Genomic DNA, 72,089 nt, shown 5'->3' with positions numbered 1-72,089 from the left:
CAATGCCCTCCTCAACCATAAAGTGGCACTTTTCCCAATTAAGCACTAAGTTTGTCTCTTCACATCGGGCCAACACTTTGTCAAGATTATCCAAGCATTCTTCAAATGAATCCCCCACAACACTGAAATCATCCATGAACACTTCGAGGAAGTCCTCCACCATATCCGTTAATATTGCCATCATACACTGCTGAAAGGTAGTCGGTGCATTACACAAACCAAACGGCATCCGTGAGAATGCAAATGTGCCATACGGACAGGTGAAGGTGGTTTTCTCTTGGTCTTCTGGTGCAATGAGAATCTGGTTGTACCCGAAGTACCCATCCAAAAAGCAATAATAAGCACGCCCGACAAGTCTATCCAGCATTTGGTCAAGAAATGGCAATGGAAAATGGTCTTTGCTGGTCACTTTGTTCAGCTTTCTATAATCCATGCACACCCTTCAACCGGTAACAGTTCTGGTGGGGATCAACTCATTTTTCTCATTTGTGATCACAGTCATACCCCCCTTCTTCGGGACACATTGTATCAGTGAAGTCCATGAACTATCCGAAATAGGGTACACAACCCCTGCATCTAGCCATTTGATTATCTCTTTCTTGACGATGTCTTGCATGGCCTCGTTCAACCTCCGTTGATGTTCCACGGATGGTTTAGCATCTTCCTCGATTATGATTTTGTGCATGTGAAAGGTGGGGCTTATACCCCGAATGTCAGCCAAACTCCATCCTATTGCCTTCTTCATTCTTTGAAGCACCGCAAGGGTGGAATATACTAACATGTTAGTTAAGCACGAAAAAAGAATAACAGGTAATGTGGAACAAGGGCCTAAGAACTCATACCTGAGGTGTGAAGGCAAGGGCTTCAACTCCAATGTTGGTGGCTCCTCGATTGAGGGCTTTGTTGGCGGAGTCTTCCGGTTCTCAAGGTCCAAGGAAAGTTTACGAGGTCCATATGTGTAGGATCCCATTCCTTGCAAAGCATTTGCACATTCTATCAAGCCTGCCTTCTCATCATCCTCATGATTCAACAACACAGCTTCCAGAGGGTCTTCCATATTGATCATAGCACTCGTGTCATCAACAATCACCTCTGTCATAAGATCCACAAAAGAGCATACTCCGTTGCAACAGCGCCAAAAAATTGATCGGTGCCAAACCATCACCACTATTGAGTAGCGAGGATGGTCGATGCAGTTTTACCTAACAATGTTTGGATTGATTTTCATAGGGAGTTAACTGATTTGGAATTAGGTATTTATCTAAATCTAGATGTGTGTGTTGTTCCTAATTTCACTTCCAAACATGATGGTGTTAATTCTACTTCTATTTCTATTTCTATTGTATGCTAAGATTAAAGCTAAGTATAATATTTTTTATGATAGCTTTCAAGTGTTTAAAAGGACTAGGGTAGTGACTTCCGCCTAGGTGGATATCTAACGGGTATCAAGAATCTAGGGCGAGTTTGATTTGATTGAGGTCGTAATATAGCTATCACACCCAAGTACTCACTCTATACTTCTCGGTAGTTTGAGTGATTTTGCCCAATTTTGGCTTTCTCAAGTCCAAATGGGTATTCATACAATACAAGTGATATTAGCTCAAGTCGGGTATTACTATCTCTAGGTTCAACCCTTTTATTGGGGCTATCAATTTCTTGAGTTCACCCCAATTCCTTGTTAGCCTAGTTTTCCTAGACTTAGTCCCTCTTTCTCAAGAAGAACCTAAGTCACAAAGGCATGAATCAGTATTTGCAACCACTAATTCTACAATTCTAGCATGAACTAGGCTAAATATCACTAACCCATAAACAATCAAGCCCCAAAATTCAGGACCCATTAAATACCCATACTAGGGTTGGCTCACAACCCTATTTATGGGTCTAGCTACTCATAATAATAGCATAAATCAAAGATAAAGAGAAGATATAATCCATAATACTAAATTAAAAGATGAAAATCTAATGTTATAAGGTAAATCTTGTACAAAATTGCCCAAAAAGGAAAACCTAGCCGTCTCACGTACTCAGCAAAAACATAACATAACCTAAAATTGGCAAAAAGATCTATTTATACTAAGCTAAAATTTTCGGACAAAAATACCCCTGCAAAGGTTTCGCGGCAGCGTAATTCTGATCGCGGCTGCGTAATTCCGATTGCGGACCGCGTTTCTTCACATCTGGACCTGGGTTGAACCTTGTTTCACAGACCGTGTAATTTCTACCGCATCCACGTCAGAGACTTCCGCGGCCGCGTAACTTTGACGCAGTCCGCCCTTCTCATTTTTGCTTGAATTATGCACTCTCTGAACCTTAGCAACCGCGGTCCGCGGAATTCCCATCGCGGTCGTGCTAGTACTTTCGTGGCCGCATCTTCTTGTCGCGGTCCGCATTCATGTTTTTGCCCAAAAAAAGCATCTCTCTGATTCTTCATATCGCGGACCTCGAAATAATGGCCACGTCTGCGTTGATACTTTCGCGGCCGCACTTTTTTGTCGCGGTCCGCGTTCCATACTTCTTGGCCCAGTCTTGGTTTTTGTTCAAGTTTTGATTCCTTTATGAGTTGATTATGGCTCATTTGGAACAATCCCTACAAGCAAGCATATTAAGTTAGTTTTCGGGAATACCTTCACGTATTTTTGGCCCAAAACACAAGTAAAAGAGAGCAATTAATAGGCTAAAATCCCTACTTATCACGGTCCCATTTCCACTTAGGAATCTAAAGCCTCTGAAGCAAGACGCCCGACTTCTGATACTCGTACTTTACCTGCTGATAGTTCAAGCACCGAGCAACAAACTCCACTATGTCCTTCTTCATTCTCCTCCAATAATAGTGCTACCTCAAGTCCTTATACATCTTTGCGGCACCCGGATGAATGAAATACCGCGAATTGTGGGCCTCCTCAAGAATCAACTCACATAACCCATCTACATTGGGCATACAAATCCGACCCTGCATCTGCAACACCATGTCATCTCCAATAGAAACCTTCTTAACATCACCGTGCTGAACCGTGTCCTTAAGGACAAGTAAATGGGGGGTCGTCATACTGACTCTCTCTAAAGCGATCATATAAGAAACATCGAGAAACCATACAAGCTAGAACTTGAATAGGCTCCGACACATCTAACCTCACGGACTGATTGACCAAGGCCTGAAGATCTGACGCAAGCGGGCACTCACCAATAGGAATGTATGCAAGGCTACCCATACTCACTGCCTTTCTACTCAAGGCATCGACGACTACATTGGCCTTCATGGGATGATACAAAATGGTAATATCATAGTGTTTTAACACCTCCAACCAACTCTGTTGCCTCAAATTTAAATCCTTTTTGCTTGAACAAGTGGTGAAGACTCCAATGATCTATAGATACCTTACAAGACACGACGTAGAGATAATACCTCCAAAGTATTCATGCATGAACGATGGCTGCCAACTCCAAATCATGAACAAGGTAGTTCTTCTCATGAGGCTTCAACTGGCATAAAGCATAAGCAATCACTCTACCCTCCTGCATCAAGACGCACCCAATACCGATCCGAAAAGCATCACAATACACTGTATAAGAACTCGATGTTGAAGGCGAAACTAGAAGTGGAGCTGTGGTCAAGGCAGTATTGAGCTTCTAAAATCTCTCCTCACACTCATTTGACCACCTGAATAGGGCACCCTTCTGGGTCAACCCGGTCAAAGGCTCTACAATGGATGAGAAACCCTCCATGAAGCGACGATAATATCTGGCCAAGCTGAGAAAACTCCAAATCTCAGCAGCTGAAGACGGTCAGGACCAACTCTGAACTGCATCAATCTTCTTCGGATCCACCTTGATCCCCTCACTGAAAACCACGTGCCCCAAGAACGCCACCGAACTGAGCCACAACTCACACTTGGAGAACTTAGCATAAAGCTTCTCCTCCATAAATGTCTGTAGTACAATCCTTAGATGTTGTGCATATAACTCCTGGATACGTGAGTACCCCAGGATATCATCACTAAATACTATGACAAACGAATCAAGATATGGCTGAAAGACATTGTTCATCAGATGCATGAATGTTGCTGGGGCGTTGGTAAGCCCAAATGACATCACAAGGAACTCATAGTGACCATAGCGGCTCCTGAATGTCGTCTTCAGAATATCAGAGTCCTGAAGCCGGTCAAATAAATCATCAATGCGCGGCAAAGGAAACTTGTTCTTATTTGTAACTTTGTTCAACTGTCTATAGCTAATGCACATCCGCATAGTACCATCCTTTTTCTTCATAAACAGAATCGGTACACCCCAAGGAAACCACTAGGCCTAATGAACACCTTATCTAGAAGCTCCTAAAGATACTCTTTCAATTCCTTCAACTATGTCGGTGCCATACAATACGGAGGAATGGAAATGGGCTGAGTGCTCGCACCAAGTCAATACCAAAATTAATGTCTCTGTCGGGTGGCATGCCCGGTAGGTCTGCAGGAAACACATCCAAAAATTCTCGCACTACCGGAACAGAATCAAAGGTGGGAGTATCAGCAACAATATCCCTCACAGAAGACAAATATGACAAACACCGCTTACCAACCATCCGTTGGGCCTTCAGATATTAAATCACCCTACTAGGAATATAGTCTAGAGAACCTCTCCACTCGATCCTAGGTAACCCTTGCATCTCCAATGTCATGGTCTTAGAGTGACAATCCAGAATAGCATGACATAGGGACAACCAATCCATGCCCAGAATCACGTCAAAATACACCATACTATGCAATAAGAGATCAGCTCTCGTCTCCAATCCTCGAATGGTCACCACACATGACTGATACACATGGTCCACAACAATAGTGTCGCCCACTAGCATAGATACATGAAGAGGCAAAGCTAAGGATTCCCAGGGCATATCCAAACAATGAGTGAAATAGGAAGATGCATATGAATAAGTGGAACCAGGTTCAAATAATACGGAAGCATCCATGTGGCACACAGAAACAATACATGTGATCACTGCGTCTGAGGCAATGGCCTCTAGCCTGGCGGGAATAGCATAGTATCAGGCCTGACCACCACCTAATCAGTCTCCCCCTCTAGTGCGACCTCTAGCTTCCTGAGCTCCACCCGGGCTGGCTGAGCGGGTGGTGTAGTTGTTGGTGCTGGTATCATTGGCTTAGAGCTCTGATGTGGAACCTCACTCAACAGTCTGGGTCAATCCATCTTGAGGTGACTCAAGTCTCCGCACTCCAAACAAACTCTCCTCTGATAGAGCTGTTGCCCCTGTTAACCCGAGGAACTGTATGTAGAAACCTGAGAAGACAAAGCATTGTAAGAACTCTGTGTTGGTAACGCACTGAATGATGACTGACCCGAACGAACATTGTATGAACCATGGCTAACTGATGCACCATGATGGACCGGACGAGCTATCTGAGCAGGCCTATAAGGACGACCCCTACTGTGGTGCGATAGCCTTCCAGAAGAAACATTGCCGAAACCACCCGAACCATGAGGCCTCTTGGCCTCCCTCTCCTCACGCTCCTAATTATGGACCTGCTCTAGCCGTCTAGAAATATCAACCACCTCGTCAAACCTAGCACCTGATGCAATCTCCCAAGTCATAATGATGATGCCATCAATGAAACTCCTAATCCTCTCCCTCTCTGTGGTAACTAACCAGATTGCGTGACGAGCCAACTCTGAGAATCTCTCTCATACGTGTTCACTGACATACCCTCCTAGCATGACTGCTCAAACTACCTGCACAACTCCTCCCTGCGGGTCTGTGGAACAAACTTCTCCAAGATGAGAACTGAAAACTCGTGCCATGTAAGTTGTGCAGCGCCGACTAGCCTGCTCAACTCATAGGCCTCCCACCATCTCAAGGTTGCCCTGTCAGTTAAAAAGTAGTAAATGAGACTACACTATTCTCCAGAATACTCGTCGTGCAAAGAATCCGCAGGCATCTGTCTAAGAAGTCCTGAGCATCCTCTGACTCAGCCTGGCCTAAGACTCCTAAACCGCTCTAGCCTAATATGCTCCTCGTCACTCATCGGTGGACCTATCGGGGCCTGAGCCGCTACAACCGGTTAGGCTGGTAGCACTCTCGGTGTATGAAATCCCTGAACCACTTGCTCTGGAGTACATGTGGTGGGAGTCTGAGCACCTCCCCCAGCTTGAGAAGTGGCTGGTGCAACTTGAACTAAAAGCAAGGCTAGTGAATATAGTCAATATCTAGGCCAAAGCATCCTGAAGGCCTAGAATCACAATGGGCACAGTTGGTGCCTGATCTGGTCCCACCGACTCAATCATATATGGAATTTGCTCCCGAGATGGAGCAACTGGTGGATCCACAGGTATTGCTCTAGCTGCTATACGAGCAGTACCTCGGCCGCTACGGCGGCCCCAACCTCTCGCCGCCCTAGCTAGTGGTACTAGTGGTGCCCGCATGATCCGGTAGCATATGTCCTTACCATCTTTGAGAGAATAGAATAATAGAAGTTTAGTTTCAGGAATCATCAAATTCGCATGACAAGAATACAAGAAAATGATGTTTTCCCAACGGTTCGGTAGTCTCTCGAAGATAAGTACAGACGTCTCCGTAATGATCCACAAGACTCTATTAAACCTGCTCATGACTCGTAATACCTATTAACCTAGGGCTTTGATACCAACTTGTCACGATCCAAAATCCTTAACCGTCATGATGGCGCCTAACGCACCGACTAAGCGAGCCGAAACATGATAACGAAGGCAACATAATAATGAAATTTATAGAAATAGCATAAGTCTGAGATCTCAATACATTAAAACTATTAATACAAGTAAATTCCCCAGAAACTGGCAAGTACGGAGTCATAAACTTCTACAACAGAAAACAAGTCCGAAGCTGAAAATTAAATACACTGTCTGGACTATAACCACAATATGAAAGGAAAAGACATGTCAAATTGTGGCCAAGGATGCAGCTCTATCTCGACTCTAGCAGATAGTCCAATAAGCAACCTACTACAGATAATTGGTCCCCAGACCTGGATATGCACAATTAAGTACAGAGTATACTATGAATACAACCGACCCAATGAACTCAATAAGTATCGTAAATAAATACGGCAAGGTAAAAGGAGCACAAATTATTAATGATACTAGTTATCACCTATGTAGTTTCATCCTTTAAACCGGTACAGAACAATATTGAAATCAAATCATAAGTTTAGTAAGAAAACATCCGTGTATGTATGTGTACAATTTCCCAAATACTCTGCTCGGACAATATCTTGGCATATAGAAGTGTCATGCAGTTAAATCAGATAAATGATCAAGGAAATTGCAAGTAAAGATTAAATGCAAAATCTAACAAAACACTGGCCAGATCCCCTCAACTGTTCCATAACCTTTCCAAACCATTGATCAGTATTCTTAATAACCGCGTGTACACCATCAAGAGAGAAACATGAGAAAGTGACCCTAAGGGGATGGATCCGTATCCATATGCTGCACGGACAACTTACATACTAATAATAGAACCCACACAGACAACTCACATATTGTACGGACAACTCACGGGCTAATAACATCAATATCTGGATCCGCACGAACAACTCACGTGCTAATAATAGAACCCACACGGACAACCCAGTCCAATCGTATCACACAGGAGCAAATAAACAAGTATACATGTATGAAACGAGTGAATAACAAATCTCATGATCGTGAACTTGTATAAACGATATGCTAAAGTGTAGGCATGTGTAAGTGTACTATCATAATTCAATAAAATTTATAAGTTCATTTAGGGATTAAGCCCTTATGTAGCCTCAAACATGACCTAAATAGTTCATAACAATGTCACAAATGTGCGAAGCATCATAGCTTAAGGTTTAATAGTCAATTTCAAGGCTTATAAGAGCCCGAGCACAACCCGAACACGAATAAATAATCTTGGTGCCCGCACATGGGTTCATCCCCACGCATGTGCACCCAATAGCAAGTAGCTATCATAATAATTCGGGAAACTAGTGCCTCAACCGAGTTTAGATAAGATACTTACCTCAAACAAATCTAATCACTTCGCTAGCAAGCCCTTCCCACGCGTATCAATCTCCAGAAGGCTCGATTCTAGCCAACACTAACGTAATACTATCAATATCAGCTATAGGAATTGATTCCAAATGATAAAGCTAAGATATTTAACCAAAGTCAAAAAATCTACCCAAAAGTCAACTCCGGGCCCACGTCTCGGAATCCGATAAAATTTATAAAATCCGAACACCCATTATATAACGAGTACAACCATACTAAAATTATTCAAATCCGACCTCAAATGGCCTTTCAAATCCCCAAAATTTGGTCTATGAAGTTTCACAAATTTTCCCCAAATTTTCCAACCCAAAACAACAATTAAACGACAAAAACAACGATGGATTCATGTATATAGCCAAATCCGAGTTAGAATCACTTACCCCAATGATTTCCTAGAAAATTACTCTAAATATCGCCACAAACCGATCTCTCTAGGTCAAAAGATGAAGAATGAATGAAAACCCTCGAGCTTTTCTATTTCTGCCCATCGACTTTCGCTTTTGAGGACCAACAGACGCTTCTGCGGTTCTGCACCTACGGAAACTCCATCGCAGGTGCGGATCCAACTCAAGACAAAAGTCTCCGCTTCTGCAATCCAAATAGCATGCCTGCGCTTCCGCTTCTTCGGGCAATGAGCGTTTATGCACTCACGCACCTGTAGACATAGTCCGCTTCTACGCCCCCAGGCCATCCTGGCCAATTCCGCCTATGCGACCTCTCTTCCGTATTTGCGACCTCGCATGTGCAGAATATTCCTTGCACCTGCACTTCCAGGCCTCTTCCCAAATCTCGCACCTGCGAAAATCACCCGCACCTGCGTAACCGCACCGTCAGCCACTCCCTCCGCAGGTGCGATGACACTAGACTTCAGCAACATAGCATCCCTCTAAGTCCAAATTTCAATCCGTTGTCAATTCGAATCTCACTCGAGGCCCCTGGGGCCCCATACAAATATACCAGCAAGTCCTAAAACATGATACAAACTTAGTCGAAGCCCCAAATCACATCAAAAAACATCAAAAACACGAATCGCACCCCAATTCAAGCGTAATGAAACTAATGGATTTCAAACTTCTACAATCGATGCCTAAACCTATCAAATCAAATCCGATTGACCTTAAATTTTGCACACAAGTCATAAATGACTCAACGGATCTATTCCAACTTTTGGAACCAAAATTCGAGCCCGGTAACCACGAAGTCAACTCTCGGTCAAACTTCTCAACTTTCCAAACTTCAACTTTTCTAACTTTCGCCAATTCAAGCCAAAATCATATACGAACCTCCAAATTGATATACAGGCACACTCCTAAGTCCAAAATCAGCATACAGAGCTATCAGAAAAATCAAAACTCCATTCCGAAGTCATTTACACATAAGTCAACATTCGGTCAACTCTTTCAACTTATGCTTCCAATCTTGGGACTAAGTGTCCCAATTTATTCCGAAACATCCCCGGAACAAAATCAACCACCCCGGCAAGCCACATAACAACAAACGAACATAGAATAAGAAATAAATAGGGAAGCGGGGCTATAATACTCAAATCAACTGGCCGGGTCGTTACATGTATGCACACCATCTGTGGAGTCAAGTTGCATTAGGTCACTTTGTATTACACTTCCTCCTACGTGATGGCACCTAACCCACCCGTAGGTAAGCCAATTAACAATAAATCAATTCCAATGAAATTTGATGAGACAATAATGATGAAATAACTAAGCTTTTATACAAAATCCCAAGGACTGGTAGGCAATCATGAGCTTCTAAGATTTAGAATTTACAAAGCTGGTATGAAATAAAGTACATCATCTATTTGAAATATACATAAACATATTAAAATTCTAAAGCTACCAAAATCAAGAGGCAGTTATAACCGGAACGCAGGTACATCTTCAATCCAGCTCCAGCCGTACACAGCAACATCAGCATCCAACACCTGCACGCAAGGTGCAGAAGTATAGTATGAGTACAACCGAGCCCATGCACTCAATACGTAACAAACCTAACCTTAGGTTGAAAGTAGTGACGAGCTGGAACAAGGTCAGAGTCCAACATCAATAGCCAACAATAGTTCATAACAACATAAGAAAAGTGAAAAAAGAAGTAACTCAAAGATATAATGCTCGACTCGTACACAGTTCAGAAAAATAGGCATGATTTGCAAGTATATTAGCGAAAATCTAAATCTTTTACCGAAATCACCAAAATATGAGTAAGTTTATAAAACTGTGATTTTTCCCAAAACTTTCAACAAATGAAAGATGTTTCATTATCAGATAGCATAAGGAAAGTAAATCTTTAATGCCTACATGTCAATGTCCATCTGAGTCATAAATGTCACAAAACCGTGTAACGTGAGAAAATACCTCTTTATGCATGTATCTCAAGTATGCATGTCAGATGTAATGCGTCACAGTGATGAACTCATGTACTGACACTCTTAGAGTACTCAATCTCACTGTCTCACACTTTCCACTCATCACGCTCAATCACTCAACACACTCAGCCACTCAGCACTGAACAAGGCAGATCCAGCCCAGGGAAAATCTAGCCCAGGGTAGATCCAGCCCTGAACACACTCAGTCACTCAGCACTGTACAGGGAAGATACAGCACAAGGCAGATCCATCCCAAAGAATGATCAATAGCAACTGCGCTCACTGTGGGTGTGCAGACTCCGGAGGGGAAGATCCTCCCAAGCGCTATAATAAACCAATAATGGCATGAATCAATAAAGCGTGTTATGGCGTGCAGCCCGATCCCATCATGAATCAATAATACAGGGCAGATCCAGCCCAAAAATAATAAATCTTGTTGCGACGTGCAGCCCGATCCCATCAATACCACTCACAATCCGGCCCTCAGGCCCCAACTCAGTAATCAATCTCTCCAGTCTCTCGGGCTCACAATGTCATGAAAATCAGCCCAAAATGATGGTATGATGTATCAATAAACAACAACAGAGACTGAGATATGATATGCAAATGAATAAGTATGACTGAGTATGTAACTGCAATTTAAGCAAATAACTCACAACAAATATGACCTCAGTGGGTCCCGACAGAATAAGCATATAGCCTAAACATGGTTTCTAACACGGATCACAACTCAATTACTCAAGCACGTAGAGATTTCATGGATAAAAATAAGATTAGGTAACTACACAGTACTAATCGAGTCATAATTCACATGGTGCACGCCCACACGCCCGTTACCTAGCATGTGTGTCACCTCAACACCGAACACATATCACGTATATTTAGGGGTTCATACCCTCAGCACCAAGTTTAGAAGTGCTACTTACCTCTAACAAGCCAAATCCAATACCGAGTAAGCCAAACGATACTCCAAAAATGCCATCTCGCGCGTACCGACCTCCGAACAGCTCGAAACTAGCCAAAAGCAACTCAAATACATCAAATAATTCTTAAGGAGACAATTTCAAATGATAAAGGTCAAATCTTTAATCAAAAGCCCAAAGTCAACTAAAATGTCAAACCCGGATCCGCACCTTGGAACGCAACAAAACTTACAATATCCGACAACCCATTCAATTACGAGTCCAACCATACTAGTATCACTCAAATCCGACTCCGAATCGATGTTCAAAACTCGAAATTTCACTCTATGAAACTTTAGACAAAATCCCCAATTTTTCTCTTTAAAATTCACAATTCAATTACCAAAACGAAGATAGATTCTCGAAATATAACCCAAACCAAGTAGAGAACACTTACCCCAATCCATGTGGTGAAAATCGCTTCAAATATCGTCTCAATCCGAGGTCTATAGCTGCAAATATGAATAAAATGACCAAACCCTCGATTTAAAGATTCTGCCCAGCCATCTTCGTTTTTGCGAACAAATGAGCCGCTTCTACGGCGTCGCTTCTGCAACAATACATCTGCTTCTGCGGAACCGGCTGAAAACTCGATCCCCGCACCTGCAGACAAAATATCCGCTTCTGCAACATTGCAGGTGCGAGCCATTATCTGCTCCTGCGCAAGACCATGCTTTTGCACTCCATCCAACCGCACCTCCGCTCAAATATCCATTTCGGCGATCTCCCTCACCTAGCCTTTTCTCGCTTCTGCGATGGACAACCTGCATCTGCGAAGTCTCTTCTGCGACCAAGACTCCGCAGATGCGGCTACACCAGCACAAGAACTCTTCAGCAATGCAACAAGTGATAAAAATGATTTGAACCACGTCCATAACTCACCCGAGCCCCTCGGGACCCCGTCCAAATATACTAACAAGTCACATAACATAACATAACATGGACCTACTTGAGGTCTCAAATTACGCATAACAATATCGAAATGACGAATCGCACCTCAAATCGAACTTAATAAACTTTTGAAATTTCAACTTCCAAAATGCGTGCCGAAACATATCAAATCAACCCGGAATGAGCTCAGATTTTGCACATAAGTTCCAAATGACATAACGAAGCTATTCAAGTTCTTGGAACCACAATCCGAACCTGATATCATCAAAGTCAACTCCCGGTCAAACTTCTGAACTTTCTAAACCTTCAAATTTCTAACTTTTGCCAATTACCACTGAAACCTTCTAGAAATATCCAAATGCAAATTCGGGCATACGCCCGAGTCGAAAATCACCATTTGAACCTAAGAGAATCATCAAAACTACAATCTGAGGTCAAATACTAAAAGTCAAACTTGGTCAACTCTTCCAACTTAAAAGCTTCAATCATGAAATTAATTCTTCCAAATCAATTCTGAATAACCTGAAAACCAAAACCGATGATTCACACAAGTCATAATACATCATACGATGTTGCTCAAGACTTCAATTAGCTTAACGGAATGGAAATGCTCAAAATGACTGGTCGGGTCGTTACAATCTCGAATTTCCTGTTCTCCTTTTTCAACTCTATATACACCCTGAAACCCATGTCGTTGTGTATTTCAATAGACATACAATTTACTTCCACTTTATATTCGATTTTAATTGACTTCGAAATCAAGTCTATATCAAGTTACTTAGTAATTGAGCAACTAATAACTGTATGAAGCATACTCCTTTATCACTATCCCCTCTATTGAATAATTGACATAACAATTTTCATTGTTCCACTTACTAGAATGATGAATTAATACTGTTATGTTTGACATCACGTAAATTCAATTACTAATTCTTCTGTGAATACTTGTATCAATGCCAGAAGGAAATTAATCTTATCAAGGTCGGTCAAATCACAACCTTGAACACACTCAAAATAATAAATCACTATCTCGTTGAAGCTCTGCAGATGGTGTTTTGTTTACACTGAATACAGTTCTCTATTTTTTTGTTAAACGTCTAAAAAAATCTTCTAATTATGGCATGATAATGAGACGTGTTTGAATTGAGAGTGTTGAGATCGTTTAGGAGTGATACACGCTAATTGATTTCTCTTTTCGTTATTAAACAACTATACTCCCTATTTAGGCGAATTCCCTGCCTGTATTTATGAATACAGCAGCGCAAACACAGCAAATATAGTCGGATAACAATGAAGTATTAGCTATAGGAAGTAAATACGTATATTGTAGCTATACGAAGTTAATAGCCACTTAACTATAGTAGTTTCTGAAAATTCCTCTTCATTAAATGGGTCATTACCCAACCCTCCCCAAAGTTCACTTGGGTTAAAATGCGCTGGATCAAGATGATCCAAATAATGGGTTGTAATCTAATCCGCCCAAATTGACCCAAATCAGTGCAATATTCTCAACTTTTAAACAAGCATATATAAAATATTCTCACATATATAACAATAATTTTATTTTTATTTTTCATAAATATCGTTCTCAAATGGTTTATAATGACGATTTTTTTCCCTTTTTTCATGTTGCTTCTTGTCTTATATTTTCGAATAAATGTCAATTCATGCCTAATAATTTTTTTCCTCAATTTAGATTAGAACTTTATCTAAAATTTCTTTATCTTATAATACAAACAAAGATCAGAACAATAAATAGTAATAAAATTAGAACTTCCCACCCACCCCCAACTCACCTTCCACCACCCAACCCCTACCCTACGCTCGAATCCCCCACCCCCACCCTAAATAAAAAAAATTATGATGTAGAAAAAATATTTTCTTTTATTTCAATAAAATGAGTATTTTCTTTTTATGATGTAGAAAAAGCATTTTCTTGCTTTTCAACAAAATAAGTACTTTCTTTTCATGATGTTGAAAAAGTATTTTCTTTTCACAAAATGAGCACTTTCTTTTCATGTTGTAGAAAAAATATCTTCTTTTATTTCAACAAAAAGAGTGTTGATACCCAATTTTTTCCATATATATATATATATACACTTTCAAAATAGTGCATATAAATCATCATTTTGATTTATAAACATACACAAGTATTTTTCATAATTTGTCATAATTTTTAAAGACTGTAAACCAATTTATTCCTGTATTTTATTATATAAATATCCAATAATTAACCTCCAAATTATTTTTATGGTGATTTAATCATATAAACTTATAATTTATACCAGAATGTGGTTTTAAATATTTTTTCAGTGCATTTCTTATAATTACATTTGCATTTTAGGGCTAATTGCACATTTTTGCAATAATAGCCCATATGCATGTATTATAATATTATTTATGCAGAAAATGACTTTTATATTTTATAATGTTAAGTAATTATTTTTAATTATTTTAGTGCACAAATGATATTTTTTCTATTTATTAATTACTTTTATTAATTATTTGATTATTAAATATTGGGTATTTAAAAGCTAGCCTAAAAACCCACTCATTTTCGGATCAATTGCTGGCCCAAACCTAACACCCTAGCCCACTAAATCTCAAGCCCAAACCAAACACCCCTTTACAAAACCTGGTGTACCTATTTTATACGACCCGCCCCATTTATCTTTAATCCTAGCCGTTGATCTCTCAAGATCAACGACCCCTGTTTACCCCCTCTCTTTAACTATCCAAACCCACCCAAACCCTAACCATTCTCACCACCCCGCCCTAAATCCTCTCTACTCTCTCTTCTTCTCTGAGAAACCCTAGCCGCCGCCTCTCAAAACCCTCCCCTAATCCCTCTTCTAATGGGATTTCCATCTTATCTCCTTATCATATTAGTATGTTTCCGCTATTGGTTGATTCTCCATGGTATTACCTAATACTTGCCTAAACATGGCAAGTACTACCACTCTGATTCTGTTCAATTGACTCCCATTTATTGAATCTGGACGATATTCCGTCTACACACGTTTATTCTATACCGTGTGAGTCCAATTTTGTTTATATTTTGTTGATTCTTACTTACCCTAAAACTAGAGTTTACAGATTTTCTTCAAAAATCGAACCAAAATTGGTTCAAACCCTTGATTTTGAGTATTATTCTGTCTATATTCGTCATTTGCTATTGTGAGTCCGATTATTTGTTTATATTCTGTTGATTTTCACTTTCCCTAAAAACTAGGGTTTACAGATCCCTTAAATTAATTTTTTGACTGATTTGCATGTTTATTTACCTTATTTGCTTTGGTGAAGATGTCAGCTACCTGGTCCTCTGTTTTGCAAAACTTCATATAGATGCTTCAATTGCTAACAATCACTACTGAAAAAATTAGGGCTTTACTCTGTATTCATTTATTCTCTTGTTTTTTGTTCTTGGCCGGCTGAAAGCCAAAGCCACCGAATTTTCTACTTTTCCAACCTTTCTTGGGTGTGAGCATTGCCCTGGGTTCTTTGAAACCCTTGGGAACTTGACGCATCTGGGATTCTGGGTAATATTATTATTCTTTTCTTGTTTGTTGAGCAATAACTGGTTAGCTTCTCAACCTTCGCAATGTTTATTCCATTATATTCTAATTAGCATATCTATGTTTTTTCTGAAATTGCATGACTTGATATAATCCCTTGACTCTCTTCATGTATGATTCTGCCTATAGCATGAACTTCTCTAGCATTGCCTCACGCCTAAACTGTTGGTTCTAAAAATGTCTTTGTATCTAACTTAGGCAATTTGGACAGTTTGAAGCATGTTTAGCTTAATGTGTTGACAATCTAAGTGTTTGCATTGGCTGTGTGACCTAATCCTATTTCCTGTCTGACTCTGAATTTCTTAGTGATTAATTTATGTTATTAGTATGTCCTGATCTATTAAAGCCTTCACTCTAGTTGTAATTTGTTCCTATGACTATGTTTGTCACTCAGTTTGTTCTCACTCTGCTCAATTCTGTACCCCTAGCAATTAAGTGGAACCTCTCAGACTAGTTTTGCCTAAATTATGATTTTGCTTGCCTCATTAGTATAAGTTGTAATGTTTAAGCCCTAGTATTTAGCATAACTTGATACTTAGGTTTGAACTTGTTGATTTAATGATAACTGTTTGTCTTGCTGGCCTAATGTCTCTTTGCTCATTAACTTTGTAATCCCAGAATTTTAAGACCTCTTGCCTCTTACAAATATACCCTGCCCCAATGTGTTATGTGATTACTTGCAGCATCAACTAGTTTCTTGAACTCATGCACCTCTGTGTTGATATGTCCATTATATGATCCTTTTGTAGTGTTTGACTCCAAAAAATATAAATGCACTTTTCTAAACCTTGTTACTTTGCTACTATTTTCATTGGTTGTTTCCCTGCTCTGAGTCTCTAATTCTTGGCCGGCTGAAAGCCAAGGCCTCCTAAAACCTCTCTATTAACCTCCCTAGTGTGAGCACTGCTCGGAGTCCACTTTGAGACCCTTGTGAACTCTGACACACTAGGGCCTAAGGTTCTGTGGCCACTTTGTCCCAATTGCTCAATTCAGCCTCCCTTTTCACCTACTAAATGAACCAATTAGTTTGTGTAAATGGTTGTTGATCAGTTGTGGTTACTGGGTTTTGGCTATTTTGTATAAATGAAGATTGTTTTCTGGGTTTGATTGGCTATGACTTCTGGGCTGTGGTGAAACCTGTATGGATATTTGAAGGCCTGGCCAGGCTGGGTTTACTTTAGGCCTGTCTTATGCCCACTATAGTGATTTTGTAACTTTGTAATTTGATTCATTCATTGGGCCTGTAATAATGCTGTAATAACAATTGGGGTGTTAGTAAAATTGAGAAAAATGGGTCTATTCTAATATCTGCATGAACGGGTAGAAATTCTACCTATATGTGTTTAATTTACTCAACATGTTCTGCTCCTATGTGTTGTTAGATAACCTGCCCATAGGACTTGTGTGTTTAATTCATTTAACATATTCTGCTCCTATGTGTTTTATTAGATACCATGCTTATAGGAAATAAAGTGTCAATGACCAATCTTTCAATTTACATAACTGCAACATATTCATTAGATACTATGACTATAGAGCTATGTTAGCTTATATTCTACAAAATCTGCATTTAGAAATCATGCCTATAGGGTTTTACTTGGTTAATTCGTTGTTATACTGCCCACCTAGGAGACATGCCTATAGGAGCTAAGTATAAAAAATCAATTTCAATCGTTAATCGTTAGAAATCCTGCCTATAGGGTAATACCACTCGCATTTAAGTGTTAATATTGAACTTTCAACACTGTTTCGTTTCCACTATTAGAAAGCATGCCTATAGGATCAAACTGAGTAATTCTGAATATCTTCCGTGGTTATCACTGCTAACTAATGCGTAAATCACCTAGATAATATGTCTATAAGTTTAATCGCTTATAACACGTAATTAGTAGGCAACTGTGTAGTCACTTAGAAATTGTATCTAAGGTAGAATCTTGCATCTAAAACTACCTACATACTCGAATCCCATGGTCATATAGAAACCATGTCTATAGGGCCTAATGGCTTTAATTTGCCTCAATCCTAAAATTGTCTAACACTTAATGTGAAAGTTTGTTCGCATGTATTTGTTGTCTAAGTGTGGAGGTTAACTTGAGCCCTTAATTGCCTTCACATGAAGTCCAACTTGTTTTGTATGTCTCCTAGTTTTATCATTTCTGAGCAGCCTAAGCTAAGTCTATAAACCATCCAAAATAGAGGTCCAAACGCCTCCTGAGCCATAGGTATGGGACGGGTAGTGCACGCATAGGGAACGGTTTAGAATCAACTAGTGCGCTTTAGGTAAAAACTTAAAGATAGTAATTGGGTAGCAGGAGATGATAGTCTGTACCCGCTGAATAATACGAGTAACACCCCACCTCGAGGGAGTTACGAAGTATTATTTATGTTGTACGGGGTGATCCTTTAGACTAAAAAACTTAGGATCCCCCATCTTGTCTTTAAACCAATTATCTGTGTTTACTCAAGGACTTTCTAATAATGATTTTTTTTTTCAAACTTCTTGTTTTCTCTCTGACTATTTGACTAATTCATATAATTCAAGTTCGGCCGGGACCCACAGTTGTGGACCTCGAACAGTGCCTAACACCTTCTCTTCGAGGTAATTTGATCCCTTACCCCGATCTTGGGTGACGCAAACTGGTTAAACCAGAGTTATTTGCAAATAGGTGCCCTAACGCACCTCAAACCCGTTAGGTGGCAACTCTCTCTTTTAACACCTCCCTTTAAAAGAGTTGTCACGTGTCAAAACCCGATTTCGCGAGAAAGAGAGGCACGACAAATAGCACTTTATTTTCATGTTGTAGAAAAATTACTTTCTTTCATTTTAATAAAATGAGTAGTTATTTACTGATGACATAGTTATGATTGACGAGACGTAGTGTGGTGTTAATGAGAGGCTGGAGGTTTGGAGGCAGACCCTAGAGTCTAAAGGTTTCAAGTTTAGCAGGACCAAGACGGAATATTTGGAGTGCAAGTTCAACAACGTTACCCAGGAAGCGAACATGTAGGTGAAGCTTGATACACAAGTTATCCCCAAGAGAGGTAGTTTCAAGTACCTTAGATCTATAATACAAGGTAAAAGGGAGATTGATGAGGATATTACGCACCGTATTGGAGCTGGATGGATGAACTAGAGGCTCGCTTCTTGTGTCTTGTGTGATAAAAATGTGCCGCTGAGACTTAAAGGTAAGTTCTATAAGGTTGTAGTTAGACCTACTATGTTGTATGGTGTAGAGTGTTGACCGGCTAAAAACACTCATGTACAAGGATGAGATGGTTCGGGCATGTTAAAAGGAGAAATATAGAAGCCCTGCGAGAGGTTAGCCTCAGTGGATATCAGGATGGGTAGAGGTAGGCCTAAGAAGTCTTTGGACGAGGTTATTAGGCGGGACATGGTGCAACTGGAGTTAACTGAGGACATGGCCCTAGATAGGAGGGTGTGGAGGTCGAGGATTAGGGTAGAAGGCTAGTAGGTAGTCGAGTGTATCTCTTTGTCTTTCCCAGTTCGCTAGCATTAGTATTAGTATGATATTCTTTTATTCATATATTGTTATTATTACCTAGAATTTAACTGATTTCTTGGCTTCTGTATTTTTATCTTGTTGTTATTCTTTCTTGTTGTCGTTACTTTTGTCATCCGTTCTACAGCCGAGAGTTTATCGAAAATAACCTATTTGTCCTTCTAGGGTAGGGATAAGGCTACGTATATCTCACCCTCCCCAGACCTCAATTGTGAAAAATACTGGGGTTGTTGTTGTTGTTGTTGTTGTTGAATTTTAATAAAATGAGTAATTTCTTTTCATGTTGTAGAAAGAGTACTTTTGTTTTGTTTCAATAAGAAAAGGACTATCTTCTTTTCAGTTATGAAGTTCAATAACAATGTTCTTGTGTGAAAAAGTAAAGCAACACATTAGTTTCTTTGAGTTTGTGTGAATTTTTAAAAGAATAATTAAATTTCTAAAAAAAATTGAGTCATGCAAAACGTTAGTGTCACTCATAATTGTATAGGATTGGTATTGACACATCCAGTGGCGGATCTTGGATTCCGAACAAGGGTGTTCAATATTATAAAGAAGTGAACAGTAAAAATTTCATCGACAGGGTTCATCGAAATTTGTTGAATCCAAACGTAATGTCAAACAGGTGCATAAAAAATAAATCTAAATAGGAACTAAACTATCGTTGAAACCCATGCTAACGATATGTTGAAAACGCACACGTACTAGCGATTTATATTTTATTTTATTTTATTTGGATAGTAAGAGATTGGGGGGATTTTTTCCTTCCTATACAATATTAATCATTGTAACATATGCAGCATAAGGGAATAAATTATCAGCAATTATCACCAAAGATCGAGTCAAAAGTATCTCAATTCTAAAAAAAACCAGCAATTATATTTCATAAGTTTATCAAAGCAAATGCAGTAGAAAACTCAATAATTTACATTATTAAAGTCTACAGATTCAAGAATCAAAAAATAACAAACAAGAGTCATTAACCAAAATTAAGAATAACCAATAAAACACTAATAAAATTCTGAAAAAGTTAGAAAGAACAAGAAATTTACCTAGGATGCCAATGCTATGACAGAAGAATAGCAAGCAGCAGCAGCAAGGTAGAGAGATTGAAGAGAGAGAGGGTGTGGAGTGAGCCAGTGAGGCAACGAAGAGAGAGAGATTTAAGGATTTTAACCCAAAGTCAGTCACGTATTTTGGGGGAAAAAACATATTAAAAGAGACGAAACGAAACAATATCGTTTCGTTTAAAATTATAAAAAGAACGTCTGAGCTTTAAAAGGAATTAGATTGCAGTTGACGGGAATCGAATCTGCGACCTTCTACAAAATCTGAACACCCTTGACCACTAAGCCAAAGTTTTGGCTTGTGTCAAGGGGGTTCAACATATTATATCTATACGTAAAAAATAAAATTACCCCTATATACACAGTGTAATTTTTCAACTCCGCCCCCTAAATCCGCCCCACGACACATCTAGCCACTCGAACAATTTATAACATGAGAGGAGTCCTCTGCCATTCCAAACTTTGCAGATAGATCATTTTTTACAAGAATGAATTCTCTCATTCTTCATGACATATTGGAGGCTAAGGTCTATGTTCTTTTTCGTGTATTTTTTCGGGTGATATTATAGACAGGTAGGGTTGATGCGTAAGCCCCACCACCACGAGTCATTATAGCTCGGGTGATGATGGATTTAATAAAAGAAAATCTTAAGTATATATTGAATTCTTTTAACTTAAAGTCAACTTTCTTAATTTTTCAAATAAATGGAGAATAGGACTTGCAGGGACTACAATGTGTTTGAGCAATAGATGCATCTTTTTATGAAAAAACAATTGTTCAACCGTTCAATAAATGTTTATTTTTAGTTTGTCAATATTGAACAAACCCGTACATAGACAAAATATGTTGAAACTTAAAATTTAAGCACTACTTCAAATGAGTGAACGAACGATCTAATTGAAGATTGAAAATCATATTTGACCTTAATTTTTTAAATAGGACAATAAAGTGAGTCGTAAAATTCAATTCTTGTTCAAATAGAAACACCATAGATAGAATATGTTAAACTTCTGAGAAACTTAAGTTTTCATTATCAGCCATTTTCACAAAAAGTATGGCTTTAGTTTCTTTACGGTCCCCATCCCAGTGCCCTCTTTAGAGGAAACAAGACAAGAAAGAAAACGAGAGAAAAAGAAAAAAGAAAAAAAAACACAGTTGGTAGGCCAATTAAGAGCCTAGAACTATGTTTTTTTTTCTCATACAAATTAAAGCCATATAGCTTTGGCATTGATGAGCATTTCCTTAAGAGAGCCATCAACATGAAGGGAAATAACATCCTTAGCTGAACCAACCAACTGTCCACCAATGAAAATAGCAGGAACACATGGATTACAACCTAAGCTTCTCAAAGCCAGTGCCATTTCAATTCCTCTTGAATCTTGGTCCAGTTCATGAACTGCTGGGCTTGCTCCAATTTCATAGAATAGTGCTTTTATGCTATGACATATGCATCATGAACTCTTTGTAAATATTACTGTTGCGCTCTTTGATACCAACTCTCTAATCTTATCCATTAGTATCGCAAGTCTTAAGATGAGCTCAACAAGAACATAAAGAAAAATCTCGTTGTTTACCCGAAAAATCGGATAGAGTTGAATTTGTGTGTAGTTCTAAGGGTATGTGGTATAACTTGATACAAATCGTAAAGAGAAATAAAAATATCCAATCTTGACCATAAAGAATGGAAGATAAACACAGTTGAGAGGAGGAAAAAGAATGAACAAAATAAGATGAAGTAATAGAACTCGAAAAAAGGTTAATCTTTCAATATGAGAAAATAGTACTCTTGTTACAATGTGTGAATGTCTTGATCTCCTTACAGAAACAACAGTCATTCCTTTTATAGTGGAGAGATCCTACTTTAGATATAATAAAAAATACATAGTGGGGAACCCATGATGAATTAGTTTTTCCCTAATTCCCGCCAGGATTCTCTCCCCTAGTGTAGTTGCAACGACTCTTGTCTGTGAGCTCGTTATTGACTCGAGCTCTCGATCTTGACTCGAGCTCGACTCTGACTCGGAGTCCGATGTTGATTCGGGATCAGTGCCGGCCGGTTCATGAATCTTAAGCTCGATAATTTTGCTTCGCCTCATGGTTCGATTTGGGTTCGAACTCGGTAATGATATCGAGCTTGACATTAATCGGTCCAAGAACTCGAAGCTTGATGACCTGACTTCGGACCTCAGCCTGATATTACGAAGACGCTCTTCGATCAAAGTATTACTATCTCGACCAGTTCGTACGACGGACTAATCGATTTTGGTCGTATACAGATAGTCCTCTCGTTTCTCGAGAAGGATGTAACGAGAAATGACCTGATTTTCCAACAGTACAATTAGATATATGCAGACGTTTGCATCGAGTCCGATCGTGACATACGTGATAGCTGTCCCGTCGGTTCAGTTTACCGAGGCATTTAATGCGTGTCAGACGATGTCGGCCATTATCGATATCGAACCGCCACTGTTCAGCCTATAAATAGCCCGCTTCTTCATTGAATCAAACTTTACTTTTTGCTCTAATCAAACCTCTAAATCTTCTCACTCTTTTCGTTTCTTTTCGTCTCTTTTCGCCGTATGCAGAGCCATCTTCATCAGCATTGAAACTGCCACCCTTTCATCTTCCTTTGCTCCTCTTTACTTACACAAATGGCGAAAACCTCAAAGACCGTTCCGCAGAAGGAGAAATCTTCTTGCTCCTCTTCCCGGCCGTCCGGAGGCAAGGTGCCGGCGGAGCTGCTTCCCCACGAATAAGTTCCCGGCCTGTGTACTCGAAAGTCCGATTTCAAGGTCGAAAACCCTTAATCGATCCCGGGCCAGTGTGAGCATGTGTCGATGTACATGTGCTCGATAACACAGGGCTATCTCAAGACCGTAAGGAGGGACTACAACTGGGGTCCCGAGCTCGTGCTGCAAATACCTTCTCCCGAAGAGAGCATCACCGCTTATGTGGAGGGGATTTTAGGTATTTACACTTACCTCTTCACATTGGGTCCCCTCGACCTAGTGATTATTGATCTTTGTAAAAGATATCAGGTCACTCTTGGCTAAATTCACCCTTCTCTATGGCGCATAGTAATCATATTGCGCTTCTTCTCTAGCAAGGCCGAGGGGCTAGAGTTTACTCTAAATCACCTCATGTGGTTGTATCGGCCTCGAATCTATCGGGGACTAATCAGGCTCCAACGCCGGGCAACGAAGGATCGGGGTTGGATGAGCCGTTTTGTACGGGTGAGGACCCGTGACATTATCCCGGAAAAGAAGATGTCGTTTCCTGAGGAGTGGAACTTCAACCGTAAGTGATCTTTTAAACTCTGTTCTTCGTACCTTTCTTCGACTCCGCCTGATATCCTCTTTCGATATGCAATTTTTCCTTGGATGCCTCAAGTGGTATCTGACCTCGAAGATTGGGTTCGGAAGTTATCCTCGACTTCCTCTTATGCCGAACGCGCATGGCGTGATTTGGGAAAAGGCAGATGGGAGGCCAAGAATCATGGTAAGGGCCTCCTTTTTCATGTTTTTGAGACATTTTTTTATACGTCATTCGTTACTAATTTTCTCTCATGCAGTCCTGACCAAGGATGCCATTTTGAGGCCTTCAAGTGGCGAGGAAGAAAACAAGTCCCCGATTCCGAAAATGAGGGAAGATAAGAAGAGGAAAATTATCTCGCAGTCCGAGGACCCCAAGTCCAAAACTCGAAGGGTGAAGAGAAAAGTAATCGCTCTCACGATGAACTCAGTCCAACGACTGAGAGTCGAAGAAGAGGAAAAGGAGGAAAATGCCTCGGCACTGGTGGTCCGATCTGGGAAAGTCGTCGAGGTCGCCAAACCTTCTGAGCCGACGGCAGCTGCTAAAATCAAGCCTCGTGTCGAGAAGGCATAATCGGGTCAGGATCCCGAATTACCTGAGGTCGATACCGTCTCTTGGCTATCTACGGCTACACCGGACGGGGCCGGTTCTGATACCCTGAAGATCGATCAGAGTATCCCAAGCGACTTGCTCGGGACCATGACAACAGGTCACTTGTCTTCTCTTCCCAACTTTTCTGAGGAGGCGTTGAGGGAAGCTCGAGAGTTGAAGACCCCTGATATGGGCGGAGGCTCTAGTGTAGGGGATCCTTTTCGGGATTGCTTTACTGGAGTCAATGATGCCTCTGATACTAGTGATGCTTCTATTCTTCTAGAAGACGCCAATCGTCTCATATCTCAGGTAATAATATGTTTTACTTTACTTTGTTTCTTTTATTCTCTTCTAAATCTGACTTGCATTTTACCTTTTTGTGTAAGCCCTTGCCAAGTTTCGAGCTGATCTCAGCCAGTGTGAGGCCGAGCTCCAAAAGCTCTCGGGGGAGAGGAACGCTCTGAAGCTTCTTTGTGGCCAAAAGGACGAGACTATAAAGGACCTTCAGGCGGATTTGGCCAAGGATTGTAAGGAAGAGGCCGAGCTAGATAAACAGGTGAGCATCCTTTTGATAGAGTACAGACTCGACCCAACTGTAGAGGTTAATACTTCGTTATCTCAGCTGCAACAACAGGTTGAAAAGATCGGGTTGCTTCGAGGAGAAGTCGATCAGGTCAAGGCCGAGTGTGATCGGTGGAAGGAGACTATGGACCGCCTGGATGCAAAAAAAGAAGCTACCTTGGCCAAGCTATTATCGGCCGAGGTTCAATTTCGGGGCATCAAATAGAAAAGTTCGGCCCAAGACAAGAGGATCAAGGAGCTCGAAACCGGGCTTGCTAAGGCCGAGGTGGAGATCGAGAAAACAAAAGTCATGGTGGACAAGTCCATTGCTATGTGCCGGGCTAATATTGAGGCTGCACAAATACAGCTAAGGGAGGCTTATGACCGAGAGCAATGGGTCATAGACTCGGCAAAGTGCCAATCCCGGAGGGAAACCCTCGAGAAAATCCATACTCGAGGTTTTGACCTCTCCGAGGAGATAGCCCGAGCCAAGGTGCTTGAGGCCGAGTCCAGGCAACTTACCTCCTTGGATGATGAAAATGATGATGAAGATCGCAGTCGAGGTGGATCTGATGAGGGGCCTGAAGGAGAAGTTGCTCCAGAAGAAGAGGTCGAAACCAGTCATAGTTAGGACTTAGTTTCCCTTTTTTGCAAGGCCTTGATCGGTCTCTTGTACATAACCTTTTTATCAATATATATATATAGAAAGAAACTTCTTTTGCCTTGTGAAATTTTTGTTGTTGCATCCTCTATAATCGAGCGAATACTAGTTCAAACTTAGAACAAAACCCTTAGGTTTTTTAGACACGCAAGGGTGAGTCCCCAAATAATATGCTCGAGATTTCAGATAGCTTAATCGACGTCATGACTGCACTGTTTTTATAACTAAGTTCGAGTATGTTTTGAACTTTAGAATAGAATAAACCCTTAGGTTTTAATCAAATAATGGGAAATTTTTGAATCTTGTAGTAACATACCCCTTAAGGTTTTATGACGGATCCTTGAACTCGGAATAGTGGAACCCTTTAGGTCTGAGTTGAGTGAGAACAAAGTCTCGAACTTAAAGTGTTGGTCCTTAGGCTTAATAGTTGAGTTGTTTGCTCGAACTTAAAGTGTTGTAGCCCATAGGCTTTATGATCGAGTGAGCGATTTTTCGAACTAGAAGTAAGATAACCCTTAGGCTTAATAGTCGAGTGAGTGACTACTCGAACTCGAACTCGAAGTAAGATAGCCCTTAGGCTTAATAGTCGAGTGAGTGACTGCTAGAACCCGAACTCAAAGTAAGACATCCCTTTGGCTTAATAGTCGAGTGAGTGATTACTCGCACTCAAACTCGAAGTATTGTAGCTCGTAGGATTTTGTGGTCGAGTGATTGCTCGAGCTCGAAGTAAGATAGCCCTTAGGCTTAATAATCGAGTGAGTGATTTCTCGAAATCTAAGTAAGATAGCCCTTAGTCTTAATAGTCGAGTGAGTCATTAGTCGAACTCGAAGTATTGATGCCCGTAGGCTTAATAGTCGAGTGAGTGACTGCTCAAACTCGAACTCGAACTCGAAGTAAGATAGCCCTTAGGCTTAATAGTCGAGTGAGTGATTGCTCGAACTCGAACTCGAACTCGAGGTAAGATAGCCCTTAGGCTTAATATCGAGTGAGTGCTCGAACTCGAGGTCGAGGTAAGATAGCCCTTAGGCTTAATAGTCGAGTGAGTGATTGCTCGAACTCGAACTTGATGTTTTGTAGCCCGTAGGCTTTTATGGTGTAAGTTTTTCAAAACTCCTTCGGTAGTGGTCGGCCCTTAAGCCTATTTGAATCATGAAGCAGAATGAGATTTTCAAAATATGAGATATCGGTAAAGAAGTCATTATACATGTGTTCGTATTTTGTGACAGGGCTTGAGCAAAACTATGCAGGCATGGTTCATTTTGACCATTTGGCCCTTACATCTTTCCCTATCGAGACCCTGTTTGACATGAATTCATATCCCTGTTTGACATGAATTTGATATGAAATAAGTCTCTTGTATTGAACTCGATTTATTCGAGGTTGATTGTAAAGAAGCCTTGGATACTATTGAATTGTCCTCAGGTAGCAATAGTTGTTGCCTCGTTAAAAACCTCACCGGAAAAACCCGGTTGGGATAAAAACCGATCTAAGGAAAAAAGAGTGCATCGCATACTTTAAAACCCGAGGTCTCGACGTCTTTAGTCGAACTCCTGCAATGAGTTAGCGTCGAATATATATATAAACAAAAAAAGGGAGAAAATTATACCTTAACAATAATATCGTTTGAGAAGTGATATGTTCCAGTTGTTCGGTAATGGTTCGCCATCCGTCGCTCTGAGTTAATAAGACTCTTTTCCGATATATTGAGGACTTAATAGGGTCCTTCCCAATTCTGGTAGAGCTTTCCTTCATTAGGATCTCGAGTGTTAATGGTGACCTTCCTTAGGACTAAGTTTCCGGCCCTGAATTGGCATAAGTTAATTCTTCTATTGTAGTACCTTTCGATTTATTGCTTTTGTTCAGCCATTCGAACAAGTGTCGCTTCACGTTTTTCATCTAATAACTCGAGGCTATTATTCATAGCCACGTGGTTTGATTCCTCCGATGTATGTCAAAACCTTGCGCTGGGTTCTCCGACTTCGATTGAAATTAAGGCTTCGGAGCCATACACTAAGGAAAACAAAGTTGCCCCCGCACTGGACTTCAATGTTGTTCGATATGCCCAAAGGACTTCGGGCAGAATTTCTCTCCATTTCCCTTTAGCTTCATTCAGCCTTTTGTTTAGGCTTAGAATCATAGTCTTGTTCGTCGATTCAGCCTGTCCGTTCCCACTAGGTTGATACGGTGTTGATAATATCCTTTTTATTTTATGGTCTTCGAGAAATTTTGTCACTTTACTGCCGATAAATTGCTTACCATTGTCGTATACTATTTCTGCGGGTATCCCAAATCGACATACGATGTGATCCCAGATAAAATCTATAACCTCTTTTTCTCTCACTTTCTCGAACGTCTGTACTTCAACCCATTTAGAGAAATAGTCAGTCATAAACAAAATGAACTTAGCTTTACCTGTGGCCGATGGTAGAGGGCCGACGATATTCATCCCCCATTTCATGAATGGTCATGGGGATAAGACTGAATGAAGTTTCTCTCCGGGCTGATAGATCATCAGTGCAAACCTTTGACATTTATCACATTTTCGAACAAACTCCTTAGTGTCCTTTTCCATGCTATCCCAGTAGTATCCTGCCCTAATGATTTTTTGAATCAGTGGTTCGGCGCCAGAGTGGTTCCCACAAGTGCCTTCATGGACCTCTTATAAAACATAATTGGTGTCTCCTGTTCCTAAGCATACTGCCAATGGTCCATCGAACGTCCTTCTGTATAATGTTCCATCTTCAGCCAACGTGAATGGAGCAGCTTTGGTTCGTAGGGCCCTCGATTCTTTAGGGTTTGATCGGAGTTTTCCGTTCTTCAAGTATTCAATATACTTATTCCTCTAATCCCAGGTTAAGCTTGTAGAATTTATCTCGACATGACCTTCCTCGATTACGGATCTCGAAAATTGAACGACAGTCCCCGGGTCGATCTCATCTTCCTCGATCGATGATCCCAAATTTGCGAGTGCATCGACCTCACTGTTTTGTTGTCGGGGCACATGTTGTAAAGTCCATTCCTTAAAACGGTGCAAAGTTACCTGTAGTTTGTCCAAATACCTTTGCATTCTATCCTCTCGAACATCGAAGCTTTTGTTTACTTGGTTCACCACTAGTAAAGAGTCACATTTGGCTTCAATGAATTATTGCTCCCAAGCTTTTAGCTAGCTCGAGACCTGCAATCATGGACTCGTGCTCGGACTCATTGTTAGTCAACCTAGAAGTTTTGATAGATTGCCTAATAGTGCCACTTGTGGATGGTTTCAAAATGATGCCAAGTCCGGACCCCTTTACATTCGAAGCGCCATCTGTGAAGAGGGTCCAAACCCCCGATGATGTACCTGATTTTAACAAGAGTTCTTTTTCAACTTCGGGTACGAGGGTTGCCGTGAAATCGGACATGAAGTCCGCTAAAATTTGAGATTTGATGGCCGTACGGGGTTGATATTCGATATCGTACCCAATGATTTCTACAGCCCATTTGGCCAATCGGCCCGATAATTCGGGCTTGTGCAAAATATTACGAAGTGGGTAAGTGGTTAACATGCATATGGGGTGACATTGAAAGTATGCTCTTAACTTTCTAGAGGCGCTTATCAGTGCAAGTGCCAATTTCTCTAAGTGTGGATATCTAGTTTCTGCTTCTCCTAAGGTTCGACTTACATAATAAACAGGAAATTGCGTACCTTGCTCTTCTCGAACTAGTACGCCACTTACCGCGATTTCCGATACCGCCAAGTATAAGTAAAGTTTCTCATCTGCTTTCGGTGTGTGAAGTAGCGGTGTGCTTGACAAGTATCGCGTCAATTATTCTAATGCTTGTTGGCATTCCGGGGTTCAGGCAAAATCGTTCTTCTTTTTGAGTAGAGAGAAGAATCTGTGGCTTCGATCCGACGACCTCGAAATGAATCGGCCTAAGGTGGCTATCCATCCGATTAGCTTCTGCACGGATTTTACTCTATCCACGACAGTGATGTCTTCGATGGCCTTGATTTTATCGAGGTTGATCTCGATTCCCCGATTCGATACCATAAAGCCAAGGAACTTACCCGAACTAACCCCGAAAGCACATTTATCGGGGTTGAGCTTCATGTTGTATTTCCTTAAAATTTCGAACGTCTCCTGCAAATGAGTCAAATGGTCCTCTGCGTGCAGGGACTTAACTAGCAGTCATCAATATGAACTTCCATTGACTTACCTATTTGTTTTTTGAACATTTTATTTACTAGGCATTGGTAAGTAGCTCCTGTATTTTTTAGCTCGAAGTTTATTACGTTATAACAATATGTTCCACACTTTGTGATAAATGAAGTCTTCGCTCGGTCCTCCGGGTTCATTTGAATTTGTTTGTACCCGAAATAGGCATCGAGAAAAGTAAGGATCTCGTGGCCGGCCATAGCATCGATCATGCGATCGATGTTAGGTAGTGGAAAAGAATCTTTGGGGCACGCCTTGTTTAAATCTTTATAATCTACACACATTCTAAGTTTGTTCCATTTTTAGGGACTACAACTACATTGGCTAACCATTCGGGATATTTTACTTCCCGAATCAACCCTATTTTGAGAAGTTTAGTTACCTCGTCCTTTACGAATAAGTGTTTTACCTCGGACCGAGGTCTTCTTTATTGTTTCACCGGTTTGAACCTAGGGTCCAGGCTCAGCCGGTGCGTTGTTATAGATGGTGGGATCTCTGTCATATCTAAATGGGACCAAGTAAAACAATCTATATTATCGATAAGAAGATGAATAAGTTTTTTCCTGAGTTCGAGGGTCAATCTCGTTCCCAGGTATACCTTTCTCTCGGGCGGATACTCGATCAATATAACCTTTTCCAGCTCTTCGACCGTTGATTTGGTGGCGTCAGAATCTTCTGGGATGATAAAAGTTCGAGGGGTCAGAAAATTCTCCTCCTCTTCTTTTATTTCCTGCTTCCTTGATTCGGTCGATGCTGGCGGTTGTGATTTCTATTTAACTTCTCGTTTACCTTTGTTGCTTGACCTTTTCGAGGTTGATAGTGTCGATATCGGTGTTACCTCATTGACCGTAAATATTTCCTTCGCAGCATGCTGCTCCCTGTACAATATTTTTACACTGCCCGATGTTGGGAATTGCATTACTTGGTGGAGAGTCAAAGGTACTGTCCTCATATTGTGGATCCAAGGCCTTCCGAGTAGGGCATTATACCTCATGTCGCACTTGATTATGTGGAACTTGGTATTTTGGATGGTCCCATCCATTACTGGTAAAATAATCTCCCCTTTAGTTGTTTCACTAGCCATATTGAAGTCATTTAAGACCCGAGCTGCGGGCACAACTTTATTTTGTAGACCGAGTTGCTCCACGACCCTCTATCAAATGATATTCGTAGAGCTACCCGGATCCACTAAAATACGCTTAACTTGAACTTTACTTAATAAAATAGAAATTACCAGAGCGTCATTGTGTGGCTGAGAGATGCCTCCGGCTTCTTCGTTGTTGAATGATAACATGTCTTTGGGCACATAATCTTGGGTTCATTTTTCTCCAGTGATCGGTATCTTTGTGCATTTGAGTATGGGTCCTTGTGGAATGTCGACCCCACCGACGATCATGTGAATGATATGTTGAGGTTCCTCCTGTTTATTTTTTGTGTTGGCGTCTCTCTCTCTGAAATGGTTCTTGGCTCGCTCGCTGAGGAACTCTCGAAGGTGGCCCTCATTGAATAGACGGGCTACCTCTTCCCTTAATTGTCTGCAATCCTCGGTCTTGTGACCATGTGTGCTATGATATTTGCACATTGAATTTGGGTTTCTTTGGGAAGGATCGGTTTGCATGAGTCTAGGCCACCTTGTATCTTTGATCCTTCTGATTGTCGATACAATGCCCGATGCATCGATGCAAAAGTTGTATTCTGATAATCGAGGTGCCTCTATAGGATCGACATATTTGTCAAAACCACTTTTGCTCATAAGTCCCCGAGAATTCTGTCCTCGAACACTTCTTCGATTGTTCCGGTCGGAATTGCGTCCTGAACCATCGTTCCTTCGATTTGTGGTGTATAGTTGATATTGGTCTCTATTTGACCTTGTCTCTCTGTCGATGTCCCTCTGGTTTTTAATAACCATACTGATCCGGAAGAAGCTCCTAATTAGTCATCTTCGACCCTAATTTTTAACTGATATCGATTGTGCACATCTGCCCAAGTTATAGCTCGATATTCGATCAAATTTTGTTTTAGGCTATGTGATGCTATCGAACTTCTCTCGTTCAACCCTTGGGTGAAAGCTTGAACGGCCCAATCATTTGTGACCGGTGGCAATTCCATGTATTCCATTTGAAATCGGGACACGAACTCCCTCAGCATTTCATTATCCCTTTGTTTTACTTTGAAAAGTTCGGATTTCCTTGTTGCGACTTTTATGGCACCGGCGTGTGCCTTTACGAAAGAATCTGCTAGCATGGCAAATGAGTCGATGGAATTCGGTGTCAGGTTGTGATACCAAATCATTGCTCCCTTCGAGAGGGTCTCTCCGAATTTTTTCAACAACACAGATTCAATTGCATCATCTTCTAAATCATCACCTTTGATGGCACACATGTATGAGGTGGCGTGTTTGTTGGGGTCGGTCGTTCTGTTATATTTGGGAATTTCGGGCATACGGAATTTTTTAGGGATTGGTTTTGGGGCTGCACTCGAGGGAAAAAGCTTTTGCATGAATTTTTTGGAATCCAACCCTTTTATCATTGGTGGTGCCCCGGGGATCTGATCGACCCTGGAGTTATACGTTTCTAATTTTTTATCGTTTGCTTCGATCCGTTTTGTGAGCTCCTCGAGTATCTTAGCAATTTCGGGAGTAGTCCCCGATTCTTGCTCATTTGACCTTACTATGGCCGGCTCCGTTCTGTGCATAATTTCTCGAGGTGGACTGGGCTCCGGCCTGCTCGATACCTGGGTTTGGCTCTGTAACTGATCTATCCCTACATGTTGGGCTTGCTGCATTTCAAAAATGATACGCAAGCTGACTCCGTTTTCCTCAACGTTATGGGTGTCTCGAGCTGCAGATCGAGTACCATCATGAATACTATTTTCGGGTTCAGAACGTTGGTTTTCCTCAAGGGCCATATGCGAATTGACGTCTAGTGGTACTTCGACTCGAGCTTCAGGTACGTCGACTCAAGCTTTAACGGCATCGACAAGCGGCCTTCCGGCCCTGGAAGTTAAATTATTGGTTTCATCTTGAAGGCCGGCTTCGTTGTTGATTGGTAAAGCCATTAATCGAGGGTTTGCCATTGCTAATCCGAAGTCAAAGACACTTTCAAAAGACAAGCATAAAATAGTGTGTGTTTTAGATTTGGATCAAATAACCACTGTTATCCTTAGCCCCACGGTGGGCGCCAAACTGTTTACCCGAAAAATCGGATAGAGTTGAATTTGTGTGTAGTTCTAAGGGTATGTGGTATAACTTGATACAAATCGTAAAGAGAAATGGAAATATCCAATCTTGACCAAAAAGAATGAAAGATAAACACAGTTGAAAGGAGGAAAAAGAATGAACAAAATAAGATGAAGTAATGGAACTCAAAAAAAGGTTAATCTTTCAATATGAGAAAATAGTACTCTTGTTACGATGTGTGAATGTCTTGATCCCCTTACATAAACAACAGTCATTCCTTTTATAGTGGAGGGATCCTACTTTAGATATAATAAAAAATACATAGTGGGGAACCCATGATGAATTAGCTTTTCCCTAATTCCCTCCAGGATTCTCTCTCCTAGTGTGGTTGCAACGGCTCTTGTCTGTGAGCTCGATATTGACTCGAGCTCTCGATCTTGACTCAAGCTCGACTCTGACTCGGAGTCCGGTGTTGATTTGGGGTCGGTGCCGGCCGGTTCATGAATCTTAAGCTCGATAATTTCGCTTCGCCTCATGGTTCGATTTGGGCTCGAACTCGGTAATGATATCGAGCTTGATATTGATCGGTCCTAGAACTCGAAGCTTGATGACCTAACTTCGGATCTCAACCTGATATTACGAAGATACTCTTCGATCAAAGTATTACTATCTCGACCAGTTCGTACGACGGACTAATCAGTTTTGGCTGTATACACTCGTGTAGAACATAACGAAGGGAGTATTGCAAAGTCTATATGATGCTAGTGTTGTAAGCTTTAGTGATGTTTGAGGTTTCATATCTTTGATTATTTATAGGGATTCTTGATTAGATATGGCTTACATTGTGTATCCACAAAAAAGGAGCAAAAAAACAAGACTTTTATCAGTTGCACTCTTATGGGTCCTATGATCCCCTTGTGCTGGTTAGAAGTGTAATAAGTATAATCTTTTGAGATGATGTGGCGTAGAGAGTTTACATCATGATCTTGAAGAGATTAAGAGATAAAAAGTTATTAAAAGTTATTTTTAGGCAAAAATGGCTTCCTGGCCACTTAAACTTGTGTCAGTTTGCCAACTCGGTAGACAAACTTATATATTTCTCATTTTAACACCTCAACTTGACGAACTGAATACAAATAAACACGTTTGATTATTGATTACGCTTATGTGGCAACAACAGGCTGATGTGGCCAAAGTGCGTGACAATCACGATAATAAAGAGCGTCAGAATAGAATTTTGGCTGAAAAAATACTAAAAAATGGGAAAAGAAAAGATTAAAAAAGGAAAGGATAAAAAGCTCCTAAAGAAGAAAAAGGGAAAACAATATACTCCCTACACCTACGCCCCTGCCCCTACGCCTACCCAACCTTTCTTTCCCCCTTACCCTCCTTTTTCCCCTTCTCTAGATTTTTGCTCTTTCCCCGCCGCCCCCATTTTCGTCCACCAAACCTCTCTTATCCAATCTTACCCTTTAAAAAACAACCACAACTCCATCAAATCAAATACCACGCCATCATCTTCTTGAACATCGGAAAAGATTTTTAAGAAAAAAGTCTACTATAAAAATCTCTATTTTCAATATTGTCCATTAAAAATCACCTTAAATTTAAGACTACCGGAATCTTCATCGCAGACGGCAAAAGTCGGCAAGCACCATCACAAAAATAAGAACGCGGTCATCATCATATTTTACCATAAAAGATGGAGCTTATGGCCTAAAATACTTCACCATGACTACATATCTCTGTTCACCTCTCTTAGATAACACTCAAATACACTACAAACACTTCTCAAACATCTGAAATTAAATTTATAGAAAAGTAAAATTGTTCTCTATGGATCGTTCCTCCGGCCAACCCCACCTGAAATATTCTCCACTGTTTGGAAGAAAAGATCGATAATCCGGCAGAACGTATTTTCATTTATGGTAACCATTCCCTGCATTCTTGAAGCTGCTATGCTCGTTTGAACACCTCCTTAGCACTATTATTATATTCAATTTATGGTTTTCACTAATGGTTGAAGGTTAGATTTTAGAAGGTTAGAGGAAGAGGAAGAGATGAGATGAAAAGAAAAGAAGATATAAAAAATAATTTAAAATCTGGTAAGTTGTGTTTTTTAAAAAGTGGGCCCCATATTTTACACATGTCAAAGAATAAAAAGCCTAGTATATAACGTGTCATTCATGTCATAGCGAGTGAACATCATGTTCAATCGAAAGTGTTTATTTGCATTCAGTTAGTCAAGTTGAGATGTTAAAACGGGAAAGATATAAGTTTGTCTACCGGGTTGGCAAACTAACACAAATTTAAGTGGTCAGGAGTCCATTTTCCCTTATTTTTATTAGCACTAGTATCCGTACACGCGTGATGCACGGATCAATTAAAAAAAATAGAGCGAAAAGAGATATATGTATATTGCAGATTAAATTTAGCGATCACAATCAAAACAATTAAAATAAAACATAAATAGATGAATTTTATCAGATTGTCTCTATATTATTATTGGTAAGAACTACCAATCCGAAGTGACTTGTTAAAAATAGCCCTATGCGTGAAATATTTGGTCTTGCTTTTTATGTAAAACATTTGTTCCTCATTATGAGTTAAAAACTTAGCAGCAGAAGAAGAATCTAAAAGTTTAATTTCTTCGCGAAAAAATCAGCTAACTCATTTAGCTTTACTAATATATCCAACAGCTTGCTACTTCCTTTTAATAAGCTACATGACAACAGAAAAAAAAATTAAAGAGAGACCAAATATATACTCCTACTAATCCATAAGAACTTAAAGTATGTTCTACATTAGTTGATCAAATAAATCGACCAACTTACTTGAATTACCGTCAATAGAGTTTTTAAATACCCCAAATATCATGGGTTAAATTAGATAAGAACTACTTCATTATAGTGTGCTCTATTGAAGATAATAGTCTGGTCATAATCTTGTAACCACAAAAGTTGCTAGTGGCATATGGAGCCTATCCGATATTAAAGAATAGATGTGATTTAATGGAGAAGACGAATCTCCAGTAAATCATTCAATCTTTACAAGAAATAATAGTACTTCTTTCCGATCCTTTCTTCATTAAGGATATCAGCTAACGCCGAAAGAATAGTACTTGTTTGCAAGAAATACTCTGCAATTTGTAAAAGCAAAAAACGTGATTAAATGACAAATAATATAAGATTGCAATTTGCAATCCAATCTAGAACATAAGATTTACACCACATGGACAATGAAAAAACATACTCATGAAAATATCATTTTCTAACAATATGACATTTGCTTGATATTTTGGAAAACAATTTAAAGCTCACTTCTATAAATACTTCGTGTATAATAGAACACATAGATGAAGTTGCGCATGATAATCATAGTCCTATTTCTGATTATATTTCATATAATTGAGTAAAAGAAAAAAGACTATTAAAATGTAAAATGTGAGATAACTTGGAGGGAGAAGTCTGGGTAAAGAAAGTTATAACATAAACTTGAACAAAGAGTCAAAGAGATCATGGCTAAACTTGGAAAGTAAAAGAGTAGAAATCCTACTATGGCATACCTAATGTTCAAAATAAATTACACCACCCTGAGCTAGGGTCCAATACAGAGTGAAAGATAGAAGTTTAAGGGGAAAATAATGTAGATGGCAATATCTGCAACCAAGATTTACAGCAAATTCACCTGAAAAATCAAGCTGAAAATGAAGAAGTTGTTACTAAAGAAAATGTACTATAGTTTCTGAAAAATCAAGCTGAAAATCAAGCAAATTGATTCACCAACTCCAACCTCTATCAATTCTTTTATCAAGATGCTATATGGAAAATCTAGTTATAGGTAATTCTACAGAAAAAAGTGCAAGCAGAATACCAAGAGTGGTCTAGGATTCACATAGTTGACTTCGTGGGTTTATCAAAGAACTTTTCCGTGAGACTTATCCTCTGATTGTGGATGATGGAAGCGAAAGTACAACAACAACAACAACCCAGTATAATCTCACTAGTGGGGTCTGGGGAGGGTAGTGTGTACGCAGACCTTACCCCTACCCTGGGGTAGAGAGGCTGTTTCCAAATGACCCTCGGCATCCTTCCCTCCAAGAACTCCCCACTTTGCTCTTGGGGTGACTCGAACTCACAACCTCTTGGTTGGAAGTGGAAGCGAAAGTAGAAAGAGGAAAAATAGAAAATGACTTTTACGTTCGAAACTTGCCGAAGGCAAAAACTTGGTATTTAAATGAAGGGTAGACAACAACTTTGCTTCAAAAAGTTAGTTAGTAGAAGTATGTCTAATGGTTGCTAAAAATATTTTGTACTGCTTGTCACACCTCCTTTTTTCCGAGGGGATAAAGGAATTTTTTAATTTAAGTGACATTAATCGAAATGGGATTATGTATTTAGTTCAGAGTCGCCACTTGGAATAATTTATGGTGTCCCAAGTTACCGGCTTATTTTAGAATCCCAAATCGAGAAAATTTGACTCTATTTTTATGGTCCGCAAATACAGAAGACCGGGTAAGGAATTATGTTAATCCGGAAGAAGGTGTGAGGTACTCCCGAGTTTCGTGGTTCTAGCACGGTCGCTTAACTATTAATAATTGGCTTAATTATCTGATTTATTACAAGTTTTAAACCTATTGTGCATTTTTATCCTTTTAAAACCGCTTTTTAATTATTTATGGAATTTGTTTGAACAAGTCGCGATGTCGCGCAATCGTTTATTTTTGTACACATTGTGAATCGCGTCACGGGAACCGTACCCACGATCTACAACATGTTTATTTTAATTAGTATTAGAAGTTGTGGTCGGGTCATATGAAATACACATCCGAATGAGATTTACGTATCGTGACCATGCCACGGGAACCGTACCCATAGTCACGATGATTTATTATTAATCGTGCCTAAAACAGATCTAACGAGTATTCATGATTCTCCTAAAAGAACTAATTTGAGGTTATTGCAAGGCCACGAATTATGGAAAGTCAATGTGGATGAATGTGTAAAGATTGAGAAAATTCAAAAACTATTCTGATTCAACAAACATACAATTTTAACTTAATGTCTCCAATAGTTGGCATGAACTTAAACAATTAGGATGTTCCAAAATAACACAAATGGCGATGAAAGAATACGTCAAAAATGGAATCAAGAATTATTCAAACTTCAAGATTAGTTTCACAAAGATTTACATGCCGAATGAAGACTTCTATAATAACAGACACTTGAAATCAACTAAGAGCTTGATTCATGAATTCCAAGTAGTATGCACAAAGTTTAACACGAGATTTACAGTCAAAACAAGCCTAACGAAATTAATAAGCAGGAATCAATTATGGCAAACTAAAGCTTGGGTCGTGTATCTCAACATAGGGTACAAGAATGTTGAACATGAAAAGGAGCCTAATAATTCAAATACAGTTTCACACCGAAACCCAGAAAAGCCAGTCAAAACAATACCAAACAGTCCATTCAAATCAAAATATTAAAGTTTATGTTTCAGCGAAATACTTTCACAATCAAAAACCTTTAAACTTCATTCATCAGTGATAAAATTCAGATGCATCTGACCATGGAATAAGTATAGACATTCATTCTTTTTAATAAACTTAGACCAATTTTATATTATACAACTCATTTCAACCTAAATCCCTCGTCATGCTTTTTACCACGCAAGAAATGGAAGGAGATAGAAATGAACCTGAACGGACTTGCATGGAAGAAAAAAAAAACTACTGAAATCCGGAATTCAACATGAACGGTGACCGAAAATCAACACTTCGAACAGCAACGAACTCAAAACACCTTCAAACTCAGTCAAATCCCATAATTCGAAAACAGAGAATTCGAACTGAAGGGGAAAAACCGATTTTTTTTGAATTTCTGAACCAAATGTCAAGACTAATGTTCAAATTAAGAGCATATTTGTAAGATTTTTTTTCTGAAATCTAGAAGAAACAAAGAAATCAAATTCGAATTTGAGGAAGAAGAATTTTTTTTTATTTAAAAAACCCAGTTTTCTTATCTAATTTTTATACCCCTCCTTTTCTATCTTCTTAAAAAAATATCCTCACCTTATATAACCTTTCCAAATCTTCGAACCTTCTGCCCTTCTCCCCCAAATCCGAAAAATTCTCAAATCTCTTTGTGTGAACGATTTTTTGGGACAAATGGAGGGCATGATCAATCCATGGCTCCCATTAATCTAAAAATCGCCCAACAAAGAATCTATAGTGTGAAATCCGGAAGGAATAATTTCATTTTGTCAGAAATCCGTTAGGATTAGAGTGACGTGGAAGAGGGAGAGAGGAGGGAATCATGTGAGTGAGTTTGGGCGAGTGACTCAGCCGGTTTGGACGTGGTGAGGGCGACAGTGACGTGGAAGAAAGAAGTGGTTGCGGCTGGTTAGGGTAAGTTTAGGTTTAGAGTTTGTTAAGTGTTATGTTTTATTTAGGGTGTGGGAGTGAATCTTGGCCATGGGATTAAGGGGATGGATGGCTAGGATTTAAGAGGGAGATGGAGCGGGTTAGACGGGTAATTGGGCGGGTAAGGGCTGATGGGTCAAGGAAAATTGGGCCACTGAACAATGGCTTCGGCCCAAACCGGAACCTAACAAAGCCTTTCTTTTATTTTTATTTTCTTTTCTTGAATTTTTAAATCCTAATAAAATTAATTAAAACCCTAAGTTAAGTTATAAAACAATCTAATTTGTAGAATTGAATTAATTATCTATTTTAACATTAAAATAATTAATTAACCTAAAACTAATGAAAGGAAAATACTAATTTTAAAACTAAAAGCTAAATATGTAAAAATGACCAATATTTTTTAATTTTTTATTTAATAATGCAATTAACTTATGTAATTAAATTCTAAATGCAATTAAGACTTAAAATGCTATGCATGAAATATTTTAGACATTTTTGATATTTTTTTCATGATTTTAAAATGTTAAATATGCAACTAAATGCAATTAACAAGAAATTCCTAAAAATTAAAATAATTAAAAAATCTATTTTAAATTTGTAGGAGTATTTTTCGTCGGACAAAAATCACGTGCTCACACTGTTTCTACAGATCACAAAAGAAAAAAAGAGAGAAAAAAGAGCAACCCTCTTTTGTACTGTTTTACTTACTAACAGTAATGATGCAAGCCAAAACAACAAAGAGATTCACAAAGGACACCTAAAAGTAACATAAGTTCATAATAAAAAGGTAATATTTTTAGTACCTGTCCAGATCAAGGATTGGACTATACACAAGTGTTTTAGCAGTGGCGGACCTAGAATTTTGTGCAAGCGGGCTCAATCTTAAAAGTACATAACTTTAATCATAAAATAGTAGTTGTCAAGTGGGTTCAAATAAAATATATATACAAAATTTACACAGCTTTAATCCTAATTTATATATATACATAGTAGTATTGTTTGATGAAGCGGATTCAGTTGAACCCGCTTGCAATCACGTGCGTCCGCCACGGCAAAGTAGCTATAATAAAATGCCACGCTTGATTGTAGCAAAGTGATTCTGCAAACCAAAACATCCTTGTATATGTTTCTAAGAAGACAAAGAGAAGGAGAAAGAATGATGCAACTTTGCTTAAAAAAGTTAGTTAGGAGAATTATGTCTAATGGCTGCTATAAATATTTTTGTACTGCTTATACATATCACCAGAAAAAAAGAAAGAAAATAAAGAGGAATAGGATCAAGCCTCTATTGTACTGTTTTACTTACTAACAGTAATGATGCAAGTCAAAACACCAAAGAGATTCACAAGGACATCTAAAAGTAAATCTCAGAATAAAAAGGTAATAAAGAGATTCGCAAAGGACACCTACAACACAACTGGAGAAACAACGGCAGGTTTATCAATTAAGCATAATAAAGATAAGCTTTTCTACCGGACAGAGAATAAAACAATCTTAATATATCAGTGCACTAAAGTTAAGCAGCATTCAACAGATTACTCCACAAATCAAAAAGGGCATGAGGAATAGCACTAAAGTTGAGCCTAGACAGGAATGCATGTACATGTAAAAGAGCACAGAGTTTCGGATGGGAAAGGAGCAGAGTTCTAGCCATATGACTCGTAGCAGAAAAGCATATAATAGATTTGAAACTTGATATTGGAAGAATAGTCACGCATCAAAGAGTGTATACACGTCCATGAATATTTATTCACTTCTTTTTTACTGCGATTCATACGTGCCTCCATGAAATTGTGGTAGTGAGTAAACATTCTAAACATCAGCATTCCTAGGGAAATAGCAATATAAATATAAAGTAGCTAAACACTTTCAAATAGCTATATTGTTATTTGAAAGGATTTGATAATTCTGTATCAAATAGCTATGTTGCTAAACACTTTATATTTATAATATGTCCTTATTTAACTGATTAAGAGGATACATGCACTTCATAGAATTCCGAAGGAATAGAATTTGCTAACATTTCTTTTCGTTTAGTCTTTCTCATGTGTCAGCTTTATTCCAAATAAATGTTTACATTCTGAATTATGCCATGAAACTAATATGAAAATTTAATACCAGAACAGTTTGATTTTTATATTCAAATAATTCCATTATATCTTTACTAATAAAACTTATTCTACCTACTATGTCATACCTTGAAGCAACCAATGAAAAGTGAAATGATGGTTGCTAGTCCATCTTCCCGTACAATTTAAATAAAGTGATTGCCTGCAAATATAGATAAATAATTTAACATTAAAAAAATATCATTTTACTGGAAATTTTCAGGGAGATTTGTCAGATTACACATTCACATACCAGCAAAATGGAACGATATAATATTATCAAGCTATTCTTCTAGTCTACAAAGTTTATTTTCATGACGTTGTTTATTCTCCCAAGAAAAGAAAAGTGGAAGGTAAAAGTGAAGATGAAGATTCAACAAATTATTTACATAATTGTAAGAGGACCATACAAGTCAAAACTCCAAGTCATCTACTAAATTACGATATATGAAAAAGCATAGTATAGCAAAAACAGAATACTAAAGCTTAAAACTCATAGCAAAAGAAACTTTAAATGATAAACAATAGTAACCATGTAAATGTCCTATGTTACTTCCATTCATCATACGCAAGAATTCATAAGAAGCATCAAATTTTTCCATTTTACAATACCCATCAATGAAAGCAGTATAGATAAAGTTTCTCACTTCAGGTGTCTTTCCTAAAGAAATCCTATGTGTCGGTTCATTCTATAGCCTTCCAAACAGTGAGTTGTATACCACCATAGTCAATATGTGGTATCGTATAATAAGACATTGATAGAGTTTATGTTATCAAGAATAAAGGCATACACAAGAGTTATTGATTCATTAACGATAGACCCTCATGAGTGCTTTCAAAGGACATATTCAATTCTTGTTGTAATATCAATTTTATTTCACTTTTGTGCCAAGGTATTTCTCTTAATTTGTTTCATCACTTTTGATATTAAACTGATGAACACCTGGTGCTACAGGTTAGGTAACCCAAGCTCGGTTGTAGCACAACCATCGGATGTTAGTAATCGATTTGGAACTTTACCAAGGGGAATTAAGTTCCTAAAAATTTACTAAAAGATGTGTAACTAACAAAATAAAAATTATCAATGTTCCTTTGTTAGAGTTTTCATTTGTCATGTGATGTCATTCTGATCATTAGCTAAAATAGATATACAAATCCATTTCCTTAAGTTATTGGTTGAACCTTTGGATAAGAGATCTGTCAACACTTGCGTGAATGTGGTCGCCCTACAAAAATACTCAATTAGTTAAATGAAAAAGTTATTCTGTATATGACTTTAATAGATGAAACTCAATTATTAGTAGTGTATTTCTAATTTTATTGAACAATTTAGAACAGAAAAGAAAGAAGCAAAAAGAACGAAAAGCGCGGATAGGGGCAGTGAGCCAAAGAATTGACTTGTTTCCCCATAACTGTGATATCCCACAATAGATAGACGTCTACCTGCTACGAATTAGGCATTGTGTTTAAAATAAAAATTATAGAAGCTATTGAGCTTTGTGGCCGCGTCCACGACAAAGCAAACATACTTTCATAAACGCATATCAAACATAACAGCATCAATTAGTAGGAGAACAATAATATGCTTATAATGTACCAAATCATCTATGATAACATGGTTCAGTGAACTTACAATGAAAAAGATAGAATAGCTTCTATCCAGAATTCCTGCTTGATGTGCACAAAGGAGAAAGAATTACCGATTGTTAAAGTAGAAAACTGATTTCAAAAGGGAGTGAAATCGTAGTGTGAGATCGTGGGAATGAATGTCGAATCTGTAGGAATTGATATGTTTCAGGTTTCACGCATGGAGGGAAGAGTTATATTAAGCGTGGGTTTCAGTGTATAATTTTAATTTGAAAAAATTATTTCCTTAAAAAAAATATAGATATTTTATTATTTTAAAATTCAAATTTTAAAAATAAACTAATTTTACCTAACTTAACTAATATTGTCTCAAAACTGCCACATGGCATTTTCTTCAAACGACACTTGGCAAATTCTCATGGGTGACTTCCTTCCTATTAATATTAGATTTCTTTCATAAAATATTATTTTTTAGTGTTGTTTATATTTTTTTTCTTCTTCGTTTCCTTTTCTTTTCTCTCCTCTACTATTAACAAGATCGCCAGAAAATATTTTTTGGTGAACCTTTCTTGCCGGAATTGAATTTGCCCTTTCCTAAGATTAAATATTAAGAGATTCAGTGGGGTGAAGAAGAAGAAACTCGGCTATGAGCTGCCGGAAAAATCTCAGATGACCGAACTCTCTCTCCGGTGATCTTCGCAGGTGACTGTCACTATTCTCATCCTAAAATGGTGGAGAAAGAAATGACGGGAAAAGGTGAAAAAAAGTGGTGAAAAAAAAGAAGAAGAAAAAAGGAAGAATTCATGGATTCTGAGTAGCTATCACATTTCCGATCATCTTCTCCGACAACTTTTTTTTGTTGGTCATTTTCTCCGGCGACCGGAGGAAGAAAGATGAACAGAAAAAGAAGTGGGAAAAAATAAAGAAAAAGAATGAAGAAGGCGGCATCACTATATTAATCTAAAGAAAAAAAAGGATGAAAGCATGAAATTTGAAGGGTTACAAGGAGAGATTGGAAAAAGAAGAAAAAGGAATCGATTTGAGGATGATGAGAAGGAATTTGCTACGCCTAAGGGAGGGGGGCAGATTTTCTTTGGGTTGGGACCTGGGGTGGGATTGACATAAAGACTGCGTAGTTTTTAAATTTTTTTTAGTATAAATATGTGTCTGCGCGTCTATCACCTACTAGTTTTAGAGTATGCTTTTCCGCGTAAGGAGGTCGTTTGGTAGAAGATATAAGAATAGTGCTGAATACAGTGTATTAGTAATACTGATCTTAGTAATGCTGACAATAGTTATGCTGGCATTAGTTATGCTGAGATTATTTTTTATCCACTGTTTGATTTGGTGTATTAAAACATTGCATAATTTTTAAAAAATTGGGTGTTTACAAATGTACCCTCCACAATTTTTAACTTTATCTATAAAAATTAACTTTATAGATAACAAAACAAGAAAGGCTGGGGCTCTTTTGATGCTCCATTTTCACAGTATGTTGCTCAATGAAGTGAATCTAGGTAAAGTTGTGACGTTAATTCAAAACTAGATGTGGATACATTATGTGCATAATAATCACTTGTTTGGAACGATAACATGGTCAGTCATATGAAATTCCCACTATTTACACATAACAAGAGATCATGTAATATAACATGGTCAGTCACATGGAACTCCCACTATTTACACATAACAAGGGATCAGGTAATAGTAAAACTTTTCATTATTGAATTGAAATTGATGGTCTATTGCTCTTTGACTTCCAACCTCCTCAAGCAAACAAGAATATATGCTCTAAAATGGAGCAATTTGCATCAACAAACTGAGAACCATGTTGTTTTCAGTGATTTATTCTTGGCGGTGGCAAAGTTGTGGAGAGAAATTCATCACTTCTTCCATCACAAACAACTTATCAAATTATAGAAAAATTACCAATGAAAAGTAAGATTGGAGAAAAACAACAGAGAAATTAAAGAACTGTCATAACAGCTTTATATAATTACATCATAGAATCTCAAAGTTAAACGACTACAAAGAGTTTGAAGAACTGCCATAGCAGCTATATAATTACATATGCATTTAACATTTACACTAGAGTTGAGCTATTTAATAAACATTAGTTACACAAAAAATCTAGCATCCTCCTGCCCACACCAATAACCAGAGGTATCAAAAAATGGCAATATCATCAAACTTTGAAGTTGTTAGCCAAGCAAAAAATAATCAAATTAGTGCCACCACTTATATCCATAAGTTTACCATACTTCTAAAGTTTATCATTGACGAGCATCGACATCATTGTATGGCGCTCAAATTCACCCATACGTAAAAACAATTCCATCTTTTTGTCATCATCACAGAGAATCATTGAAGCTTTGATACGTTGCTCTATGGTGTACAACTCAAATACGGGAGATTCAAGTATAGAATATATCTGGCCACGAACGTTGGATCGGTCACGATCCCCAATCTTTTCAATCAAGGCACCCATTCTTTTGTCTTGACTTTCAGTAAAGTTTTTCATAATTTCCATCATACCTTTGAGAAATGTCTCATTATCATCCTCCGCTATTTTTTTTTCTTTTCTTGATTTTCTCTTTTTCGTTTACATTAGAAGAGGACATTTTATCATACGCACCTTGTTTATGAGTTTGTTGGGATCCAGCATGTTCTTTTCAGATGCTCCGGCACTAGGTCCAATGGCATTTTCAGCTTCAGTAAATGCGCTAGGTCCAGTGACATTTTCAGCTCCAGTAAATGAACTAGATTCAATGGCATTTTCAGCTTCTTCAGTAAATACTTTAGGTTTATGGTAAGCGTCAGCTTCTTCGTCTTCATCAATATCGATAGGAAATCCCAAATTCATATCATTATAAAATTTTGGAGCTTGACTCTTTTGAATTTGCTCAGAAGTATCTAGCGGCCCTTCTGCAAACTCTCCGGTTGCTCTATCCTTGCCAAAAATTTCTTCCCAATCCTCAAACTTCGTCCATTTCTTAGTATTCATATTTTTGGCTAGTGGATCAATCTAGAAAATAATTTAAAAAATATTGCAATGTCATATTAGAAAAATACATATATGACGTAACAAATTATAATAATTTTAAGCAAAGTATTAGTTAGCTTTATAAAGTCATCCCAAAATTTTGGATCGTCAACTATTATAGCTCCATCACTATATTGAAATCCCAAACCACTTAGATATTTTAGCGAAGCTATACTTCCATAACATCTCTTCCAATATTTTATTTTATTTTTGATATGTGGATTACCTTTCAATCCGCTTTTAGGATGTTGTTTGTGTATGTAGCGCTCTAACTCCATCAAGTGCCCCGACCTAAAGGTTCCATTATCAGCTCTCCAACCCTTAACACACAACTCTTTCAACCCATCTAAAAGAGTGTGTTCTTCTTCTGGAATCCATATCCTTCGTGTTGAATGTGTTGAGTTGCTTGATCTTTTTGACAGCTTGTTTGAAGATGTTAGACTATTCATTTTGCCTGTAAAATCTTGTGAAATAGATTACCAAGAAAATCAGGAAGAAGAACAAAATATTATAATAGCTTCAGAAAGATTTCAATATATCAGAGATGCATTTCTATATTAATACACTTTACAACAATAGAAGAATGAGCAATTAAGCTCACAAACGTCAACTTATTCAACTAGTCTTCATTATAAATTAAAACATACAACATCAAGAGATGTAGAAAGTACATAAGGATGTGCAATTAAGCTCACAAAAAATAGAAATGTCTAGCAGCTATACAATTTATACTAGGCCAATTCAAAAGAGCTAATGAAGTCAAAAAAAAGTTTTATATAGCTAATAGGTTGTATTTTAGACCAATAAGCACTATACAGTGAAGTAGCACATGCCCAATGCTCTCAACTTCCATTTGAAACAAATAATTTTTTTTGTGACTATAGATCAATTGTTAGATCTTGCATTCCACATTGATTGAGCCAACTCATCCCTCCAAGTGGTCCACTCCTCAGACGATTCAACAACATCAATGTTTTCGTGTTGGTACTCCATTTGTTCTTCCATATCAATGTCTAAGGGATCTACTTCCTTCTCTCTGCGAATAAAGTTGTGAATCAAGCAACAAGCACTAATGATCCTGTTATAAACCTTGACTGAGTACCACGAAGAGCTTCTAAGAATTCCCCAACGTCTTTTCAACAGACCAAATGCCCTTTCAATAACATTACGAGCCCTAACATGCCTCATATTGAAAAGTCCATCTTTACATCTAGGTAATGGATTGTCACAAATATCTATATCCTCGATAAGGTGAAAGAAAACCTTTTCCATTCGTATATCCTCCATCACACAAATAATAATTACCTATAATATAGACATACAATTTAGTTACTTTTATATCTAATTCATTTTGTGATGTAACTTGAAAGCACAGACATGGCATACCCTCGTGGATTTTCAAACCATTCCTTCTTACTACAACATCTCGTAATACACAGCCATTGGTAGCTGAACCTTCCCAACCAGGTAATACATAAGTAAAATTGAGGTTTCTATCACAAACTCCCAATACATTAGTTGCTATCTCTCCCTTCCTTGTCCTGTATCTTGGTTTGTACTGGGATAGAACTCTAATTTGTATATAAGTACCATCTAGTGCACCTAAAAAACCCTACAAGATAAATTGTAGTGTTATCTCAAAATATAAAAATATCTTTGTAAAAGTGTAAAAACTGCATTTAGTTAGTTTTATACAAAAATTGGTAGATGCCAAACTGAATTTTCACCTACCTTAAACCATTTCCATCATTCTTCAATCTCATCCTCAAGCACCGGTTTAGGATCAACAAGTAACAATGGAGTTAGTTTGAGAATAGCACTCAAACATTCATTGAAAGCCTGACTTACACTCCATGCTGATCTAATATAATCAACCTTGATAGATCTATTCTTCTCCTGATGAGCCAAGTAGCGAAAAGTATGTCAAGAGGAAGCACCAGGAGTGAAATTACCAGAATTAAAAACTAATTTTACAAAATACATCAAATATTAGTTCTTGAATATAGAAACACACATCCAACAAACAAAGAAACCAGTAGTTAGTGTCTTCACTCCATGAGTCGTTCAAGTTGGGGGGGTGGGGTGGGGTGGGGGGAGAACAAAATTACTGAAAATTCTTTTACTTGTACACGTGACTTTGATCTCTGAAGAGAAAAATGAAGAAGAAGATGATTTGGTTGCATTCACCTGTGCTTTTCCGTGGCCAAAGTGTACAGAGAGAAATCTGTTTGTTAATAATATGGGGAAAATATTTGAGATGGGCTTTTATTAGGGATTTGAGGGGGGCAATTAGATCTTTAACCATGTTTATGCAAGTATTAAAAACTCTTGTATTACTAATGTCATGGTTTTCTATGCATTGCTTATACATAGCATAATACCAAGTATAATGTATAACTAATATAATTATTAGTTATACATATGTTGAAACTATATACTAATCGAGGTATTAGTAATGCACAGAGCTAATTACACCGACCCGCATATTTTTCGCCCAAATTCGCCGCCTAAAGGGATGCAAAACGAGCCAAACTTGGCTGGCAAAGACAAGAAGGTCTTTGCACATGGAGGCAACAATCCGACAGGTTGTCCGGGCCCTCCTAGGGGCCACATTCTGCCAACAAAGTCACATGCAGCACAACTGGGCAGGACCACAGTCTGCCAGGACAATCATGGAAGCATCTCACTGCCAGTAAGGGCATGTGCTGCACAACTGGGTAGGCCACATCCTGTCTGGGCGAACATGGGAGCAACAATCTGCCAGCAAGAATTGGGGCACAATAGCTGGACAAGACTAAGGGCACATGGGCTGTCAAGACCTTCATAGAGTTCACATGAAGGCAGCACAAAGCAGTGCAACACAGCTGGGCGGGTCCACAGCCAGCCTAGCTACCTGTGGACATTTTCTGTATATATAGGAATGCTTAGGCCTTGTTAGAAGGCAAATCTCTTTACTTGTATTTCCTTCTTTTGTATATGAATTAAACCCCAAAAATTGGCCTTGGCCTACAATCTTTGTGTGTCTTTCATTTCGTTATTCCTCTAACCTTTGAGTTTGTGTGATTGCCTTAGTCCAAAGCACGACATTGTGCTTGTTTGTTGTTTAGGGCTGAAGCAAGAGTAGTAGTCAGGCTTTCTTGCTTCCCTCACGGGTTACCAGAAAAAAGACCTCGTGACAACTGGTATTAGAGCGAGGTTAATCAACCATGGCAACCGATGGAGATAACGTCAATTTAGACAACATTCGTGGCAGAGATGAGTCACCAACAAAACGGCAGAAACCAAAGAAGAGCGGAATAAGCAAAGTGCGAGATCCTGCCATAGCCGTAATAAGTGAGGTGCCAGCTCTAGTGCTACCCCCGAAACAGGTTAGCCATGGTGAAGATTGTGCGCCTTCTACCTCAAATCTTTTAAGTGTGAGAATGGATCTCACCGAAGCTGGTTTAGATGCTTTAAATCGGCACATGGGAGATGTTGAACACAACTTTCGCTCGCTTGAGTCTACTACTCTAGATGTACTTGATAAAGTCAAAGAGATGATAGATCAAGCGATTTATGAGCACAAAGAAAGACTGACCAACCTTGAGCTTAAGCTGATCGAGGCTGTATCGGCATTGCACGGGGAAATTGAGATCCTAAAGTAACAACTGAAGGTAGTAAAGTTAGCCGGTGGCACTAGTCATGTGACAGTGTGTGAGACAAAAATCGAGGGCCCAAAACAGAAGGAGTTTAGGGGCGAACGAGATGCTCAAGAAGTAGAGAACTTCATCTGGAAGATGGAAGACTACTTTGAGCACCTTTGCATCGTTGATGAGGCTGCCAAGATCCGGGCAACAACGATGTATCTTGCCGATACCGCCATGCTATGGTGGAGAAGGAAAAAAGCCGATGTGGAGAAGGGAACTTGCTCCATCAAGAGCTGGGAACAGTTCAAATTCGAACTGAAGCGCCAGTTCTACCCACAAAACATTGTCAATGAGGCACGTAGGAAGTTGAGAGAGCTCAGGCAAACAACTTCCATAAATAAGTACGTGAAGGAATTCACTAAACTCATCCTGCAGATTCCGAACCTGGCAAGTGATGACTTGCTATTCACTTTCATTGATGGCCTTCAAGACTGGGCTAGACAGGAACTTCAGTGACGTCAAGTCCAAGACATCGATGAAGCTATCGCGGTGGCTGTGTCCTTAAATGATTATAGGACAGAAGCCATAAAGTCAAGGGACACCAACTTCCAACCGGATGAAGACCATGGATATCGGGACAAGGGCAAACAAGTTGTTGCCCCTGATCGCGATTCCAGAGAACAAGGCAACAAGGCGCACTGGCGTGACCGATACAACCAAAGGAGGAAGGAAGCTGGTCCCCGCAATGGTTATTACCTCTGCAAGAACACTAGTCATGGCTATAAGGATTGTCCTTCTTTGAAGAAACTCGGTGCCATAATTGCAGCCGAGCATAGGCTAACAGAGGAAAGAATCCAAGCTGATGAACAAGCCGAAGCAGGAGTTCAACAACTGCCATGCATAGCTCATCTTGGCAACATGATACTGGGCGCAGTAGTAGCCGAAAAGCCTGCTTTAAAGCCAACTGCCCAAGGGAAGCATGACATTATCAAATTGGTTCATGCATTAGGCGACGATGTGATTGGCAAGGAGCACCAGTTAAGAGAACCAGGATCACTGTTCGTGGATGCATGATTGAACGAACAATTTGTCCGTATCATGGTAGACACTGACGCGGCACACAACTTTGTGTCCGAAGCAAAGGCTAAGTCACTTGGCCTTGTGTTTGGTCCTAGCAGTTCTGTACTGAAGACGGTAAACGCCAAACCCACCAACATGAAAGGGATTGCCCGCATTGTGCAGATCAACTTAGGAGCTTGGCAGGGAAACGTGAGTTTCTTTGTCACTTCCCTGGATGTATTTGATCTGGTACTGGGGCTGGACTATTGGCATGCAGTGAAGGCATTCATATGCCCATTTCTCAACCAGATCTACATTTATGACCCAAGGGGTCCATGTGTGGTACTAAGAGTTCGGGTGCCGCAAGTTGTTAGTCTGTTGTCCGCGATTCAAATCGTGAAAGGCTTCAAGGAATGGGGAGCACCGGTTTTGGTAGTCAAGACAGAGACTAAGGAGGTCAAGATGGATAAAGCCTTGACTCCTTTTGAACAACGAGTCCTTAAGGGTAAGGACTTCATTCCGTGGGCGAAGCCGCCTGCCATGGGTCCGTACATGGCACCTCTAAAGTTGGAGGATTCAAGAAGAACCCTGAAAAGTTGTTTGGATCGAGGCATGTCAGTTTGTTAAAGTAGAGACAAGGGTGATATGGAGCGGAGGCAATCCAGGCGACCAAGTGTTTGTGTAACCCCTTCGGTCGCCGAGAAGAAAGTCGAGGCCGTTATCAACCATCGGGTGATACAAGGAGTAGGTTGGGGCAATTCAAGCGCCCAATTTCTTGTCCGTTTGAAGGGTCAACCGCCAGAGGAGGCATCATGGGAAAAATATGAGGCGTTATGGTCGTTCAAAGATCAAGTTCACGACTACTTGAACCGTTGTGGCACCGCGGTCATCGCCATTTCAAGTGGGGGAGAGTGCACCGACCCGTATATTTTCCGCTTAAATTTGCCGCCTAAAGGGCTGCAAAACAAGCCAAACTTGGCTGGCAAAGACCAGAAGGTCTTTGCACATGGAGGCAACAATCCGACAGGCTGTCCGGGCCCTCATAGGGGCCACATTTTGCCAGCAAAGTCACATGCAACACAACTAGGCAGGACCACAGTCTGCCAGGACAATCATGTTAGCATTTCACAGCCAGCAAGGGCATGTGCTGCACAACTAGGTAGGGCCACATCCTATCTGGGCGAACATGGGAGCAACAATCTGCCAGCAAGAACTGGGGCACAGCAGCTGGACAAGACTAAGGGCACATGGGATGCCAAGATCTTCATGGAGATCACATGAAGCCAGCACAAAGCAATGCAACATAGCTGGGCGGGTCCACAGCCAGCCTAGCTGCCTGTGGACATTTTCTGTATATATAGGAATACTTAGGCCTTATTAGAAGGCAGATCTCTTTACTTGTATTTCCTTATTTTATATATGAATTAAACCCCGAAAATTGGCCTTGGCTTCCCATCTTTGTGTGTCTTTCATTTTGTTATCATTCCAACCTTTGAGTTTGTGTGATTTCTTTGGTCCAAAGCACGACATTGTGATTGTTTGCTGTTTAGGGCTGAAGCAAGAGTAGTAATCAGGCTATCTTGTTTCCTTCACGGGTTACCAGAAAAATGACTCCATGACATAATGCTTGCATTTTTTTTTTCTAAGACCTCCTACCAAACGACCCCATAGTTTTAAGGGGTGCAACTGAAATATAGGTACATAATTATGTATTGAAAACAAAAAAATCTTTAAAGATATTTATTCTTATAATAAAGGAATCAAATATTTTAGTATGGGGAACTTAACAAAATAAAAGATTTTAAAAAGTGTGAGCACTTTGATAATGTTCTTGATTTTGACCACTTATAAAGTTGTATGCTATGAACAAGTTGATGAATAGAACCGCCCATAACGATAATACCAGACTCCTGCAATGTCCGTACAGATATCATAACATTGTTTAGAATACTGTACGAGGGATTTGAAAGGTAAAGATTTCATTCCTTCTTTACTTGAAAATTTCTTTTAATTAATTGAGAAACTTTCGGTGATACACTACTAGATTTAGTATAATAGAGTATTTAATTATTTCAAGAATAATGATGTGCAAAGAGTTTAAAGACAATACTACTGTATCACAAGATGTAGAAGAATGTCGAACAGAATAAAGAGAATCTTACATAAATGTCCCAAATAAGTTTTAACTTACCAACTTCTAGTCATTAATCATAGACTTATTAAAACTAGCGAAACACATATAAAATTGAAAACCTAAATAAAGAAAGTTCTTTCTCTCCAAGAACCACACGCAAAGATATCCTTCCATATTTTTAAATGTGATCAGCAACATTAGATGAAATACGAAAAGTAAATTTTATAGATGATGTAGCAAATAAGGTAATGAAAACATATGTATAAAAATCTAAGCAAAAAGGACCTTTTCAGTGGGTATGATTGAGATTCATTGAAAACATATAGATGAGTCAATACACAAAATTTGAGAAAGATCGGAGGTGATTTGGACTGATTTGGTATCAAAATTCATAGTTAAAATTGAGTTCAAAATATTCTTTTGCGACACATGTATCTCACCCACAGGTATACATGGATATTGTGATGACCTAGCCAGTCGTTTTGAGCATTTGCATTTCGTTCAGCAATTTGAAGTCTTGAGCAGCATCGTATGATGTATTATAACTTGTGTGAATCGTCGGTAACAAAATTATAAAAATCTAAGCAAAAAGGACCTTTTCAGTGGGCATGATTGAGATTCATTGAAAACATATAGATGAGTCAATACACAAAAATTGAGAAATATTGGAGGTGATTTGGACTGATTTGGTATCAAAATTCATAGTTAAAATTGAGTTCAAAATTTTTTTTTGCAACACATGTATCTCACCCACAGGTATACATAGATATTGTGACGACCCAGCCAGTCGTTTTGAGCATTTGCATTTCGTTCAGCTATTTGAAGTCTTGAGCAGCATCGTATGATGTATTATAACTTGTGTGAATCGTCGATTTTGGTTTTCAGGTTATTCGGAATTGATTTGGAACAATGAATTTCATGATTGAAGCTTTAGAGTTGAAAGAGTTGACCAAGTTTGTCTTTTTAGTATTGGACCTCAGATTGGAGTTTTGATGAGTCTGTTAGGTCAGGATGGTGATTTTGGACTCGGGCGTATGCCCGGATTTGTATTTGGATATTTCTAGAAGGTTTCGACGCTAATTGGCGAAAGTTGGAAATTTGAAGGTTTGGAAAGTTCATAAGTTTGACCGAGAATTAACTTTGAGCATATCGGGTTCAGATTGTGGTTCTGGGAATTGGAATAGCTTTGTTATGTCATTTGGGACTTGTGTGCAAAATTTGAGTTCATTCCGAGTTGATTTAATATGTTTCGGCATGAGTTTTAGAAGTTGAAAGATTTAAAGTTCATTAAGTTTGAACTGAGGTGTGATTCGTCGTTTCGATGTTATTACGTGTGATTTGAGGTCTCGAGTAGATCCGTGTTATGGGACTTGTTGGTATATTCGGATGGAGTCCCGAGTGGCTTGGATGAGTTTCAGACGAGGTTCAAATCATTTTTCCTCTTGTTGCATTGCTGAAGATTCTGGTGCTGGTGTAGCCGCATTTGCAGAGTATTGGTCGCAGAAGCGACTTCGCAGATGCGGGAGGTTCATCGCAGAAGCGGGAGAAGACTAGGCTTGGTGTCTGCGCAGATACGGAATTTGAGTCGCATCTGCGACTTCGCAGAAGCGATTGTAATGGGTGCAGAAGCGATGTCTTACGCATGAGCGAAGAGGAGCTCGCACCTGCGATGTCACAGAAGTGAAAAATTGTTCCGCAGTTGCGAGGGGTCGACCGGTTAGTTGTGGTCGCAGAAGCGGCTATTTCTTTGCAGATGCGAACAGTGCTGGGCAGAACCTATAATTTCGAGGGTTGGTCATTTTAATCACATTCTTGAGATTTGGAGCTTGTTTTTGGGCGACTTTGGAGAGGAATTTCACCACACGGTTTGGGGTAAGCATTCTCGGCTTGCTTGTGATTATATTTCATGAATTAATCTTTGTTTTGGTGTATTATTATTGATTTTAAAGAGAAAATTGGGGGTTTTGTCTAAAGTTTCATAGAGTGAATTTTTGAGTTTTGAAGGTCGATTCGGAGTCGTATTTGAGTGAAATTAGTATGGTTGGACTCGTAATCGAATTGGTTGTCGGATTTTATAAGTTTTGTCGGGTTTCAAGGTCCGGGCACGAGTTTGACTTTTTGGTTAGGTGCCATCACGACTAGTTGGATTTTTGGTCGTGACAAGTTGGTATCAGAGCTCTAGGTTCATAGGTTCTACGAGTTGATGAGCAAGTGTCTAGTAGAGTCTTGTAGATAGGTATGATGATGTCCAAACCTATCTTTGAGAGGCTACACGACATTTAGGACAAACTTCCTATCTTTCTTTCCTTATCATGCGATATTGATTCAGTGTGAAGCGTATCTCTTTGTATTCCTTCCACTCACTCGTATGCGTACGTAAGCGCTCGGTATCATCTGTACATCGACGACTTGTGGATCCCATAGATGAGGTGTGAGATGTGTTTTCTGTGTTTTGGTAATGGGCCAATCTGGAGGACTTGAGGTCAGGTTTAGACCGCAGCTTAGGCTCGGTAGTTTCTGTTGTGTGAGTATATGCTTTTGGACTTATATGTCCGGTAGTTCCCCTATGAGTGGAATTTGAGGCTCGACGGGTGGTTGGATAGCTATATGAAGAAGTATAAGGTGACTGCGGGATGTGTTCAGATGGTTTGAACGTGATGAGAAGCGTTTTCTTAAGATGTAAAAAGGACTATTGGGTGCTTGATTTCTGTCTTAATGTGTTGTATAGTCTCGAGTTATGATCGTAATGCGGAATCTTTCATGTTTTTATTAGAGAAACAAAGTATATTTTCATGTTTTGTTGATGAGTTCAGACTCGGGAAGATTAAGGGGTTGCGTATTAGTGGATGACTAAGAAAGGGTATAGAGAGATGTCAGTTTGAGACTAAGTAGGTGGGTTATCACCTGCGGGGTAATCTACGGATGTGTGATCCTTATGATGTTATGTGGATGATTTCTTTCCTATCACTGGGTCATATTTGTGCGATTTGAGTTGGATCGATTTTAAAAGTTGACCTGACCGTCACGAGGTTGAATGCGAGATTTACATATGATTTGAGGTATTAGATGGTTTGTGTTACATGAGCTTATGAAGGATTGAGTTAAATTTAGATGCGGGATTATGGCAGTAATAAAGTATGGGTATTATGAGTTATCGAGTGTTTTGTTCTATGGCTTTGAGCCAAGTGAGGGAGTCTGCTATCGACGATTTGATTGTATAGTTATGTATTGTACTAGTTTCGGTTTGAGGCATACTTGTAAATCAGATGTGACTTGTAGAGGTTGAGATCGAGGATGACTCGAGTAAAGGAATTTCTCGATACGGGTTATGTTACACTTTATGGGTATATGGGAATCATGGAATGATTGAGTTTTTATTCGTGAAGGATGTAGTGCGCATGGAGTATGAAATTTCTCGGTTGCTTAAAGGTGTGGATTACTTCTTTGGGTATTGTCATGCTAATGGGGCACATGTCGTTCGGCCCGTTTGGTCGGTGCAATTGATATTTGAGCATAGTGGATGACTCTCGAGAAAGTTCTAATGGATTCAAGATTTATATGTTGCAATTGAGAATTTTGCGGATTTGTATATGGTTAGAATCTGAGATTTACATTAGATGGTGTCGAGACTTGCGGTATTTCTTTATCATTATGGATTCTACATTTCAATATCAGGAAGGTGAAGGAAACGACTTTCGATTCATAGAAGGTCTCTTCAGAATGGGTGTCTCGATTGTGGTAGTTTTGGGGTGCTTAAGAGGGAATATGGAGGTTTATGGACTTTAGGGCAGTGTGGTCTTATGCTAGGATCTCTTGTGGTGAGCTTGGGGTAAGGATCGTGGTGTTATGGCAAGGAGAAGTGTCAACTTGAGGGTAATTCGGAAGGAACTCAGAGAAATAGGACAGTTTGGTAGTAGGTTGGATTAGCACGATAATGGATATGATCAGTTCTTTGGGTACTTATGATGTGGTGAGTCTCTACAGGTGTTTTGTGGCAATACACTTGGGTTTGGCGACCTGTGTGGCTTGGTTGAGTTAGAGAGATTCAGTTCTGATGGCTTGGTTATGTGTAATGGGTTTCGAAGAGTTCTCGATGATTTCTACCATGGTTTGAGATGGGTATTTCCTACCGGCGTGAGGAGCATGTTGCGCATTATGATTTTCTCTTGGATGAGATCAAATGAAAGGTTTCTGACTGATTGGTATGTATTCTGCTGGTGACTCAGAGTTGATTTTGAGATTCTCGTGCTTTTCATATGATGGCAGGATAGATGCGGTATGTTGTGTGAGATTGAGGTTTGCATGTGCAAGGTCACAGTTCAGTTTTGAAGGGAAGGTCATAAATTTTTAGACAACATGGACGGTTGCAGATGAATAGATAAATGGTATTACTACTTGGTATTGCCAGAGAAGGGTGCGCATTTCAGAAGGCGCACTGTGTTTTGACTTGATGATGCTTCATGGTTATTGAGAACAAAGGATGTAGCTTCCGTGAAAGTATTATGGAGGAACAAGAATATAGAAGAAATGACATGGGAAGCAGAAGAGGAGATGAAGTCTAAATACCCTTACCTATTCCAGAGTGAAGATAACGAGGATGCCGGGGGAAAGAAGGACGCATTATAAGGTGAAACGGCTCTATGAGGTAAGCAATAGCTTGTGAATACTCTTTTTTTTAATACAAAATGGTAATATGCAGATAATGTACATATCCATAATGCTTTGTATAGTCTTGTAAGGCCATAGGTTAGGTTTAACTGCTTGCAAGTTTGGCTAGTGTCCATTTTATAGGGGAAACTCAGCCGGAAATCTCCGTCGGAATCCACAATGAGTTAGACACCCCATAAACCCTTACATTCGAGGACGAATGTTCCTAAGGGGGAGAGGGTGTTACAACCCAAATTCGCATACCATAGATCACGCCGTAAGTTAGTCGACGTAAATCCAAGAAGAGATTATCTTTGAGATGATAAGAAGTTAATCCTATTGGTCTTAAACGATACAAGGGTGTATAAGAGTGGTTAACAAGTATTTGAAGTTAAACGAATCAAGGATGTTGTAACCCGTATTTTCGGGTAACACTAGAGGTGATTAATTGTCCCAAGAGGTCTTGTTTTAATGTATTTGAATCATATAATATCTGCATCATAAGTCTTGAAGTCAAGCGAGTTATGAAACAAAAGTCGATAAAAGTTGTTGCAACTTAGGTTTATAATTTTACTTAAACTTTAGGTCAAATGTTACTGCATTTTTCTCCCAATGTGCTTGGAATTATGGGGTGATCTACCTATCAAATTGAAGATCTATGAGTCTAGTTTCCAACGCATTAAACCGTTCGTCGATACGATCTCGGAATAGAGAGATATTCGTGTTTTTGCGAGAGTGCGCCAAGCTGCTCTCTATGGGGCCCACAAAGGCGGTTTAAGACATATGGACATATATAAGATACCTCAACCCCGTTTTAAGTCATTATTTTTCAGTATATTCAGACCTTATAACCCTAAAAACAGTCTCTCAAGGTTCTCTCATGATCCAAGACCCAAACAAAGGGCAAACAACACAAATCAAATGTCGGGAATCCCGTGGCGCTAGTAAGTTTCTTGTTCTTCTTGTTGTTGCTGATTTTTGTGTTGTTCCAGCTCGTGTGGGAGGTTGTTTTAAGTGTTTTATATCCTGTAAATACACCTTCAAGTTTTTAATATCAACCCTAGGTGATTTCAAGTCTTCTAAAGTAATTCTAGTGCCGAAAAACCCGAATTAATTGCTAGTTTCGCTTCCTTGTTCTTGTGGCAGAATTGAAGGGATATTTCGTGGAAAATTAAGGTCAAATTGGAGTTGTTCTTTCTGTTTAAAGGTAAGAAACCTCTTACTCTATATATATTTAAGATTATCCAAGTTGCAGCTAAGTCGTTGAAGCTAGAACTTGTGAAATATATATCGAAAGACTTGGTAGTAATGTTGTTGGTTGGTGGACTATTTTGGAGGCTCAATATGATTATTAATGATGTTGTTTGGGCTGTTTGGTGATTGTATTGACGTGTGGGAAGTCATATAAATAGGGGAGGTGCTGTCCGTTTCATCGTAAAATAGGTTATGGTCGATACATAATAGTTACGACACTTAAACGATAATGATAGTGTCATTTGTCTTATTGTAGACTAAGGAGTCGTGACATTTGCATAGCTTGAGGTTGGGCAGTATATACAAGGTATGTGAGGCTATCCCCTTCATTCTTTTGCACGACTCCGATTGTACATAATGTAATGAACGAGCTCCCAAAGATACTCTACTCTTAGAAGCTAGCAGTACTTACATTGCTGCCCTTCTTATGAAACGATTGATATTGATGTTACTTCTCTTATTCTTATATTATCAATGTTGTTGGTAGTTCCTGATTCTTATAAGATTCTTGATGAAGAGTTAATCCTAATAATGTGTACGAAGGATACCAACCTTATGTTACTCCGAAAGGTTCAAAATGTGATTCCAATGAGTCCAGCATGCATCATATATATGTATCTATTTTACTCTACCGAGCCGTGCTATAGTCGGCCGGGTATGGCACCTATTGTGCAACCACTGATCAGTTGGGTTTTACCGAGCTCCACGTGGCCGGGTACGATTCTACCGAGCCCTATGATGGCCGGGTACGTTTTACCGAGCCTATTATGGCCGGGTACGATATGATGATGGTGATGCCCACAAAGGCATATGTTTTAAAAGTTTATGTATATATATGTATGTATCATGTATTTCATGTCAGTAGCCCTCAGAGGTACCCAGATGTCACAGGTTGTATATTCTCTATCCCTGTTTACATTACTGTTCTTACTTATGCTTTCTTGCCTCACATACTCAGTACTTTATTTGTACTGACGTCCTTTTTATTTGTGGACGCTGCATGTCGTGCTGCAGGTCCTGATAGATAGGTAGACATAGCTCCCCCACCACAGTAGGCTGTCCAGTTCAGCGGTTATTGGCGAGATCCCTTCTCCGGACTTGCCGTGGTCTTGGTATGCATTTTTGTTATAGACATTATGGGTATATCGGGGCCCTGTTCCAGCAATGTTGTAGCACTTATGTTCCTTTAGAGGCTCATAGACAGGTGTCGACTTATGTATGGTTTAGAATGCCTTGTCGGCTGATTTTTGTTGTATAGTCTTTCATGGTATCATGTTAGCTCGTACCTTATATATAGTTTCTTGACAGTCTTGTCGTCCCATGTTATGTATGTTCATGACATTATCTTTCATTGTTGGATGTTCATGATCCATGTCTACTATTTATATTGATCTTGTCGGCCCTTAAAGATAATAAGGAAGGTTAGATAAAATGTACGTTGGTGCTCGGCAAGTATGGCCCGGGTGCTAGTCATGACCCTCCAGTTGGGTCGTGACAAACTTGGTATCAGAGCAAGTCTGTCCTAGGGGATGTCTATGAGCCGTGTCTAGTAGAGTTTTGATTATGGATGTGTAGCGCGCCACATTTATAATCAGGAGGCTACGTGACATCTAGGGTTGTTACCTTCTTCCTGAATCTAGATCGTGCGTAGAGTTGAGTAGTAAGTGTTCATATCTAATATTCACCTTGTTTTCTTTCAGCGATGCCTTCGACTAGGAAGCAAGCAATTAGTAAACGGCTTGATACAGCTGTGGGAGAGGGTAACATTCAGGTGCCTCCAGCCAGAGCAGGCCAAAGTGAGGCTCAGAGTGAGATGCCGTCTCATACCTCTCTGTCTCCTCCAGAGGATATTAGGAGGCACCCAGTACATCCAGTTCCTCCGTCTAGCACTACAGACCACGATATGCGCAGTGCGATGCAATTGTTGACTAGCTTGGTAGCTGCTCAGGCTCAGAGGCAGAATACCGGTGCTGCTGATAAACCGGTTAGTGCGAGAGTTCGTGATTTTATTAATCTAGACCCTCCAGTGTTTACCGGATCAGGCCCCAAGGAGGACCCACAAACATTTATTGATCAGATTCATCGTACATTGCAGGTTATGCATGCTAGTGATACGGAGGCAGTAGAGTTGGCTTCTTATCGGTTACGGGATTTAGCGGTTTTCTGGTATGATAGTTGGGAGAGATCTAGGGGTCCGAACGCTCCTCGAGCCGTGTGGAAGGAATTTTCTGAGGCCTTTCTTCGTCACTACTTGCCAGTTGAGATACGATGAGCTAGAGCGGATAAGTTCTTGAACCTTCGATAGGGTAATATGAGTGTACGAGAGTATAGTATACAGTTTGATTCTTTAGCAAGGTATGCTCCCCATATGGTGGCCGAGATGAGTGATAGGGTGCATCTGTTCGTGAACGGGTTGGGACCACATCTAATAAATGAGTGCACAACAGCCTCCTTGGTAGAGGGCATGGATATTTCCCGTATTCAGGCTTATGCCCAGACCCTAGAGGATCGTAAGCGCCAGCAAAGGGCAGATAGGGAGCAGGATAGGGGCCAGCATAAGAGGGCGAGATTTGTAGGGTATTCTGATGAGTTCAGAGGCAGTATCAGGCCCCAATCTTCGAGGAGTTCGGCGCCACCTGTAGCTAGTGCTCCTCCAAAGTTTCAGAGGCCTCGGTATGATCGATTTACCTATTCTGGTTCAGGTCAGAGTTTGAGGGCATCAGGCTCACAATTTCATAGAGATACTAGTCAGACGAGACCCCCAACACCTCGTTGTGATCAGTGCGGCAAGGCCCACTTTGGACTGTGCCGTCGAGGTTCCGATGCGTGCTATTCTTGCGGACAGCGTGGCCATATGATGCGGGATTGTCCTAATAGAGGAGGTGGTGGTATGGCTCAACCGACTGGATCTGTGTCTGGTTCTTCCTCATCAGTTCGACCTCCAGCACAAGGTTTTCAACAGTCGACAGGTCGTGGTAGAGGTAGAGGTTCAGTGCCGAGTTCGAGTGGTGCTCAAAATCGAACCTATGCTCTAGTAGGTCGACAAGATCTCGAGTCATCTCTGGATGTTGTTACAGGTATATTGTCTGTGTTTTCTTATGATGTATATGCGCTAATTGATCCAGGATCTACCTTATCATATGTTACACCCTTTGTGGCTAATAAGTTTGGCATTGAACCTGAATTGATAAGTAAACCACTTGCGGTATCCACTCCGATAGGAGATTCTGTGATTGCTAGAAGGGTATATAAAGGTTGCACTGTGATGATTTGTAGTCATCAAACCTCGGCAAATTTATTTGAGTTAGAAATGGTTGATTTCGATGTGATAATGGGAATGGACTGGTTGGCCTCATGCTATGCAAATGTTGATTGTCGTACGAAGATGGTTAAGTTTCAGTTTCCTTGTGAACCCGCCATTGAATGGAAGGGGAACATTGCTACGCCGAAAGGTAGGTTTATTTCCTATCTTAAGGCAAGGAAGATGATCTCAAAAGGTTACATTTATCATCTTGTTCGCGTTAGGGATGCGGAGGCGAAGCCGCCTACTCTACAATTAATCCCCGTGGTCAATGAATTTCCAGATGTTTTCCCAGATGAACTCCCAGGCCTTCCTCCTGAAAGGGAGATTGAGTTTAGCATTGATGCATTGCCTGACACTCAACCGATCTCTATCCCTCCATATAGGATGGCCCCGGCAGAGTTGCGAGAGTTGAAGGCACAGTTGAAGGACTTGCTGGATAAGGGTTTCATTAGGCCTAGCACTTCACCTTGGGGTGCGCCAGTCTTGTTCGTGCGGAAGAAAGATGGGTCGTTAAGGATGTGTATCGATTATCGACAGTTGAATAAGTTTACAATAAAGAACAAGTATCCACTTCCAAGAATTGATGACCTGTTTGACCAACTCCAGGGTGCCAAGTATTTCTCCAAGATTGACTTGCGTTCAGGGTATCATCAGGTGAGGGTTAAGGAGAAGGATATTCCAAAGACGGCCTTCCGGACAAGATATGGGCATTTTGAGTTCTTGGTGATGTCGTTCGGGCTAACAAATGCCCCAGCAACTTTTATGGATCTCATGAATAGTGTATTCAGGCCCTATCTTGATGTGTTCGTGATCGTATTCATTGATGACATTCTGGTGTATTCTCGTTCGGAGGCGGAACATGCGGGCCACTTGCGGATAGTATTACAGACCCTTCAGCATCATAAGTTATATGCTAAGCTCTCTAAATGTGAATTCTGGCTGAACTCAGTAGCATTCCTTGGCCATGTGATATCTGATGAGGGTATTAGTGTCGACACTCAGAAGATCGATGCAGTGAAGAATTGGCCGAGACCTACAACACCGTCAGAAGTCCGCAGCTTCCTGGGGCTAGCAGGATATTATAGGCGGTTTGTAGAAGGGTTTTCCTCTATATCAGCACCATTGACTAAGTTAACACAGAAAGCTACCAAGTTCCAGTGGTCTGATGCTTGTGAACATAGTTTTCAGGAGCTAAAGAATCGATTGACATCCGCGCCAGTGCTCACTCTCCCAGAAGGAACAGAAGGTTATGTGGTATATTGTGATGCCTCAGGTATAGGTTTGGGGTGCGTATTGATGCAACGTGGGAAGGTGATTGCTTATGCATCAAGACAATTGAAGAAGCATGAAAAGAATTACCCGACTCATGATTTGGAATTGGCTGCAGTAATATATGCTTTGAAGATATGGCGGCACTACTTATACGGCGTCCATGTTGATATCTACACAGATCACAAGAGTTTACAATACATCTTCAAGCAGAAGGAGTTGAATTTGAGGCAGCGTAGGTGGCTTGAATTACTGAAAGACTACGATGTCGAGATATTGTACCATCCCGGTAAAGCTAATGTTGTGGCAGACGCTCTCAGCCGTAAGTCAATGGGAAGCTTAATACATATTGAGGCAGGTAGACAAGGGTTGACCAAAGAGCTTCACCAGCTGGCCAATATGAGAATCAGATTGTTGGACTCTGATGACGGAGGTGTTACTGTACAGAATACAGCAGAATCATCTTTGGTAGCCAAGGTAAAAGCACGGCAATATGAAGATCCTACCTTAGTAAGATTGAGAGAGGGAATTCAGCAGTGTAAGATTACAGCTTTCAAGATCGGAGGAGATGGGACACTGAGATACCAGGGCCGATTATGTGTACCTAGTGTGGCAGGGTTGCGAGAGAAGATTATGATTGAGATTCACCAGTCCCGATATTCTATCCATCCTGGCTCGACAAAGATGTATCATGACGTTAAGGAGCAGTATTGGTGGGATAACATGAAGAAGTCTATTGCAGAATTTGTAGCCCAGTGTCCTAATTGTCAACAAGTAAAGATCGAGCATCAGAAACCTAGTGGATTGATTCAGAATATAGAGATTCCGACCTGGAAATGGGAGGTGATTAATATGGACTTCATTATTGGATTACCTCGCTCTTATCATAAGTTTGACTCCATCTGGGTGATAGTTGATCGACTTACAAAATCTGCCCATTTTCTGCCAGTTAAGACAACTTACACGGCTGAAGATTATGCGAAGTTGTATATCAAGGAGATTGTTAGGCTTCATGGTGTGCCGGTATCTATTATATCAGACCGAGGAGCTCAATTTACGGCTAACTTTTGGAGGTCTTTTCAGAAGGGTTTAGGCACACAAGTAAATCTCAGCACTACATTCCATCCGCAGACTGACGGACAGGTTGAACGTACCATCCAGACGCTTGAAGATATGCTACGAGCATGTGTTCTAGATTTTAAGGGGAATTGGGATGACCATCTGGCACTTATAGAATTTGCCTACAATAATAGCTACCATTCCAGTATTAAAATGGCCCCGTATGAGGCACTGTACGGGAGGAGATGTAGATCACCAGTTGGATGGTTCGAAGTCGGTGAGACAGAATTATATGGGCCAGATTTGATTCACCAAGCCATTGAGAAGGTGAAAGTGATACAAGAGCGACTGAGGACGGCACAAAGCAGGCAAAAGTCTTATTCCGACGTCCGACGTCGTGATCTGGAATTTGAGGTTGGTGATTGGGTTTTCCTGAAGATCTCGCCGATGAAGGGTGTTATGCGTTTTGGGAAGAAGGGTAAGTTGAGTCCGCGGTATATTGGGCCGTACAAAATTCTTCGACGAATTGGACAGGTTGCTTACGAGTTAGAATTGCCATCTGAATTGGAATTTGTCCACCCGGTATTCCATGTATCTATGTTGAGGAAATGTATTGGAGACCCTTCTCGGGTCGTCCCTATCAAAGATGTACAAGTTACAAAGGATCTATCATATGATGAAGTGCCAGTGGCTATATTAGATCGACAAGTCCGCAAGCTGAGAACAAAGGATGTAGCTTCCGTGAAAGTATTATGGAGGAACAAGAATATAGAAGAAATGACATGGGAAGCAGAAGAGGAGATGAAGTCTAAATACCCTTACCTATTCCAGAGTGAAGATAACGAGGATGCCGGGGGAAAGAAGGACGCATTATAAGGTGAAACGGCTCTATGAGGTAAGCAATAGCTTGTGAATACTCTTTTTTTAATACAAAATGGTAATATGCAGATAATGTACAAATCCATAATGCTTTGTATAGTCTTGTAAGGCCATAGGTTAGGTTTAACTGCTTGCAAGTTTGGCTAGTGTCCATTTTATAGGGGAAACTCAGCCGGAAATCTCCGTCGGAATCCACAATGAGTTAGACACCCCATAAACCCTTACATTCGAGGACGAATGTTCCTAAGGGGGAGAGGGTGTTACAACCCAAATTCGCATACCATAGATCACGCCGTAAGTTAGTCGACGTAAATCCAAGAAGAGATTATCTTTGAGATGATAAGAAGTTAATCCTATTGGTCTTAAACGATACAAGGGTGTATAAGAGTGGTTAACAAGTATTTGAAGTTAAACGAATCAAGGATGTTGTAACCCGTATTTTCGGATAACATTAGAGGTGATTAATTGTCCCAAGATGTCTTGTTTTAATGTATTTGAATCATATAATATCTGCATCATAAGTCTTGAAGTCAAGCGAGTTATGAAACAAAAGTCGATAAAAGTTGTTGCAACTTAGGTTTATAATTTTACTTAAACTTTAGGTCAAATGTTACTGCATTTTTCTCCCAATGTGCTTGGAATTATGGGGTGATCTACCTATCAAATTGAAGATCTATGAGTCTAGTTTCCAACGCATTAAACCGTTCATCGATACAATCTCGGAATAGAGAGATATTTGCATTTTTGCGAGAGTGAGCCAAGCTGCTTTCTATGGGGCCCACAAATGCGGTTTAAGACATATGGACATATATAAGATACCTTAACCCCGTTTTAAGTCATTATTTTTCAGTATATTCAGACCTTATAACCCTAAAAACAGTCTCTCAAGGTTCTCTCATGATCCAAGACCCAAACAAAGGGCAAACAACACAAATCAAATGTCGGGAATCCCGTGGCGCTAGTAAGTTTCTTGTTCTTCTTGTTGTTGCTGATTTTTGTGTTGTTCCAGCTCGTGTGGGAGGTTGTTTTAAGTGTTTTATGTCCTGTAAATACACCTTCAAGTTTTTAATATCAACCCTAGGTGATTTCAAGTCTTCTAAAGTAATTCTAGTGCCGAAAAACCTGAATTAATTGCTAGTTTCGCTTCCTTGTTCTTGTGGCAGAATTGAAGGGATATTTCGTGGAAAATTAAGGTCAAATTGGAGTTGTTCTTTCTGTTTAAAGGTAAGGAACCTCTTACTCTATATATATTTAAGATTATCCAAGTTGCAGCTAAGTCGTTGAAGCTAGAACTTGTGAAATATATATCGAAAGGCTTGGTAGTAATGTTGTTGGTTGGTGGACTGTTTTGGAGGCTCAATATGATTATTAATGATGTTGTTTGGGCTGTTTGGTGATTTTATTGACTTGTGGGAAGTCATATAAATAGGGGAGGTGTTGTCCGTTTCATCGTAAAATAGGTTGTGGTCGATACATAATAGTTACGACGCTTAAACGATAATGATAGTGTCATTTGTCTTATTGTAGACTAAGGAGTCGTGACATTTGCATAGCTTGAGGTTGGGAAGTATATACAAGGTATGTGAGGCTATCCCCTTCATTCTTTTGCACGACTCCGATTGTACATAATGTAATGAACGAGCTCCCAAAGATACTCTACTCTTAGAAGCTAGCAGTACTTACATTGCTGCCCTTCTTATGAAATGATTGATATTGATGTTACTTCTCTTATTCTTATATTATCAATGTTGTTGGTAGTTCCTGATTCTTATAAGATTCTTGATGAAGAGTTAATCCTAATAACGTGTACGAAGGATACCAACCTTATGTCACTCCGAAAGGTTCAAAATGTGATTCCAATGAGTCCAACATGCATCATATATATGTATCTATTTTACTCTACCGAGCCGTGCTATAGTCGGCTGGGTACGGCACCTATTGTGGAACCACTGATCAGTTGGGTTTTACCGAGCTCCACGTGGCCGGGTACGATTCTACCGAGCCCTATGATGGCCGGGTACGTTTTACCGAGCCTATTATGGCCGGGTACGATATGATGATGGTGATGCCCACAAAGGCGTATGTTTTAAAAGTTTATGTATATATATGTATGTATCATGTATTTCATGTCAGTAGCCCTCAGAGGTACCCAGATGTCACAGGTTGTATATTCTCTATCCATGTTTACATTACTGTTCTTACTTATGCTTTCTTGCCTCACATACTCAGTACTTTATTCGTACTGACGTCCTTTTTATTTGTGGACGCTGCATGTCGTGCTGCAGGTCCTGATAGACAGGTAGACGTAGCTCCCCCACCACAGTAGGCTGTCCAGTTCAGCGGTTATTGGCGAGATCCCTTCTCCGGACTTGCCGTGGTCTTGGTATGCATTTTTGTTATAGACATTATGGGTATGTCGGGGCGCTGTTCCGGCAATGTTGTAGCACTTATGTTCCTTTAGAGGCTCATAGATAGGTGTCGACTTATGTATGGTTTAGAATGCCTTGTCGGCTGATTTTTGTTGTATAGTCTTTCATGGCATCATGTTAGCTCGTACCTTATATATAGTTTCTTGACAGTCTTGTCGTCCCATGTTATGTATGTTCATGACATTATCTTTCATTGTTAGATGTTCATGATCCATGTCTACTATTTATATTGATCTTGTCGGCCCTTAAAGATAATAAGGAAGGTTAGATAAAATGTACGTTGGTGCTCGACAAGTTTGGCCCGGGTGCTAGTCATGACCCTCCAGTTGGGTCGTGACAATTAGGGTCTTGTAGCGAAATTTGAGCGAGATGGTTATTAGGGTGTTGAATGGTTAATTGCGCCTTGGTTATGTTTTTTCCGGGCTGTGGTACAAAGTGTTATTCGCTGCTCCATGGTTATGGTCATGCACTTGTGTACTTGGTATCTAATTGCTTATGGTTGTTAATTTTGAGCATTGGTGCTCAAGGTATTTCATATGGATTGGTGGTTGGATGGGTCACGTATTGCAGCTGGGTTATGATGAGATATGATCCTTTGTGATAGATTCGTGTGTTTTGGTTCTACTGTGTGTGATAGGTTCTTAGCATTGCGTTGTGGTGGTACTTGTTGAGCTTGAGGTACAGTTCTCTTATTTGAGTCATTTTTCATTTTTGAGTGCATTTAAATTGTCACGTATTGGTGCACGGATTGCACAGTTTGTGGTTCTGGGTAGTATTGGTGTGGCATGTAGCTTGTATTTGATGAGATGCAGTCTTTGGGCATGAGGTGGTTGCTATCGAATTTGATTACGGTGTGTTCGGAAGAGTAATATCAGGATTCAACTTAGAATTTAGGCTATGGTTCTGGTTAGGTGAGAGAGCTCTGTAACTGGTTGATCTGATGAGTGGTTATGAGTTATGTGTATTTCTTTCATCATCGGTAGTGTACGAAGGTTTTAGAATGAGGTTTTTATTTGATATGATTAATACCGGTATTGAGTTTGTATTTAGAAGCTACTATGGTCAAATATTATTGACGTGAGCGTCTGAGTTATGTGGTATATCATATGATTACGTCTTGGGTTATGGATAAGATTTTATACAGTTTGTTCAGACTTATACAGTGTGTAGGTGCGAGATTTGGGTCTTGTAAGGAATTCCAGATGTTGAAAACTGGGTTCCAAGGTTTATGGGCTAAAGTTGAATTAAGGATCTTCAGTTAGGTTGTGTTGTCAAGTTTATATGGATTAGGGTGACGTGGGATCACCCCGGGTATGTGCATGGTAAGGTGGCACAGTGATTTGATGGCATTGGAACGACTCTTGGCACGTTCGAGGACGAACATATGTTTGAGTGGGGGAGAATGTGATGACCTAGCCGGTCGTTTTGAGCATTTGCATTCCGTTCAGCTATTTGAAGTCTTGAGCAGCATCGTATGATGTATTATAACTTGTGTGAATCGTCGGTTTTGGTTTTCAGGTTATTCAGAATTGATTTGGAAGAATGAATTTCATGATTGACGCTTTAGAGTTAGAAGAGTTGACCAAGTTTGACTTTTTAATATTTGACCTAGGATTAGAGTTTTGATAGTTCTGTTAGGTACGGATGGCGATTTTGGGCTCGGGCGTATGCCCGGATTTGCATTTAGATATTTCTAGAAGGTTTCGACACTAATTGACAAAAGTTAAAAATTTGAAGGTTTGAAAAGTTCATTAAGTTGGACCGAGAGTTGACTTTGAGGATATCGGGTTCGGATTGTGGTTTTAGGAATTGGAATAGTTTCGTTATGTCATTTGGGACTTGTGTGCAAAATTTGAGTTTATTCCGAGTTGAATTGATATGTTTCGGCATGAGTTTTAGAAGTTGAAAGATTTAAAGTTCATTAAGTTTGAAATCGTTTTGATGTTGTTATGTGTGATTTGAGGTCTCGAGTAGGTCTGTGTTATGTTATGGGACTTGTTGGTATATTCGGACGCGGTCCCGAGTGGCTTGGATGAGTTTGGGATGAGGTTCGAATCATTTTTCCTCTTGTTGCATTGCTGAAGATTTCTGGTGCTGGTGTAGTTGCATTTGTGGAGTATTGGTCGTAGAAGCGACTTCGCAGATGCAGGAGGTTAATCAAAGAAGCGGGAGAAGACTATGTTTGGAGTCTGCACAAATGCGGAATTTGAGTCGCATCTGCGACTTCACAAAAGCGATTGTTATGGGTGCAAAAGGGAGGTCTTGCAGAGTAAATAAAGGGGTAGTTTTCTGGGTAGTTACAAGTGTGCTCGTTTGGTAGCGGTTATTGTTGGAGGATATATAGTTGATGTGTAAAAGATAAGAAATTTTTCCATTTGTTCTCACCTTTAATTTTCTTATCTACGTGATTCATCAAATCATGATTCTTTGTTCGCCGAAATAATGGTTCTCCATATCCGAACTAAGTCATTTGTCTCAGAATTGTATTGGTGGAAAATAAATTCACAACATGGACCAATAATATACTGATAGGTAGCATGGGAATCGAAGTAATAAAGTAGAATGAAGAACATGTAAGGTATAAGTACTAGCCACGAGATCGTCTACAAGGATACCGTGCCTATTAGTTGGTAAAGAAAAAACATGTACGAAGTGGATAATTAAGTACGCCAGAAGCCTTGAAGATGGAAAGATCATTAATAGCCACGAATATGGAATGAAATTAGCATAATCCTTGATTATGCGCGATTGGTCGTTATTACCTTAACCGTTACAAATCACCCATATAACGAGTAATCAATGTAATAAACTTTAGTAACAGGCAGGAATTAGATAGGGGAAACAGTTACAAATTGTACCCTTATATAAATCGCCATACCATATCTTGTATTTCCATCGAGAAAATCACAAAGTAATACTATCAATTGTCAATATTCTTGTTATTCTCTAACATTGGAAGTTGTTCTTTCCTATTGGAAGAAAGCTACATTTACCAATGAGATTTTTATTTTCTTATTCTCTCAGTCTTGCTTTCCATAATCTTTTATATTTAATATTAGGAAAAGTGAAGTAAAATTGGTTAATAGAAACTTGAATTGTTCAAAATTGGTTAATAGAAACTTGAATTGTTCTTTTATTTGCTTTTACCATAAAAACTATTTTTTGGTTAAATAAATTAGTTCTGTTATCGGGACATCTGATAATCTTTTCACTTTCTATTTACATATTTTGTCTTTAGGAACAAATTATGCCTGAAATTGATAAATTATTCAGCAGGAGGATGTCACGACCCAAAATCCACAAGTCGTGATGGTACCTAACCCAGCAGTCATATGATTAACAATAAAAATGAAATAACATGGTCTAACGACTCAACAACGAAAGAATATCAAAAATATATCTGAGAATAAAGTCAAAATGCTACTACAACCAACCCCAAAATCTTGTGTCAATAAGTACATGAGCACTATTAAATAACAAAGTACGAAATAAATCCTCTAATACAACTGTCTGAACATGAGAAACATTAACGATAAAGATAACAGGAAGAGAACTTCAAGGACTGCAGACTGTATGACAGCTACCTCGTAGTCTCCCAAATAGCTGGCACAACTCAAGCCTGAAAATCACCCCGGCCGGATGGACCTAGATCTGCACACGAAGTGAAAAGTATAGTATGAGCACAACCGACCCAATGTACTCAATAAGTAACAACACTAACCTTGGGTTGATGTCACAATCCCAATTTCCCTCCAAAGGAAGTCATGATGGCACCTAATTTCTACGACTAGGTAAGCCTAACAAATAAAGATAATTGAACAAATACAAATTAACAAGTTACTGAAAACAACTGAATGATAGATAAAAACCTTCTGAAAAATAAAATCTCACAATACACACACCAAAACCGGTGGAAATGAGTTATAAGCTCTACAAAATGCAACTAGAGTACTACTACATCACTGTCCGAAAGAAAATACAACAGGAAATCAAATAGGGAAAGTGACTCCGAGGCCTGTGGACGTAGAGCAGGTATACCTTGAAGTCTCCCAAGCAGCAGCTACAACAACCTCTAACGACAGGCACACACAGACGTACCTGGATCTGTACAAAAAGATGTGCAGAAGCGTAGTATGAGTACACCACAACGGTACCCAGTAAGTATCAAGCCTAAACCCAATAGAGTAGTGACGAGTCCAGGTCAAGACACCTACTAGGATACAAAATAAATAGTATAAATTTTGCAGTACTGATATGTAATGGAATGTGAAGAAACAACTAATACGGAAAGATAATAGCAAGAATTAGTACC

At 39.5% G+C, this 72,089-nt stretch overlaps 3 long non-coding RNA genes and 1 pseudogene across 3 annotated transcripts; 1 reads left to right on the top strand and 3 right to left on the bottom strand.

The window, feature by feature from the left end:
• Positions 1 to 21,590: 21,590 nt before the first annotated feature.
• Positions 21,591 to 21,966, bottom strand: LOC104101146 (glutaredoxin-C11-like; annotated as a pseudogene).
• Positions 21,967 to 40,094: 18,128 nt separating this feature from the next.
• On the top strand, positions 40,095 to 40,614 carry LOC138891511 (uncharacterized). Its single transcript, XR_011407789.1, has 2 exons — positions 40,095 to 40,224; positions 40,437 to 40,614. It is a non-coding gene; the product is annotated as an uncharacterized lncRNA (long non-coding RNA).
• Positions 40,615 to 45,026: 4,412 nt separating this feature from the next.
• LOC108945973 (uncharacterized) lies at positions 45,027 to 48,329 on the bottom strand. Its single transcript, XR_011412014.1, has 2 exons — positions 48,241 to 48,329; positions 45,027 to 46,580 (listed from the first exon to the last, which is right to left on the bottom strand). It is a non-coding gene; the product is annotated as an uncharacterized lncRNA (long non-coding RNA).
• On the bottom strand, positions 46,632 to 48,020 carry LOC104101147 (uncharacterized). Its single transcript, XR_011412012.1, has 3 exons — positions 47,849 to 48,020; positions 47,504 to 47,729; positions 46,632 to 47,422 (listed from the first exon to the last, which is right to left on the bottom strand). It is a non-coding gene; the product is annotated as an uncharacterized lncRNA (long non-coding RNA).
• Positions 48,330 to 72,089: the final 23,760 nt, after the last annotated feature.

This window comes from Nicotiana tomentosiformis, chromosome 1 (genome assembly GCF_000390325.3).
Source record: "Nicotiana tomentosiformis chromosome 1, ASM39032v3, whole genome shotgun sequence".
In the NCBI taxonomy this organism is placed as follows: domain Eukaryota; kingdom Viridiplantae; phylum Streptophyta; class Magnoliopsida; order Solanales; family Solanaceae; genus Nicotiana; species Nicotiana tomentosiformis.
The sequence above is the reverse complement of the archived record's forward strand: the minus strand, read 5'-3'. Positions and strand labels throughout refer to the sequence as shown.